The sequence below is a fragment of the Centropristis striata genome, chromosome 12 (assembly GCF_030273125.1).
Source record: "Centropristis striata isolate RG_2023a ecotype Rhode Island chromosome 12, C.striata_1.0, whole genome shotgun sequence".
Lineage (NCBI taxonomy): Eukaryota > Metazoa > Chordata > Actinopteri > Perciformes > Serranidae > Centropristis > Centropristis striata.
In genome coordinates, this window is record NC_081528.1 from 27,903,643 (window position 1) to 27,966,644 (window position 63,002).

Here is a 63,002-nt window from a genome sequence, read left to right on the forward strand (position 1 = left end):
AGACGGACAATGTTTTTCAGGTGAAAAAAGGCAGATCTGGTGATATGGGATATGTGGTGCGCAAAATCAACTTTTTTTATTTTTTATTTTTATATATTTAGTTTGTTCCTTTCATGAAGGTGGACAACAAAATGTGTACAGAGACACACTCTACACCTTCATGATTGGAAAGGAGCAGCAAGCAGAAAACATTTCTTATATTTGTCTGCCCCCTACTTGAACAAGAAAAAAAAAGATGGTCTGACATCACATACAATTGATTTTCAGTAGCCCACACCAACACAACTTTGATTATAACAAAACACTTAAAACAACAAAACTTATGTACTTATGTCCATCTCCAAATGTTACCCCTCAGAGCCCAACCCCAGGATTGGAATAAAGACCTCCCACCAATAATTTCCCCCACATCACTTGAGCAGCAGTTGAGAAAATAGTGAAATAGTTCCACAGGTCCCTGTTTGCTTCTTCTCAAAGCAAACCAAGGTCAGTAAATAAGGACTTAAATCTAAAGAGTGGATTCACTGCAGAACTGCCAAGGACATTAACAAGCAGGTTTACATCATTATCAACACACACACAAATGAATTCTCAGAAATTCTAAATGCACGTCTTTACAGCATATCTGACATTCATTCAGTGAGGCCTTCACCACTTCCAATACATGAAAGCTTTACACAAATATTACTAAGCAATGTTCTGAGAAAGGACATTGTGTTCGAACTCAGACTGTGAAAATGTCAGTCGAGGTATGTACACATTGTGACTCAAGACAGCCGTGCAATAAATGTACTTGAGTAAAGAAACTTTATGTAAAGAAAGTGTGACTAGACCCGTCAAGTTTGTGTTTGATTAGGTGGATCTAAACCGACTTTGTGAGTGAACAGCTGAGGCTGCCTCATTAATGTTCACACACGACATGCATGCAGTTAGAAAAATTCAGATGATAAAAACATAGTAAAAAAGAAGTAATTTCCCCCCATTAGAGGATTTCTGTTGGTTTTACAATGTGTCTCAAGTGACAAATAAAAGAAACAGGTTGCTCTACAAATCCTCTCACCATAAAATAAAAAATCCCAATTTTCTTTCTCACCTCTGAAAGAAAACTCATTTTGGATGAAAAAGATGAGTGTATTCTGTGTGTGTGTGTGTGTGTGTGTGTGTGTGTTGTTAAAAAAACCCAACTGTCGACCCCTCCATCTCTCTTCTTTAAAGCTTTGCTCGCTCCCAGAAGTGTACTTCTAGCCTCGACTTTGTGTAATTTCACATATCTCATGTCTCTATCAGCGACCTGCTGCGAGCTCAGAGTGCGCAGCCCAATAAACTTCTTCAGCTTATACTTCAGCCAAGAAGCTGTTGATGATGTGTGAGAAACACGGTCTCTGTTGTAATGTCTGCAGAGTGACTTGTGGTCGACCACACGCTGGTGCAATCACTCTCAGGTGCTGAGTGTCAACAGCGAGGATACAAGTGGGTGAAGCAGAGCTCCATCATCACCCGTTTCAACAGAACCTGAGGCCTGCTCATTCCCCAATCCTTCAAATACAGAGAAAACTACTAAATGTCACATGAAATGAGCCATGCTACATTTACAACTCTGTCGGATTCCTTTCCGCCTATCTGCCTGCCTTAATCACACAAATCTTTAATGCTTTTGCTTTTTGCAAATCCTCCTCTTTATCTGTCTTCACCGTAAGGCAAAACCCAGCAGTGCAATGTGTTGTAGAGATTCTAGGTATTTAATTTTTAACTTTTTTTAAATTAAAAAAACAAACAGTTTTTCCTTCCATCGTAATAAGAGGAAATTGTACCTGTACCTCCCAATTTCAGTTGCTTACATTAATTTAAGTCCTTTAAATAGTGTCATTATGTTAATTCTACTCCTCCTCCTTACCTTATCCTTTTCTCAATTCTTCTTTTCATTTAAAACAAGCAACAAAGACTTAATTCTGTGATTCACTTGCTGTTTGGCATCAGATAAATGCATCACTTCAGTGTGCACTTATCTCTTATCTACGCTCTGTTTTCCACTGATTAAGATCACGATTTGTAAATTGTTCATTTCCAGAAACAAAGCGACGTGTTTCCGTATGTGGTGCTGTTTGTGACTCCGGCCTGCACGATCGGAGCAAAATGAGTCCATAAACAGACTCTGACATGCAAGCTGTCATCCGACGGACATTTGACTCTGCCAGTGCTCATTTGAAGCCGGGTTAGGTGAGCATATGCATATGCATGCACACACACACACACACACACACACACACACACAAACACACACACACACAAAAACACACACACACGTCATTAGTGCCTGACAGCATTATTCCTCATTGGAAACCGAACAAGGTAGGTCTCTCATGCATTACCCATTGCACATAGCCAGGCCACAGTGCAACAGGAACCTGTCAATTAAAATGGATTCATTCTGCTCATTGTGCACCTTCTTCAACCCTGCAAGGAGGGGAGCAGGGGGTGAGGAGAAGAGGACAGAGTGAGAGGAGAGGAGAAGAGAAGAGGTGTTTTCATAGAATGTCCTCATGATTATGAGTGAAAATGATCAGTTCCCTACCAGGACTCACAGAGTGTGTACATAGAGCAGCCTGTTTTGGAGACTCACACATATTCACAGTGACTGTTAAGTGCTGGCTGCAAAATTGGAAATGACTCCCAATGGGATCGTCATTGAGACCTCTGACCTCCACCACCCCCACCGACACCTTTTTCTTCATGGATATATTATGAGCACAGAGAGGGCGGCCCATTAATTTCAATGGAAATATCTCACCCACTACATGCAGTGACATTTCAGGCTCCTTCAGTGTTTGGTGTGTGAGTGTTTCTCTGCCTGCACACATGAATGAAACCAAAATTATATCTTGATAAGACTCTTGGAGGCTTTTGAATATAATTGGACATGACGGTTTGAATTGACGAGTCAGTTTTTAATGCCCTGCTGTGTTCCCGGGGTCTTGGTATGTCACACACACACACACACACACACACACATGCTCAGCATGAACAATATCCTAGGGAAATGAGTGGGAGTAGAATGGGAAAAAAAGTACGTTGTACGTGATTGAGGTTGGAGAATTTTAATGGTTGTTCCTTTATCTATACCCAGTAATCACCCTTCTACTCGAAATGAATTTAAAAATCTTGAGTTTACACGCTCTTACCAATATGTTTATCTGTGATGTTGATCTGATGTAACAGCACGCTTTTAAAAAAAGTCCAAGTTTCCGAATGCATCCCTTGCATTTTGGAAAGTATTTCTTTCTTAGCATTTGGACCTTTTAGATTTAATCTTTTGGTTTCCTGATAAATTTGATTTTAATTTACAAAATGAAGATTCAAGTACCGCTGGGGGAAAAAAAAAGGTGAAATACCAGCCCAGTTGCCAGAAAAAAATGTGTCACTGTATGTTTGTGAAAACCACAGAAACGATGGTATCAAAAACATTTTAGCACCGTCTAGCTTTAGCACCAGGCTGGTGACAAAATATCACAAGTGTCACAGTCACAAGCAGGTGGGTTGGTTGGTTGGACGGGTCACACCAAACAGCAACCTCCGGGTCTGAGCAGTGAGGCAGAGTGCTTTAAGCTGCATTCTACTGAAAATTCCAGCAGGGGGCGCTGACGGCGGCTCCATTAATTTCAATACAAAATTAGAAAACTTCTCACTTGATTTATTACCTCAGAATTCTTTTTTTAGGGCAACACTATGGTCTCAATCACTAGTAAACATTGTTCTTCAAGACAATATGATGTTAATAGTGTAAATAATGGCCCCATTTAGAAGAAATAGAAGATAAAGAATCATGTGATTTGGGGTGGGGCTACCTTTGATTGACAGGTTACTAACAAGGCAAGCCGTCATCAGGAGAAGCAAAGCAATGCATATCCATAGCACTGTGTCAATAAAGTTAAATATATATATATATATGCTTATAATGCTTATATTGCTTTTTTACTTTTTGTGATTTTGTACAGTTCAGATTGAGTCATCACATATTGAGCTCCTGTTTTAAGTTATATTTGAATTTAAGCAGCAGTCTGTAACATATAGTTTTATTCAATTTGGGTTTAATTGCTGTACAGTTGCACTTATCACATGTTCCCAGTGAACACAGGTTATGTTTACTTATCATGTCAATTGGGAAATTGCCCAAATTTTCCCTGATTGTGGGTATGAGTTGTGCGGGAAAAAAATATCGGTATCGGTAATCGGCAAAAAATCCAATATCATGCATCCCTAGTCCTAATACATTGGTATGTTTCTTCCTTCGTAAAGTTTTATCACCACTGCAATAGGGAATAACAACAGGTTGCAAAACATTCACATTCAACTTATCTGTGGTTTGCACTAACATACAATTCCAATGTTTATTCCAGTGTCTGGGTTGAGAAAGGTTGAATCCTTTTGTTATTTATCAAAAATACTAAACGTAAACTCCTTCCAAGCTGCTAAAAGCCCCAAATTCCCAGAATAATTACAGAGGAAATGACCTCACTATTTTGCTTTATATGCTTGAAAGAAGAACACACATCACCAGTCCCCTGATCACAGGAGGAGCCCTGTAATGGGCTCTGGGGGCCTGAACACTCTTCTCTGTGGGGCAGTGCACAGAATTTTGCATATATTTGCTCAGCCAATTACAACAAGCAAGTCCAGTCATTGCTGATGATTGATGACTGAATCTTGCGTGTGTGACCTATAGTTGAAATCAACTGGAGGCCACGCTGAGCACTTAAAGGTCGGAGGGGTTCCATCTTTGATCATAAAAAAGGGTTATAATGCATGTCCACTGGTTTCACACATTAGGATAATGTTGCAAAGTTGTTTGGTAATGTGCACAAAATACTTCCTTGCAGTTCCTGGAAGGTGTCCCTGCAAGCCCAGTTCTCTTTTCAGGAAAAACACATTGATACCTGGAAGCTGCCCAGTATAACTACAGTCTGATCTGGTAGACAGAAAGGAGCTCCACTGGAGCTGAATAGAGCTGCTATTTCGCTTTCCCTGGAATCAAATCAATCAAATCTCCATAAAACAAACAGATATGCAGCAGTCTTGGGGCTTTATCTTCCAGCACAACAGCCCTGCACAACCTCTACTGCATGCTGACAACAGGATCAATAAACAATATCAAGAGCTGGAGCAAAGGGGATCAAAAAGGACCCACAACTCATTTTTGCCTTTGGACCACATAGTGATATGACATGGTTCTGTCCAAATTACATTGTAATAACATAAAAAAGGCTGTACACAGTCATGTGGGAGCAGATCAACAATCTGGTTCTTCAGACAAGTGAAAGAAGGTTAAAAAAAAACATTGTCAACGAGGTTAAAAAAAGATGCTTGTCTCTTTTCCCAGCATGGGGCTGAGGGCAAAGAGCCGGGAGCTGCACTGCAGGACATGATGTTCCTGAGGTAGCTGTGACTCAAGCACTGCTCTGCTTCCCTCAAATTATTAGACAGCTCGAGTGGACTGATAGCACTAATAGTCTGCTCTGGTCCAGCAAATAAGGATATAAATGGGCTAAGAGGAGCCCGTTTCTCTAGTATTTACTAAAGTGGATAATCCCAAAGTTTTGAAACATAAAATAAATGTATTTAATATACATTTGTGCACAGTTTTGCCAGCATGCACACACAGTTAAATCAAGAGTGATTCATTATTTACTCACAGTCATGCACCAACACAAATCAGTTTTATTCCTAACTGCTCACTAGGATTCAAAATGTATTTGAGACTATTTTGTTTCAGTATAAAAAGTTATTTTCATCAATAGAGGATTATTTCAATTTAGGCATATTAGGACCGTGACCAGGTTGCAGTGGAAAAACTCTTCCTCGCCAAATTAATCAAATTCCCCATCTAACCAGAGCCGCCAACAAACTGTCAACAACAGGGAGAGAGGGACCCAAAAAAAGCAACATGCTCGGACTGGAGAGAGCTCACATCTCTCCCTCCATCTGTCTGTTTGCATATCTGCATGGACATCGCAGACACAGATATCGGAGCGACGCGTCTGCAGTCTGCCTTCATTTGTTATTAAGTGGAGGTGGCATCACAAACTGGACTTGACTGACAACTGAGTGTGTCATTGTTTTAAGATATGCAATAAATGACACCTATACATGTTTTAAATGCTCCCTCTGTGTAACCATGTCTGCATTTGCATCCTGTATTTAATTACCTTCCCGCCTGCGAAGAGGACACTAACATGTACATTTGGAAAGCTCACCAGAGATTTATTTCAATCTGATACCGAGTGAGTGCCATGAGCACACACAGCCACTTGACTTTTAAAGATCAAAAACATGTGGTCTAACCTCTGATCCATTTGAATGTAGAGCACTCTCCTGGAGCTGCTGACAGACACTGAATGATATAACAGCACTTCACACACTGCGGGAAAAAACAACACTTAAGCCAGTAGAAACTCATGAGAGATGGGGCTGAAGAGCACTTAAATTGTCAATAATAATTCCATTACTTTTCAGCACATGGTCATTCAATTTGACTTTTATTATAATGCTCCAACTGCAGTAAAAATGGACCATACTAATGCAATCTAAAGCAGGATTCCTACAGTTTTCAGTGCCACACAGGATCTTGTTTTGCAGAATTATACATTCAATAAGTAAGTTATTACGGTCAATCCTATATCAACCACTGGCATCGGAAAGAAATGTTTTGCTCCGGAGATTCTTAATACTTTGGTGGATTTATACAGAAAACAAGAAGGATTTATCTCTCTTCTTGAAATTTGGCAACTACTGTGGGGCAAACTCTCCCGTGTGTGTGTTGTTCAGCAAAATGAATGGATGGTTGTGTGCGTTAAGGACAACTGTGATAAAGTGGCCATTTATTTCCGTTTCAGATCCTGAGGATAAACAAACACATTGTCCTGCCTGCTTCCCTCTCAGTAATTTGATGGATCATTTGGTCCGTGTGTGTGTGTGTGTGTGTGTGTGTGTGTGTGTGCGTGATTGCAGGTTTTGCTTGATTGTGTGCATGTGCATGTGATTAAAGCGCTATCCACCAAAACAAATGAGCTGAGGCAAACTTGTCCATGACTCCTGGTCACGACAAAGTACGAGAGAAGAAGTCCAGTTCACACAGCTGAGGCTTCATTCTGACTCACTGCTGAAAAAAATAACACACTACATTACATTGAGTTTAACATAACAATGAGTTGTTTTACAGCGGCCGCCTAAAAAGCTTAAAAAGACCTGGCACTTGTTTATGCTTTTATATTCAAATGCTGGCAAGACCTACTGTGAAAATGGCAGTTTTGCCAAGACTGGTTATTATTTCACAGGCATTTTTTAAAAGAGATGTTTCTTTTAGAGATCTGAACAAATGTACATTCAGTCAATAGTGGAAAGGCAAATCTAGAGAGTCAGAAGAAAAAGGAGGACAAGAGCTTTCTTGCTTTCACAAATGCAACAACAAGCTGCCGTTCACCACAGTTGAACTGAGCCTCATTGAAAAGGTCACGGCTCTAACAATGCCTGTTCTGGAGCAATACTCCAACAAACCGGTGACTCAGCTCTATATTTAGGCTCTGATAGCAGCTGTCAACACTGCTTTCTAAAAAATGCAAACATTTCAGCATTCCAATGGTTTTATGGCCGATATACATGTGATTTTGAAACTTTGCAATTTTGCATCATGTTACATTAAAAGCACATATTAAAAAAAGTTTTATTCTGTGACACTTTTAAGTTTTTTACATTGATGCGCTACCTTAATGACTGTTCAGACACTTTTCAGCCAGCTGGGGTAAATAAAGTCAGTGCCTCTTGGATCAGATCTGTTTGCTGGCTCCGATCAGCTAAATCTTTATCATACTGGCAGAGCCACACTCTGATGTTAGTCCAAAGAAAAAACAATACCAGAGTTTATATTTACTCCACCTGCTGTAGCTAACCAATGCCGGATTATCTTTCATTTGCTAAAGTGTTCTGGTTCATATACATTACATAACCACCTTCTGTGCATCTGACTTATAGCTGAAACAACACAGAATGCCAGAAACTGACCTTATTCATGTTTTTAAGGGAGCTGGAACAAATCATATGACCATAAATCCCTAAAATAAATACATTCATTTTCTCTGGATGCATTCCAAATTACTTTACTTTTACATCAACCCCAAAACTGGAACAATGAAGAAAACAAGATTCTGGATCAGTCTTTTCACATTACAAACCCATGGAAAAACCCTGTAAACTTGCCATCTTCTTCTTGATAATCAGGCTCCCTTACGGATCAACCACAGACTGTACAAAAGAAGTGAAGTGTAGCTACCCTGTCATCACCTTGGTTTATGTGCTACCACTTTAAAGCTTCAAATATGGCATTTTGACTGTTGCCATCAAGGATTATTTTGGAACCAGAAGTGATCATATTTTGATGAGAGGGTTGTTACCAGCCTAACCAGGTACTGTCAGTATAACAAACCAAAAGTTACCAGCCAAAGGTTAGCAAGGTGTATCTGTAATTCCCTAAAAATAAATCAAGTTGGAAAAGAGTGATTTTCTCATAGCTTTCTATACAAATTTTATTTTGCAACCAGTCTAATTAAGACACTTCTTTCTACTATCCAATAGTTGTGTAACACTGCTGTAACACTTTGCCCCTCTCTATTTCTCGACATAGCAATATCTGTCATGTTTGGTTTGGTTCAGTTTAATTAAAGTCCCAGAAAGCTCAGTCATCTTCAACACTGACCAGATTACGAGGAGTATTTGGGGCAGGAGGGACAGATTAAATATTATCTGGCAGAGACTGCAGTTCTCCTCATTTCTAATCAGAGAGTTAATCATTTTCAGTTGGCGAGACACCACTCAACCATCTCACAAGCACTGGGTTGTTGAGTTCATGGCATTTCGTGAATTTTTGTAATACTGAAACCATCAGATCTCATATGTAAGCGTGATGTGATGTGATTAACTGGGTGTGAAGGCTAAAAATATAAAAAAAAAAGTACAATGACAAATGTAATATAGAGCAAATACAAAACTTATGAAAGGTTTTTCTAATTAACAAAAAATTAAAAGTACAGGATGTGTCCATAAAAATACAGGAAAAATGATCCAAAACTACAGATACATGTCAGATTGGATGTAAAAAAACAAACACTTTTTTTTCACTTGTATGCATTTATTCTGTTTTGTCATGTTGGCTGGGGGGGGGCAATATAATATCGATTCATGACCGCCAACTACCGATATTAGCATTCCAGGCCAGCAAGGCCAGCAGGCCGCCATTTTCGCCATTTTTGTTTTTTCCGGAGGCCGTTGTTGTCATCCATACATGTTTGATATCAATTAAGTTCAGTTTGACTGAATACTTTGTTGGTCAGTCTGTGGGTTTGACTCAGGGAAGACTGAAGTGAAATGAATAGACTGAGAATTGTCTCTTATTTGACAAAACAATTAAAATTTTATTTAATTTTGACACAAAATGCAGTTAAACAGTTAAATACTCACCATAGCGTAAAATGCTTAAAATCACAATAAAATCCTATCGTGAGGCTTCTGCTGATTCCCATCTCTATTATTTACGTCCTGTTTTTAAAAAAAAGTGGTGTTGTGCATATTATGATGAACGAACAACATGTGGCAAAGTCTTAAACACTTATTCATGCCTTCATAACATACAGATGGACGACTGTAAAAGTATTCTTTATGGCCTCCACTCCACCAACCTTCAAAAACTGTAATATGTCCAAAACTCAGCGGCCCAAATGCTCACCCACTCCCCCTCCTGAGAACACATCACACCCACCCTTCAGCACCTTCACTGGCTCCCTACAAATAGGCCTGTCACGATAACACATTTTTTATGGATGATATATTTTGTGGTAGAGAAATATTAATACATTCTGGATAAATAAAACATAAATAAATAAACTACAATCAAAACAAATAAAATAAAATAGACTCTGGCTCTGTTAACAAAAAAAATGCACTGACATATACATTTTGAATTATATTATTTTATATTTTAAATAACCAACAGCTGGACTTGCTGCTTGGGAAATATAGTTTTTTGGGGGCAATTCGTACTGCCTGTCAAACATTTGCAGCTTTACTTTAAACACAACACAAAAAAAAGCACAAAAAGTCAGCTTTACAACCGCAACGGGTCCACTTTTGCAGACTGAGTCACATGAGAGGGAAAGAAGCAGGACAGCTGGCAGAAATGTTGATGGCTTATGCTCTGCAAAAAAAGAAAAGTTGGGTGAACTCAAAATTTCAAGGCAACAAACTTCGATAAAATTTTAAGTTGGACAATTCAACTAAATATTTTAAGTTTTGTTTTTGAGTTTGCTCAACTCTGAATTTCTCTGGCACGATTGCAACGGCGCTATGAATGTCAGCTAATGTTGGGACCACAATTTTGAGTTAGCATTGATACACTAATGGCTACTCTTGTAGCTGTAACAAGCAGCGCCGCAAGCATCAGTTAGCTGCTAGCATCAGTTAGCCGCTAGCTTTCGCTAATGACCAAATTTCACAACAAAGAAATAAGAGTTAGCAGAACTATTGTCCCTTGTTTTGAACCCCAACTTAAAGATATAACAACAACTCATCAACTTGTTTTTGAGCAGACAACTGGCTTCCTTTGTTGTGCTAACTTACATTATTGCCCTAATGTCAGTGATTTATATTTCCAAGTTTTACCAAATTAATTCACTGTTTTAGGCCAAAAAATACAAGTTGGCTTTTTTGCAGTGTGTGAACGAACACGCATTTAAACGACAATATGTAGAGTCCGGAAAAAAACTATTGTGTCCATTTTATATATCGAACGATAAGTCGATATAGCAATTTTCGTGACAGGCCTACCTATAAAGTCCTCAATGACCTCGCTCCCCCCGTAGCTACAGACCTTCTTCAACGTCACTCCCCCACCCGCCACCTCAGATCTTCCGATGTCAACCTTCTGACCATCACCATCACCAGGACCAAGCACTGCACTGCTGGAGACAGAGCCTTTTCCACTGCTGCCCCAACCCTCTGGAACTCCCTCCCTACACACATCCACAATTCAGACTCACTCCACTCCTTCAAAACCAACCTTTTCAAGACAGCTTACAAGACCTGACTCCCACCGCCAAACCTGAACTCATAAACTCTCATCTCTGTTTTTGTTCTTTGTTCTTTGTATGTTATTTGTTTTAATGTATTATAATAAGCAGCTTTGAGTACCTTTAAAAGCGCAAATAAATCAAATGTATTATTACAGTACAAGCCGATCTGTAATTTTGACATCACATTCCTGGTACTCACTATCTTCTGTTTTATTGCCTACATCTGTTGTTTTTCTAAAAACACTTTGTGCCATAATATAAATAGAAAATGTGTCCTCAGATTCACTGATCAGTTGTTAAAAATTTAACTTGAAGAGACTGTCTAAAATAATTGTAATATGACCAAAAAAGGCATGAATGACTACAAAAGATTACCAGAAAAGACACAACACGTCCACAAAGAGACATAAACGGACTGCAAAGAGCAACAAAACAATTCTAAAAAGGACACAAAACAACTATTAAACAGCAAAAAAATAAGCTAAAAGAGACAAAATTACATTAAAGAGACAAAAAACAACCCCAAAGAGATACAAAACCACAATAAGATGTTAACAACTCCAAAGAGATACAAAACAACAACAAAAGAGGCAAAAACACCGCAAAGTCTGTGAGTGTTGCTCGGTGGGGGGCCCATTATCTCATAATCTGCTCATGTTTCTGATTAGGAATAAAAAATAATTAATCGATGATCGATCAATGGCCGTTAAGATTTTGGTCCTGGAATTATTAATAGATCTGTGTATTTTTAAATTTTAGTGTTATCCATGATCAGTACTCACTGAACTTAAACACGACTGAGCGTTCAGTTCTGCGGCCGTACGTGAATAAGCCAATGAGCTGAGAATTAAGTTGGATAAAACTACAGTTTGCAAACTAAAAGCTGCAATAACAATTATAAAACACACAAAATTAATTAAAAGAGTAGAAGAGAAAATTAAAAGAGTATTAATTTGAGCAAAATTAGCTTACTGTATCAAACCATGCTAGCATGAATTATTAGGTTTTATTTGACCCAAAACTTATTTAAACACAATTTGAATATGCAAGATTACTGTGAAAACTAACCTCATGCCTCTTCGGGGGCTAAAACATATAACATTGAACTTCTTGACGTTTTCTTTACAGTGTAACCTCTTTTCGTCCTTTCAAAATAAAAGCATCCGTTATCAAAACAGGAATTTGCATTAGTACTGATATATATATATATATATATATATATATATATATATATTAGGGCTGGGACTTTAAAAAATAAAAAAATTGACGCATTTTAATGGCACTTATTTTTGCACCGCGGAACGTTTCTCACTGGATGAGTTTCAGGCGGACCGATTATACTGGAGCACCAACTAGCGTTCATGAGTCCAGACAACAACAAACCACAGTGAACATGAACGAAGAAGCTGATGAGAGCGCTTTGGTTGGCCCGGTGGATGGGAAATTTTGTTAGTGCAACTGGCACTTTATGTTGAACTCTTTATTGTTTGGGCCAAGGTTATTGAGAGAGTTGGACTGAAATTAATTTGATTTTTTAAACCAGCTGTTGGTAAAACAACAAAGTCTGTTATGGCCAGTCAGGGTTTCCAATGTTCTGAATGTACTTGAAAGTATTGTGTATTCCTTAAAAAAACAAAGTGTTATAGTTTACAGAAGGTCTACCTACCTATAGGCTACCTGAATTTCTGAAATGTGCTATATTTCTAAATATGCTATTGCTACACTTCATGGCAAAAATTGCACTGGTCTGTTGGACTTGAACAAAATTAAACAATATGTTTGTTGTTTAAGCTTATGTGTTCAGTCATTATTCAATGGTATACTAAAAATCCATGTGAAAAAAATTACTTATACTTACTTATCAAATATTTATATGCGATTAAAATGCGATTAATTTCGATGAATTAATTACAAAGCCTCTAATTAATTAGATACATTTTTTTAATCGATATATATATATATATATATATATATATATATATATATATAGCGATCAATTAATTGATTGTTAAGTTTAGATGCTGGGAAGTGGCAGGTTTCTTCCAAACACCCATCCCTAATTGTGATTGGAGAGTAAAATATGCATTGTATTTTAACTTCTGTCCAACATGTCAGGAACCCTGTAGGGAATAAATAATGTTTATTGCAAAACTGGGACTGTTCCTTTTATGATTTTCTTTGTCACAAGTTGAGTTTTTCCAAAAAAATGTCGCTCCAACGTTTTTTTATTTGCACAATATTGTCATGTGTAAACAAAACACAGATCATGGACCAAACAAAAATTAGAATTAAAGTGATGTATCAACACATTATGCAAGATTTATCGTCAGCCTGAGGCTTGAATTGTTTCACAACACGGTCCAAATTGCCCATGGCCCCAGAGGTCATTCCCACTGCGTGTACACACACAGTTGTTATTGCAAACTTCATTTTGTGCAAATGTAATTCGCCATTTTAACATGGGCTATTTATCAGAACATTTGAAAAATTGTAGGCATTAACATGATGCTGCATAGTTTAGAATAATGGTCACAAATGGCTCCAAATCGGGATAATAAAGCTGTTTAAGCTCTTCCTGTTTAAACAGGAATAGATGACACATTCTGTGGACGCTCAGCAACTAAAGTGAAGTATGACTGCATTAGCCGGTTTTCAGTCATACCAAACATGCTGTAAAAACAACCTGCACATAACAACAGCAGCAGAGCATTAACACGCACATTTTCAAATCAAATCAACCATCTACTTTGCCCTGCAGGGAGAGAGCTTGTTTTACCCCCAAAACTTCCCTCCCTCCCTTTCTTTCTCTCTCCTCTATTACAGTTGCTTTCGATACAAATGTGTTTGTGCTGCTAAGGAGGTAATTATGTGAGTGCAGCACAGATAAAGAGCTGTACTCAACACTCAGGAGGGGAAACTCTTCTCCGGTTGATTTAGCTCAGTTTTCTGAAAGCGTTTGCATGCATTCTGACACCAATCATTTTATTTATGACTTTCAAAAATATGTAAATACGTTTTGAAACCATTTAAGTTGCCAAGACCTTTTCAAAAATTCATGAATCATTTTAGTGATATTCCTCGTTGTTTTCAATACTGCAACCTTCTACATTGTCCTGAGTTTACATTTGTTGTCTGCATGCAAATTGTGCAGCCATTTTCATAATAATGTAGTTATTTACACTCTAATTTAAATGATAAAGAAAGTTTCCAGTGTGAATTATGTCCCTGTGTGTGAATATTATTTAAATTTTGAACTCCCTCTTGCATTTAATATGATTCCCTGTTGTTGTTGAAGTGAGATGTGACCTGGACTGCACAGAGAAACGCTACAGTCTTCACCTCTATTACGCTTTAACAAGCTGCTTCACCATCTGGGGCTGACACACCTCTCCTAATGCTCCCACTCAAAGCACAAAGGTGGTTTAGATATTACACTTGGCCATACTTTAATACACTTAACCTCACTCTGCCACGGCCATCGAGGTCTGATCCTGTGGTAGTATGTGCAGACATGCCGATCTATCATCGTATCAGAACAAAGGTTCTCATTCAGATGCATCCTCACGAGTCCATTAAGCACTGCCATACCTTACTCATTACAAGAACTAATGCAAACACCGAAAAGAAAACATGCACGACATTATTATCACATGTCACTAGAGGTCAGCTGGATTTGTGGCAAAGAAGTGAAAGTAAACTAAGAGTACATGTGCCTCCATGGATAACACTGACTTATGAGTGCAGCACTTTCTGCAGGATCGGGTAAACATGTTGTCCCATTAGACCCACACAGTGCTGACTTAACAACAGCCACCGGCCATGAATTTTTCACAAGAGAGGCTGAATAATAATGGATAATTTTCAGTTCTGCTGCTGTGGTTAATATTTTAGAAACCATGAACAGGTAGCTAGACTTGTCAAGCTTTAGTGAAATGATCCTTGACTGTTTTTGGATTTGACTTCTCAGCTTGTATTTGTGAAACCTGCATGAATCTTAAATGAGTGGATCAGGTATGAATGCAAGTAGGGCCATGCAGAGAAATTTGGAAGGGCAAATGCTCTAAGTTAAGAAAAAAAAGGAACAGATTTAAAAAAACTTTCCAAATACTTCAGACTCTTGCTTTAATAGTAATAGTACTTGTAGGGCTTGTTAGTGTTTATAATAATCATTAATTCATTAATTCATTATCCTTTTACAAGGTCGAGTCGCAGCGGGCTGGAGCCAATCCCAGCTGACACTGGGCGAGACACATAGAGACAACCATTCATGCTCTCATTCACTCCTACGGGCAAAATTAAACCTCTTGCTGTAAGACGAGACCACTATAAATCACTATCAATAGCCCATAAATCATCATTGTAAAAAGTTTAATCATATCCAATTCAAGTTAAACAAAATTGATTATAAAAGTAACTTAATAACAGCTTACATAGTTAATACTGTAAAAGCATACATTCCTTTACCTGCACTCAAAACCAGCACATCCTCTTAGTGACTTTACCCTCTTGTGGCATAAAAGATGCCCTTTGCCAAATATGAAATAACCCAAATTATTAGTACCCTGTACATGCAGACCTGCACTAGATCCATAATATAATACAAATTACATATAAAAATAAAAAATAATAAAAGTGTCACTAATTTTTATAAAAAATAAAACATAAGAATAAGAATGACAAAAGTGTGGAGAATACCAAAACACAGCAATTAGAAAATCCATACATTTTAAAAAGCGCAAAGCTCAGATCAGATCAATACTGAACACTACAAAGATTAAACATTTATAACAGCATGATTTATAACAGCTAATTGCTAATTATACAGCACAACTTCACTTTATTCCAGGTAAATCCTCAAAGCTGCCAGCAGTCCTGCACAGTCATTCAGCTCACACAAATCTACAGGTGACTGAACAAACACCACATACAAAAAGGTAGAAAATCTTCAACACAACTGCATTAGTGTTCAGATAAAACAAGTGCAGCACATAATTGCATAAACCACCACGCAGCAGGGTGTTAAATGCTCGCAGCAGCAGTAGTCAGGACCGAGAAGAAGATTATGTTGCACAATGCGCGATTTGAATGTGACGTAACGTACGTAACGCTGAGAGTATAAATAAAATGTGAAAATCGATCACTCACACAAACTTATCATCCAAACGTTTCGGCTGTGCGTCTGCAGCGTCATAATTGCACGTTAGCGAAACGGAGGTCACCTGATGACCTTTCACCTGCCGCAGGTCATCATGTGCCATAAACAAACTGACAGCAGTTAGGTAATTTTATTTAAAGCTACATTATTAATATTCATTAAATGCTTTTCTTGATAAGGGCCACTGGCAGGCCTTCTCAAAAATATCTAAAATAAAATATACTTTATAAAAGGCACTTTGGACATCAAGGGGCAATTGCAAGAGCGCCCTCTGCTGCCCCCTCTGCACGTGCCTGCTCCATTGGCATTGCATTGATAGTTTAAATGTGACCATTATTCTTCTATTAGACAGTAATATAATGACTTTCAAATGAAAGCTATTTGTATAACTGGAAGTAGCACAGTAAAAACTTTGTATGCCAACATATCAAAGGGAAACCCTCACACACAGTTTTATTTATGGTTTCATTTGACCTCTTCTTTTGTTTCAGCAGTAATGTATCTGGATCATAATTGTGATTAAATGTGTTTTAATCCCTTTGAGAAATACTCAACAACATCTAACGCAGCAAGAAACGGCGGTTGATAGATTATTGCTGCATCAGCACCTGGGCAGTGAAGCAAAATGCTTTGGAAGCAAAATCTGAGGGTTGAAAGAGTTTGTGAAATTAGCTATTGAAGAATGTGTTGTGACCTCAGCCCTACATGAAACAAGTCGTGCATAAGAAAGAAAGTACATTTAAGTCTGAAGGGATTTACTTCCTCCTTACTTCCTGGAGAGGGATGTACAGAGAGTGTTAGTGACTGCATGTTGGTAACCAATATCACAAAAGAAAAATGGAAGTCACAAAAATAAAATTATTTGCAGAGGAAAATGGGTCATTTAGGAGCATTTATGTGTGAATCAGTGTAAATAAAATGTGCTACATTTTATCTGATTCTGATTTAGAGGCTGAAAAACAGTGATGACGCCAGAGAGCCCTGGCAGCTCCAGGTCCATGCTGTGATTTCCTAAAGCGAAGGCCTGGCAGGACTGTGATCCGACCCTGCTGGACTCCCAACACTGACCAAAAATGCGGTTCTGTCTGCTTAATCCCACACCGCAGATAATCAGCACTCAGATCAGCTCTCGCTCAGAGAGTGATGCTGTACAATAGGTGTGTTTTTGTGAGTGTGTGCAGGAGCGAGTGTCATGTTAGATTCTAGTCTCTGGCTCCCCTTTCCTCTCAGACTGCTCTCGAATGCCTCCAGGGTTCACACCAGACTCAGCAGGATGATGCAAACCCTGTCCAGACTGCCATGTCTGGTGGAAGAGATGGCTGCATCTCATTTAAAAGCCCTTAACTTTAAAGAGCATGGCAGGATCAGAGGAGTGTGATGAGACGAAGCTGCTTTTGTTGAAACAAAAAAAGTGGAGTGTACGTCTGCAGATTAACAAGGTCCTTGAACAAAAAAAGAAAAGAAAAAAAGGGGGACAGTTCTTTCAAGTAAGACAAACAAGAATGAATTAAGTCTTTCTTTTTGGCAGTTCTGAACACCAAGCTGCAATTTTAGCAGCAAAGACAGAGAAGTTATTTATTTAATGCGTGCTTTCATCCCGTCTGCAAAGAAAGGGCTCTTCAAAGTCTGTTACCTCAAACGTGAAAGAGTCAGACTTTATTTTCTCATTGAATCACCGCCTTCAGGGAGTCAACATTTCTAAATGCATGATCAATTGTTACATTTCAACAGAGAAAACAGCACATATTCACACATTCAACAACACCTCCTGAGTGTGTATTCTCTCCCACAAGCACACATACCGAACACTACAGCACACACACACATTCAGACACTCCTTTGGTAACATGAAGGAGCTAACGTGATGCTTATTTGAATCCTTTTGTAGTGTCTGGTGTATTCAAACCCCACCTACATTTATATAACAATTGAGTACATGATCAATTTAATGATCAAACTCTAATCCACACTGCAAAAACATTGTTTTATCATCAAACTTTGGACTAAAAAAACATTTCCTTTTTGTGTACATTTGTTCTTGATGCAAAAACATAAAAAAAAAATGAACATGAAATGGTTGAACTCTGCATAAGGGAATGCTGACTCATCAATCAAACAGCTATCAATGATTAAGTTCTTCATGGACAAGACTTGATATGCAGGATTGACTCATCATTGGCCTTTGTGAAATGGATAGAAATACTTGGTCATGACCACACTTTGTTAAACTATGACGCTCAACCATGGTCGCTGTTTTAAACCAGTGGATTATGTGGTTATTCCAACAAAACTACTTGGTTAGGTTAAAATCATGGTTTGAGTTCCAATAAGTACACTTGTTGATGTAAAATTGTGTAGCCTATTTAAGTTAAGTCGTCAGATAACTCAACAATTACTTGGTTTTACATGCGGGATGCTGTGATCATTGATCATGATGAGGTGTTGTAAAAAAAGAGAATTGAATTGAACTGAAAAGCGGTATCCTGGGCGAAAGTCATGTTTGTTTGCCTCCATGGTGGATTTAGACTGTTGGAGGGACATGGGCACAAAAAATGAAAAAGGTCAGCTCATTATATCTTCTTAATTTAGCCACACTATTGGGCACTTTATCACATTTTCTCTATTCAAAGGTGTTCTGAAAGGCACTCTATAAGGTTTTCTCTATCTTTATCATGTTTTCACTACCATGGGGAATCCTAAAGGGTCACTGTGTGTGGTTGTGGCTCAGTTTGTGGAGACGTTGTAGCTGTGCTGTCATTGGTGTGTGAATGGATTCCTGATGGTGGCAGTTGGCACCTTGTAGGGTAGCCTCGGCCACCAGTATGAACATGAGCAGAAAAGCCTTATACAAGTGCAGTCCATTTACCACTTACATTTGCAGCATTCTTTACAACATGGGGGCATCAATCAGTCAGTTAATACTCAAAAAGTGGTACATGTTCAAAGCATTATAAAAAAAAGCTTACTTCAGTCCAGCTCTTAGTATAAAAGTAAGCAGTTTGACTACAGTGGAGTGCTGTTGCACCTCTCTAACCCTTTTAATTTAAGCACCCTTACACCTGGTCTGCTCTCATCCAGGTAGTCCAGGACTGGGTTGTCAAAAGCCAGCTGTGCCCTCCTCTGGTCGGACCCCTTTTGGGTGTTGACAGAGGTCGTCTGTGTTGATATAGGCTCCTCTTCTTCTTCTCCCTGCTCCTCCGCACATGCAGAGCCGCAGCAGACAGTTGCCTTGGTGATGAGGCGGTCTAGTGGTTTGAGAGAGCGCATCCACTGGGGCAGAAAGTCCCAGCTCTGGAGCTGAGTTGGCAGATGGCGAGGACTACGGGCCTGCATCACATTTACCAAGGCAATGAAGACGGTCACACCCAGGAAAGGAGCTCCAACGCCAGCCATCACCCTCCAGCCTGCCAGCGAGAGGCCCAGCACCAGAGAGGGCAAGAGCAAGAAGCAAAGCAGCAGGTACAGCACTGCAAACCAGCGGTACTTGGCGGTTCGCTCACCCAGGACACGAGCCATCCTTATCGGCAGCCGCATGAAGGGAAGAGGATACCACAGCAGAATGCCAAAGACGTTGAAGAAGAGGTGACACAAAGCAATCTACATATAGATACAGAGATACAGTATGTAAGTGCTGGAGGATGTAATTAACAGTCAGTGTGTGTTTCTCTGACATCCTCAGAGTCTCCATGCATTCATTCCATAATCATGATTTAATGCCATCAGATGGTGTTAAATTTGACAGGCTTGTGTTACAATTAGTTGCCTCCAACTTATTTATGCACAAATCAATGTTCATATACATACAAACATTATCATAATCCACCATCTGTAGATATTTTTTTGTAACTCCCATGTTTCCTGCAGGGGAAAATATATTTGTGTTGTTTTTCACTGTCTGAGCCCATCCTCCTCTCTGAGAGGCATATCAGTAGAAAATATATTCATGAAAGTATGATTGTCCTTCAGAATTGTTTTCCTTGTTTTTTTCCTGCAGATTTCAAATGCTCATTGTATCTGATGAAACACTGGCTTACTTGTAGGGCAGCTGCTAGCTTGTTCCCAGGACTGGCCAGAGCTGCCAGCAGGGCTGTGGCTGTAGTGCCAATGTTGGACCCAAGGGTGAGCGGATAGGCCCGCTCCAGGCTGATCACACCAATACCTGAGGGAGAGGACAGAAACATGCTGCGTTAGAGGAAACAATGACAGTAAATAAAGATGGTTAACCAGGAGATGCTACACATTCTAAAGCAGGGGTCTCAAACTTATCCATGAAGGTTTGTGTTCAAACGAGCAGAAATGCACAAGAAACAACAAATCAACTGAGTAAAGACACGATGATAGAAGGAGTTGAGTTAGGTGTCACCCCGTGACACTCCTGTTTCTACTTCTTTCTCAGAAATTAGCTGATGCACTTCACAACAACTTTCCTGTGTAGTGCAATACAATTATCAGCTTTTGAAGTTGTGACAATGAAGTGTCAGCAATGACTAACATTTGCCACGGCTACACTGATCTGTCTTGTACATCTTTGATTGGGATTACATTTCTGAGACATTAATACAATCTGAATGAGATGCTTTTACATGATGAGAAGCATTCAGCAAAAAAATAAATGCACTGAAAACTTCAGAGTGATGAAGGCCAGTCTAAAATAAGTTTGAAAAGGTTTTTGATGAGAACTCCTTGAATTATTTAAACAACTTGACTCAAATTAGATCTCAGATGATATAATAAAATAATAAATAATAATAATTCATACTTGGTGTTTAAGGTGAACAAAGCTAATATTTGGAAAAGCAACAGAGGAATTAGAGGCTGAAATATAACTGCCAGATAAGATGACTAATGACTGTCAGATGAGTGGCTGCTTGACAACAACTGCCAACCAAAGTAGGGCAATGCTGCTATCTATGTAGTTAACTGAAACTGTAAGAAAATGGTTTCTCTCTGTCTTTTATCTTCTGGTTTACATCTTACTATAGCATGGTACAGCAAGTGTTTGAAGAGGAGGAAAAGCTAAAGTAAATAAACAGGAATACTTAACTGTGCCTTGGAAATTATCCATGTGTATAGTCTCTTGGCTTTAAGCTTTTTTCCTTCAAACCACTTAATTGCTCCTGTTTATCTGAGGCATGATTCCCATCGCGCATTTATCACTGAGGAGCAGGCTGATGACTCAGTCATCACTGATTTTACATGCTTCATTTAGCCAGTGGCATACAGTGTCGGTTATGTAACATATTCTTACAAACTTCACAAGACTCAATCGATGGAAACAAGCAGGTTTATGTCCTTATTTGGTCCCATCTCACTGGTAAATGAGCTATTAGCAAACAAGGAAATTAGAGGTATTCTCTTGCTCTTATGAAAACTTATTTTAATTTGCCATTTAATACATTACAGGAGCAATCGGTTAAACCATTGCTTAATGTACAGTTAAAGGGATGGTGTGGGTTTTTTTAAGTGGGGTTGTAAGAGGTACGTATCCAGAGTCAGTGTATTATCTGCAGTAGATGGCATTGGTCGTGCCACCAGTTTTCAGAAGCAGGCAGGAGTTCTGACACTGAAACTAATCAATGTACACTATATACTTTGGCACTACATCTTCACAACATTTTCATGACGTTTTCTCAACCACAGACCTTTTCGTATCCCTACGCCTTAGTGCCATTGTGTCACGCACTCTATTGCACTGCAGATCAGCTCAGAGGATGCTTTTATCAACCTGTATATATAGAATAAGAACATTTGCAGAGGGAGACTGAATGGTTGAAAGAGAGAGAAGGGAAACTTATGTGGAAACTGGAGGAGAAGACAGAACACAAGCAACCAGAAAGAGGGACTGTAAGGACTGTAAACACATCCAGAGAATGAATGCTGCCATTAGTGGGACTTGGTTAAAACACAACTTCACTGGATTTTCCCCGTCTTAATGAATGCTGGTGTCTTCTTTGATTTTTCACACCCAGTGGTTAAAATACATTTTGCTGCTGCCCTCCTCCTCAGCAGTACATTGCTTACTTTCTGTGCAGGTTCGCCTTCCCGCTTTATTCCTTTAAAGTTATTCCTTTAGCACTGCATTACTGCAGCAGTAAATGTCTGTTCAGAGGTTGTGGTGGTTGAATTTATGACTTGGTGCAGAAACCAGTGGCCTTGGAAGCAAACAGCCCAGTTTACGAGCTGTGCTGCTGTTTTGTCGTTCTCTCTCTGCCACAACAATTTTCAGTCAAAGTAATCACATAAACTGATATTCTTGTGAAACATTTATGAGATCATCTAAGCTCACAAATGCAGTGGCAAACATCATATGCCTGAAGCAGAGTCCATGTTTGATAGCCATCTCTGCACAGTGCTGGTCCACTGAGGAATAAGATCTGGTGCTCTGCACAGTTAGAGCCCACTTTAATAAGACATTACAAGAGACTCCCTGAAACATAACTGCAGGCTCAGGATGAGAAAGAAGCTTAAATTAATCCAACCTTCAGACAAGGCAGATGCTGGGATGGCCCCCAGACTATAAACATGACTTTCTTCAAATTCACCCAACACAAACAGAAGAAAAGTAGGTGAACAGCAAAGTCAAGTTGGACAGAAGAAGGCAACAAGCATCTAAAATCCACTTTGTGGATATTATGTATTATGTGATCTAATCCTCTACAGTGACATATCCTTTGATCCAAGCAAATAAAGCACATATGCATAATGTGTCACACAAACACTGTTTTATTCTATACCATGTCTGAATCACAAAGAAAAACTGCAATGAAAGACTATAATCTACAAAGAATTACAGCTGGCTTTTGCATATACTATATACTGACGTAGAAGAAACGAGTACCACTGATTACCCAGCAGGTTGCTACAATTAACTGTCCAATTTGCCTGAAAGTATTTCTATCGAGAAAATAAAGTGGTGGACGACCACCAGGGATAACAAAATTGTTTGGCATTCCTCACATATCACTTATATAGTGTAACAAAGCGATGTGCCAAAAGTTTCATACTCAAGCAGAGCGGATGACAGCTTATGATGTTCAAATTATATTAATCAGCATTTAACGCTTCAGTTCTGACTTCTATCTTGCTGAGATGGTGCTGGTTTAGAGTAATGAAGACCCACATCCAGAAAAGTAGAAACAAAGCCATGTAGCAAGTTTTTTGCTTATTCTTTGTGGACTCTGCAGTAAAAGTGCCTATGGTGGATAGAACCAGAAAAAGTGCCCTCTAGGGTGCCCCTCCAGTGGAGAAAACACAATTCAACTCACTAGTGCCCTTAAAATGGAGAAAATATGATGCAGTGTCATATAGACTGCCCTTCATGCTTGAAAGCTTTCTATGCACTGGTTATCTATATAGTCTATGGCTGGTACCCTGCAGCATGTAGCTGGTGCCCTTTGACCCTTGATATTTTTCACCCCTCAGACAGCCTGAGCCCACCACTAGTTCATAGTGTATGTTATAAACAGCAACTTACTTAATAGGGTCACATAAGTGCAAAAGTGACTATAAAATATGTTTTGGTCAAAAACAACTTTTGTCTTTCTTTGACTTCCAACCCAACTGGCAATATAAACAAATCTAGCAAACAAAGAGCATTTATTTCATATATGTCCAGCAGCTATAGACACTGTGGCTTTACGAGTGACTTTGCTCCATATCTCTTGTCTGAAAGGCTGCTGGAAACAAACATCCGACCACAGTGAACTCATATTGCATGTCTATACTGAGTCTTCAAGGATGTTGTTTATCCTCAGTTGTGGTGTTTTGCAAAATACAATCACATGATAGGAATATAACGTGTTGATAATGTTATTAAGCCTTGAATTGATTCATAATAATGTGACTATCTTGTGTCATAGTATTGTATATAGGCCTAAGCCTAATATAGGAAAACTAGAAAATTTCCTCTGGGGAAATTCTGAAAGGGCCACGGGGGCTACTGCCGGTGTGTGTACTCTATGATGAGATTCTTCAGAGATTTCAAACAATTAATACTAGTAATGTTATGATACTATATTATATACAAGGAGCACACCTACAACAAGCATTACTTTTCAAGTATTTCAAGTACTTACGCGTGCGTCCGTCCGTGTGTGTGTGTGTGTGTGTGTGTGTGTGTGTGTGTGTCTGGGTCTCTCTTTCTGTGAGAGATACATCAAAGGATGAAAGGCTTTGGGGTCGACCAATCAGAGCAGAGCAATCAACAGAATTAACTGCCGCTGTAGAATGTTCTGGTACAGTAACAGCAGCCAGAGGTGGACAAACTGGAATTTCTAGCCTCGAACAGAAAGCATTTTTGGCAAAACCATAATACCTATCATTGATCTGACTTCACTTTGAGCGTCCTGAGTTCTTCCTGAACAGCTACATATGTTTTTTGTGAAGAAAAATGAAGAAATAGCTTTGTAAGAGCGATCTGAAAAACTGTTAAATATGTTTTTCTATAGAAATCTTCCTGGGTTTTTTAATATGGGAGTCAATGGGGCTGTTGGTGCGTGTCGGTGGCGCATCTGTGCGTCGTACGCCCAAACTATAACTCTTACAGCTTTACCAGAGGATTGTGAGTGAGAAGACAAATTTTCCTACGTTTCTATGTATAAATTATTTGTGTAGAGTGGAATTTGCGGCCTGGAGCGCAGTTTTCAAATTTATTTTTTGACAATTTCTTTTCTCCCTCTACACTCTGCATGATGATGTCACACACTGTGACACGAACGTTCCATGCAATACACACCCATTATAATCTCAGAACTTCTCCAAAAATGATCATGGTCATTGAACAGGGATTGATAAAAAACTATATGACCTATCCAAATGTGGATTAATACACCAATACACAAGACTTGTGTCTACTGTTTAAAGTTTAAATGGAGGTGAAATTAGGTGAAATTATGCCTGAGAAGTAGACGTTTGAAAATTTCCAATTATTGTTCTTTTTCACTCTTTTTTTTCCCGCCGTCCCATTCACTTCAATGCAAAATTTTGGGCAGTTTCTCGCAATTTACGTTGTTAAAAATTTGTATTCCGTATAGAAAAGTAATAGCTCCCGATCAAACTGCACATTTTGATATGTAATTTGTCATCAACTCGAAGAGTTGCAGGACTAGTAGCGGGACGAAATTGTGTCCGGAAGAGGAAGAAGAAAAAATCCACAATGTAACAATAGTACTCGGTGTGATTGCCCCGTGGCCCTAATAACAACATTTAGACGTTTAATCACCAGAAAGCACTATAAAAGTAATTGGTAAGGGTAATTAACATATTTCCTTTTTTTAGCATGCCATATGTTCTTAGATTTGTATGATAATTTCATTATGTTTATGTTTCACATAGTGGTGCTAATTAGACTTGACTTACTTTAATTACACATTTATCACATTAACATTTTATCTCGTAAATGCTTTGAAGCTCTAATTTTTGCAAAAGCATATTTCACCCACCTACTAGTGGAGTCATGGCGGAAGTGAAGACAGAGCTGCTCTGGACCACGAATGTTACCCCTGCGCCCACAAACATGGCCATGTATCCTGCCAGCCACCCACATGGATATGGCAGGTCTGTTGAGATAAAGAGAGGAGAGAAGGGAATTACCCACATGCATATAACCTCATCAATACTTGCATCTTCTTCACAGCCTCTACGATGTTATTTGCATCAAAAGCAGCTGATTCAGGTGTTTATGGCTTGTTTGCTTCACTGTGTAAAATCTCCAGCAGCTCAATGCTCACCTGTGTTGATGACTTTATGAATGACCTTAGCGACTTGGCCTTTTAGAAGAGAGTTGAGCAGCTTGACCAGAAGCAGCAGACAGGAGCAGAGGACAGCCAGAGAGCCTGCCAGGAGAATCAGGCCCACTGTGAGGTCTGAAAGCCCCGAAGACACAAACAAATGCCTGCCTGCAGAGTGAGAGGACCAACAATCATCAGAAAATGATCCCACAAACACACAGCATCATTACCTTTTAACACTGAAAATAAATAGCATACTAAAAATCAATTACAGGTGCATCTCAATACTTTAGAATATGATGAAAAAGTCCATTTTCAGTAGTTCAAGTCAAATAGCTCCAACCAAGTATTGAGTTCATGTAGATGGACATACTTTTCAGAGGCCAACATTTCTATCTTTAAAATATTTTTTTTTAATTGGTCTTTTGTAATATTAAACTTTGTTTGAGACACATTAAATTGTAGGTCTTCATTAAGTCATAATCATTATAATTAGAAGAAATTAAATAAATTTAGGCATGAAATGTTTCACTCTGTGTGTAATGGATCTATATAATGTGTTATTTCCACTTTTTGAATTGAATTACTGACATAAATAAACTTTTATATGATTTTTCATTTATTAAGATGCAAAAGTAGGTGGCTTATAGATATTATTGAGTTTAAACTCACACTTCAGTGATGGTTGGGACAAGTCCTGACTGGACCCACAGTGGTCGCTGCTCACATTGCCAGTGGACTGCAGAAAGAAAAGGAATGAGGACATAAAGAAAGACGCATCTGTGATGGAAACACAAATTAGCAACACAGCTTTCACTGGCAGCAGCGTCAGGCTCTATTTGGCGCCAGTGTGTGACACAATGTGTCTGCATGTGCAGGAGACAGCAGTGGAGACAAAGCCATTACCATAACAAGGTCAGTCTGGCACCATTCTTTCACCAGGCTCCTGTTCCTCATGTCCTCATGTCCCATGGCGATCCCTGTGATCACACAGTTGTCCAGCTGAGGGTAAAAGGAGATATATTTTTCATCTTTTAAGTTCAGGGAGCCAAGGTTGAAGTATTAAACCTTCAGTCTTTTAGTCCTTCAACCAGAACCAGAAGATATACCTGTATGATGAGCTTGGTGACTGGCTCGGTGATGACCTTGAGCAGCTCAGGTGCTTCCTCCCCAGGCTGAAGCTTTAAGCTGGTGACCAGCAGGTGTGACAGCCGTGCCATGACGCCACTGGACACCTCCAGGGGCAGCAGGACCAGGACCGACAGCCAGTTGAAGCAGTCGTGGATTGTTGCCCCAGCAAAGGCTCTGCAGTACAGTGGATCATCATCGTTTTCTGTTAACTAAGGTCAGCCAGCAGCATGACCTACTACTCTAAATGATTAGTGGTTAATCTGCTTTTTTTGGCTTGATGGTTTTTTGTGTGTGTGATGTAATAAGCATTTTATTTTTACCTCAGTGTGTGAGTATATTATGAAAGTTTAATAAATTATATTTATTTCGCTAGACACAGATTAAGCAACAAGCCATCTGTTCAGTGACGTATATTTTCCTGCCAAAGGGTAACTGGTGTGGGATCAATGTGGATTGGTGCCATTATTGTCACCGTTGTAGAAATTGCACTCAAATGGAAGCTGAAGCAAAGAGGCAGCGAGCAGCTGCTAATGTTTTCTCCTCACCCTCCTCTGCTCTTGCCTTGACACTTTTATTCATCTTTCCTCCGTCTCACCACTTATTCTCTTCACTTTTCCATTTCAATTTCTTCTTCGCTGCTCTTCAGCTTCCCCTCTACTTATCCTCTGCCTTGCCACCTCTCTTCACTCACCGCTGAAACTCGGCCCTCTCTGCAGCTTGCATCATGGCCACTATGGTGTTCGTGACTGAGGTCCCAATGTTGGACCCCATGATGATTGGAACGGCCGACCTCACCTCCAGCACTGAGAAGTGAAAGCAAGCAGAAAAGATACATTTTAAGTCATCATTCCTAAATTGCATGCATAGTATATGATAAAATGACTGTAATTGAGTTGATTTTTGCATGAATGTTACATCACGCAAGTCATGATAAGATATGACCTTCTGTATTTTAGAAGACAACTTGAGTTTTAATGGGGATGAAAGGTGATTCTAATTTGTAGCTGAGTGGAGGCAGCTTAGCCTTCACATTCTGCAGGGAGCTTTATTGTTGAGGATGCCTTTAATGACGATGACCTACAGGACACATTCACACACCCATTAATGCACACATTCATGTCTTGGCATCTCTTTTTCTCTTAATTACGTATAATCTTTCTCCTATCCCTCTTACAGAAAGGGGTTAAAAGCACACAGGCAGCTCCTCTACGAGTTTGACCTGCACTTGTTAGACGGGTCATAATCTCACCGTGTAATGGTGTTATCAAGCGTGATAAAGTGTAGACAGACTGAGATGGTGGGGGATTAGAGAGTGTGAAATGGTTTTATTTGATTATCTGATCCCAGACCAACCTGCAAGATTACAAAATATTGCAAAATGTTTTTTGCAAACCACCAGCCACTACAGAGCTGCAAAATCACATTTAGGATGTTGGTTAGTCAGTCAGTCAGTGTGCGGTTATAATCACACAACAGAAAGATTCAGTTTTGCATTATGCAAACTTAATCATTTAATCATTTTAACACAGCGTTAAGGATAATGCTGATAATGCTGATGACAAAATATATTTTTCTTGCTGTCAAAAAGATTTCATAGAAAGACAAAAAACACTAATACATGTATTCCCTCAACAAGTATTTTCTGTGTTTATAAAGCCTGAAATAGCTTATTATGTACCATAGACCTCCATTGTCCTAATTCAATTTAAAACATATTAATGAGCCACAATTTTTCTCTAGCAGCCATGCTCCCTTTATTAGTTTGAACATGTCGTTTTTTTTACTCAATCCCGTGTTCACTGTTTGGCTACTAGAAGTACATCAAATGTGTATTAATCCGCAGCTAAAAATAGTAAAATAGTCTCTAAAAAGTATGTATTCTTCTTTTTTTTCTGTTGAAACAGTGTCAGGAACTACTTTGCCTTTTCAAAATAGAAATAAGTATTTGGAACAAGATTTTGCTGTTGGGAAGAATAAATGGGTTTGGAGCTGAGGACCACAGATGGGAAGTATTGTGAAATTACACATCTTTTGGTCTTGGTTTTGGCATTTTTGTGGGATTTCTTAACAAAAATATGAATATACATAGAAAAACACAATCCTTATCTCTTAAACATACATACAACATACATTCCTCTGCCTACATTTATATCCCTAACCTACGCTATATCTGCTAATTTGGGCCTTAATGTTAAACTCCAATTCAAATAGCATAATTTACTGTATCCTCCATAGGGAACATAACATGAGATAGGACTGTGAGCCAAAAATACTGAGATTATAATCATAAACCATGAAAAATGAATTACATTTATGTGTGTGTCATGGGAATGTCTGACTTTTCTATATTTACTGCAAAGTTGCTGTATGTATTCATGCAAAAATAATAGCCTGTAGGGACACACAAGCATACAGTGTATACACACACATACACAAATATATCTCAGCATAAATGAAGCCAACCAGGACATCTTTGCATTTTGGAGTCTTACAATGTATTTAAAAGCCTAAAATAACTTGTGCTAGAGAATGTGGCACTCACACATTTACACACACACTGTTATGCTTCTACTTACGTCCGGAGGCCACCAGACTGACGACAATGGAGGAGGAGGTGGATGAGCTCTGGACTAGCACAGTAACCAAGATCCCCACCACCAGCCCCGCCACAGGGTTAGAGAGCACCGCATTGTCCTGAAAAATGTCCCCTGCCACTTTACCTGGTTAAATATGCCACCCACCCACACACACACACACACACACACACACACACGCACACAGATACTGGTCTCAGACATGACATGGTTGCCAAGAGCACTGTTAAACAAGATCCAACCGTCTGTTTCCTCAAATCCTCAAAGGTCATGAGATGAAGCTTTGCAGTAAATTATACAGCAGGGTCCTAGTAGGACAGTGACTCACTTGTTTGTTAAACATCAACCGGCTGAGTCACTATCAACCCGCTGAGGGTGCAATGAGGGTTATAGTACTTACCCCCTGCTAACTGGAAGGCAGAGCTCAGAGTGTCCAAGGAACAAACAAAGAGGAAGAGGAGGATGAGGAGGAGAGGGATCTTGGACAGGTTGACAAGGAACTGCGTGATCTTGTTCGGACTCACTGCTGGGGTCTGTGGAGAGCTATCTGTTCGAAAGAACCAGAGAAGTGGTTTAGCCTCACAATATGAAAGTCAACGTTATAAAAAAATATACATCAGATAACAAAGAAACGTGGCGTGTTACTGGCCACTGCTTCCCATTGTTCTTGTCATTCTTATTATGCATTCTGGATGAGAGAGATAGTCCCAGGAAGCAATCTTACAGATAGAAAGCAAAGCCATCTGACATACTACATTATCCATATGCAGCCAAATGCTGCTGAGTGGCAGCAGGACTTTGCTTTTGTTGCCCAGACTGTGTGATCCCACTGGCCCTGTGCGTCTTTTGTACATGTCCTTATCTAACAAGCATGCGGTTCGGCTTCTGCTGTTTTTTATCTGCCTTTTCAAAGAGATCAGACCTGCTGCCAAGCCAGGACACAAACGCACAATTCTCCTCTTCATGCCACTCTTGTACCTTTCTCTTTAGGGAGTCTGTCTGCCCCCCTGAGTGAAGGCTTGCTAGAGCGGTGATTGGTATGTTGGTTGTTGCAGTCAAAGCAGCTGCTCAGGTCAAGGGTGGAGCCGATGCCGGACTCCCCGTCCTCCTCCTGGTGGAGTTTCAGCTGTGAGGAGAGCTGAGTGCCAGGCAACCTCACATCTGATAACAAGAGTATACACTCAACTTTGAAGCATTACAAAGACAGAACGATGGGAATTGAATCTAACAAGTTACCGCTGCAGTTGAGCCCTTTGCTGCGTCCAGAAGACACTATAGTTATAGGTCGAGACGACATGGTGCTTTGGATGCTGTGTGGAGACATGGAGGTAATTAAAATCACAGGATGACACGGCTGTGGAGGGAACACGAAAGAGTGGATGTGTTTATCAGCCACCTGCAGCAGTAAAAAGAAGCCAAAGGAGACCAGCATGTCTCATAACTCTACTGAGATCAACAGACAAGCAATTATGATGGAACAAAGGCAGCACACATTGTTTGTAATTGGCAGCTGCTCTTGATTCAAGGTCAAATTGCACACTTAAACTACATACACCGGGAGGAATCGTCTGGCCTCTCAACAAATGAATGCCTTGTCAAAGTCAATAAGGACACATTAGTATCAATGTAACTTGTCTTGTACTCAGTTTCCTGCAGCTGCGAGTCAGCTCTTAAAGGGACTCTCCACCGACTATAGAGCAGCAACTCCCTTCAAAGATGTTCACGCTCTCGCTTTAAAGAGAACTGTTTTTCCCCCTTTTCATGTCATCCACTTTGCCATATTTTGGGGACTCCAGTGGAGGAGGGAGTACTAATGTGTCTCTGTAAAGCAAAGAGGATGGAAGTGAATTCAGCAATTACGGCAGTCGAAATTACAGTAATTACAGTCGCTGCATCTTTCTCATTCTGTGTGGCATCCTCCTGCAGGTTGTGATGAGCACAGAGGGCCCGTTAGCATATGTACGTCTATCTGCATGTGGGAGTTTGTGAGACACATTCCATAAGTTGCAGCTGAATATACTCTGAATGTACTTGTGAAAATTGTGTGCATTTCTGTGTGTTTTTTGTGTATGTATGCACATAATGTTGTTCTCGTACCTCATAACAAACCAACCCTCTGCCTTTCAGAGACTCCAGCAGGCTCAGTTTTAAAGCTAGTGTGTGCATACTGGTGTGATATGAAATCTAGAAAAACTAAGGAATCCATTGGTACCAACCATGCAAAGCTGCCCCCTGACTTCTGACCTGAAGATATCAGAATAGAAATGGTTTATGTGGATGCCCACGACTTTTGCCATGCATTTTACAATGAAGTATGTTTCTAATGCAGGATGAATGTGTTTTTTTCTGCCTATTGCATTTAAATATTTCTGTATACTGGTGTCCCCAAACTGTCCTGGAATCACATGGAAAGCTGACACTCTTGGACTTTTGGACACAGTGGACAAAATAAACCCAATTGTATTCATGTGTTAGTCCCCATAGTAGCATTTAATTCACAGCTTTTTGAAACCTTGAAGAGACCTATATCATTCAGAGGATGTGTGGCTTTCCTCAGTGCAATGACAATAAAGTGGTTTCGCAGAAGAGAAGTGCTTGCCATCCAAAAAAAGGCAATTCAACAGAAATTTTCAAAATGTCAAAAGATTTGACTCCAAATTACAGCATGGATTTCTCTATCGTGTTCATCAAGCTCTTGGTGTCCTGATGTGGAATTTTGGATACCAATTCTTACAAATTCTTCGCTGGTAAAAAAAAAAAATGGTGAAATTTGTAATAATCAGTTATATCAACTTTGCAATTGCTGCAACAACTTAGGAGGCATATTCATCGATGTATTTATATAATTTAATTAATTAATGTATTTTGATTTTTGATTCATGACAAAGAAAAAAAATATGAAAAATATACATTTAAAAAAGATGTATATGTATATGCAGTTTAAGTTTCTTTTTACTTGAGTTTACTTGAAGCATAAAAAAAGGATGAACGAAACTTTTAGTAACAGCTGTCAGTGAGTGATGGCTGACTTTCCTACTCCTGGCGCCACAGATTCAGACAAAAGGCCAGAGATTTCCATTAAAAATGAAAGATTAATTTAAAATAATAACAGAAACATTCAGTATTGACAAAAAAAACTTTACTCATCATAAATATTTGATACCCACATACACAGTAAAGCATCTTACCTGGTCAGAAACAGTTGTGTAGGACCCCCTGGAAAGGAAAGCATCAAACTGAAGTGTAGATCATCTTTAAATAAGCCAGCAGGTAACACCTCACCTCTTGTCGATTAACTTGCTCCATCATCAGACACCTCATTGTTAATCAATAACACAAACCCTTAACTTAATGATGCATGAGCTGGGAAAGCACGTTGCTTGTTACGTGATGAATGATGTTTTTTTTTCAACCAGCTGTTTTTCACCTGACCTGGGTCCAGATAAAGACCCTGAGATAAAGAGGTTCTGTTTGATGGAATAAACTTTGAGGCTCTTGTAGTTTCACGTGTATGAGCAGGAGAAATGTGACACCTAGTGGTGAATGTTGGAAACACCACTGGCTTTTCAAGTCAGCTGTTTTCATCATGTTCTGTAGTTTGGCACAGATGCAAGCCAGCGTAATAAAGGATCGTTTCTTGCACGAGATAAGTCTGTGAAAGTATTTCAAACATGTACTCAGTAATCTGCGTGATTTGTACAGAATGTTCAGGTGCTTAGGTACTTTGCTAGGACTCAAGATCAAGCATGTTGTGATTGGAAATAAACTATCATAGAGATTTTGTGAGATCCTCTTAACACATGCATACACACATTTTTCTACACACCTCACTACCCACAGACAATGTCTTGGCCATATCAGTCTGACTAACAGGGTAATTGTTAACAATTAGTCCAGCTACGGTTCTGTCATATCAGCAGTGCTCTCAACCAAATCTGCCAAACCTGCTGACCTCAGACTTGCAGCCATGAACTCAGAGGAGCAGAACTTAATAACCCACTAGACTAGAGTCGTTACTTTCCAAACTGTTATGAGGGCTCAGAGCCAGAGAGAGAGATAACAGCTCTGTTGATGTGCAGGCCGCTGGACCGGAGCCGAGGCTGCTGCCGTCAATGGCGGCGAGGGGATAAATGCTTCAGATCTGGTGCAGTATTAAGCAGTGGGAAAAGACACACAGAGACGTGCATGCACATATGGACACACACATGTAATCACTTATACACACATGGCCAAATCTCTGGCGCCGCTCCAGAGCTATTTGTTAAACCCCCCTCTCCAACATGATGCTGGTAATCCCCTCTCCAGATGTACAAGTCACAGGGAGGCTGCTGCTCAGCCCGGGGATAAAGCAAACAGAGGCCACCGGGTCATCATAGCCCAACCTGCCACTCAAATCACCTGTCAGTCAATGAGCTGCAGGTACACACGGTTAATCCTCCCCTGCTCCTCAGCACGTACATGCAGTATGTTAACCTTTATACAGTCTATGATGTTAACCCTTTATCGGGCGAAGAACTGTATTTGGTAACTTCAGTGGAGGGAGGTAATATTTAGAGAAAAAAGTTGCAAATCCGCGCGAAAAAAGTCACAGATTTACGAGAAAAAAAGTGGGGAAATTTTTTTTTTCCTCGCAGATTCACCACTTTAAATCTCATAAATCTGCAAAAAAATTTCTTGCAGATTCACCACTTTAAATCTCATAAGTCTGCAATTTTTTTCTTGTAGATTTGCCACTTTAATCTCGTAAAAAAAAATCTCTAAATATTACCCCCCTCCCCTGGGTCCATATGTGTTTTTACACATTCTGGCAGAATGTAATATCGTCCAATATTCTCTAGGGTTGAAATTTGGAATTTGCAAGTATTTCAATGAGTGCCCTATTAAGGGTTAAAAAAAATTATTTGACCACCCTTGTTTTCTTCATATTTTTTTTGTTCACTTTAATGTCTGGTTCAACTAAAGGTACATTTGTATTATCTGGCCATTTTCCATGGTTTTCTTGATAATGATTTTGGTTATTATCAAGAAAACCCTGGAAAATGTCTAGATATCAGCTCTTAAATTAAAATTTGATGAGCTATTGTTGTTGTTATCATTATATTTGTCCAAACAAATGTACCTTTAGTTATACCAGGCATTAAAATAAACAAGAAATTGAAGAAAGAGTGGTCTAATATTTTTTTTCCAAGACTGTATATATGTAGAATATATACACTGGTGGAATGTAATGAAGTACATTTACTTTACTTTACTTGAGTATATCCACATATGTAACTTCATACTTCAACTGTATTACATTTTAGGGGCCAATATTGTACTTTTTCTCCACTATATTTAGCTGCCAGCTTTAGTTACTTTTCAAGTCAAGATTTAACATGAAAAAATATATTTAAAATGATTACGCTTGTGTATAAATGAAAACATAACAATATATTATGTAGTTGAAATCAAACCTACATGGACAACAGTAATATGCTGCATATATATTGCATCAAAAATTATAATACAATAGTATATTTGGAATATATAAAACAATCTGCGTGGGGTCATGCTGCATAACGAGTACTTTTCCTTTTGGTACTTTAAGTACATTCTGATGCTGGTACTTTTGTACTTTTACTTAAGTAAGTTTTAAACGCAGGAATTTTACTTGTGGTGGAGGAATTAATTATCCAGTGTGATATTATACACTCAACGGGAGATTTGAAAACTTTGAGTGAGTCAATCAATCTTAGATGTGAAAGTTTGCAAAAATAATTATTGAGCTTTTTGATATCAAAGTTTTGTATCCTGAACTGTAAGAAGAAGTAAGTTTGATAGTATGCTGTAGTTGTTGGTCAAACTAGTTGGGAAAAGCCCAGATGAAGCTGCATCCTGTCAGACCAAAAGATAAAGCCATCATCTACATTTTTTTCTGACCTCTGGGAGGCGCTATAAGAACAATATTTTTGAGAGCTTGAATTCAAAGTCTCACTCCACTGTTTTTTAATTTGTTTTTGATTCTTTGTTTTATATATTGTATTTATATTTTCGCACCAGTGTACTAACCTCTTGACCTTCTGTCATTATATTTGTTTTTTATATAACATGTATTTGTGTGGAGTTTGCATGTTCTCCCCGTGTCAGCGTGGGTTCCCACCGGGTACTCCGGCTTCCTCCCACAGTCCAAAAACATGCACTTAGGTTTAATTGGGGTCTCTAAATTGCCCGTAGGTGTGAATGAGAGATTGATTGTCTGTCTCTATGTGTCAGCCCTGCGATAGTCTGGCGTCCTGTCCAGGGTGTACCCCGCCTCTCGCCCTATGTCAGCTGGGATCGGCTCCAGCCCCCGCGACCCGATTGCGGATAAGCGGTTAATGGTAATGAATGATTGAATGTATTTGTGTGGAGTTTGCATGTTCTCCCCGTGTCAGCGTGGGTTCTCTCCAGGTACTCCAGCTTCCTCCCACAGTCCAAAAACATGCACTTAGGTTTAATTGTTGACTCTAAATTGCCCGTAGGTGTGAATGCCAGCAGGATTGTCTTTATCTATATGTCAGCCCTGTGATAGTCTGGCGACCTGTCCAGGAAGAATACCAGGAGTGCGGATAATCGGTTAAGGATAATGAATAAATGTATGAATGTATTTTTGTTGATTTTATGTTTTTTGGGATCAAAGTGATTTAAAAGAGACTCAGTCAAATCCTCTAATAAAAAAAATCTGTATTTTTTGTCCACATGTGTTGTCTTCTCCTGACTACGGTAAAATGCACACACATGCTAACACACTAACACCACAGCAGATGTGAGCAGCAGTTTTTTTAAATATTTGTGCTCAGCTCACAGCTGTTACTCCTCTTCGTCATCGCATCAAGTTATGCAATAGTCAAAGCTACATTTTGAGCCTCAGCATCAACTGTCAGGTGTTTCATGTGAAAGAGAGCAAAAACAGATTCACTCAACAGCATCACTTTATTGTCAATACATATTCAGTGTGGTACGTAAACGAGACTCACAGTACAATGAAACAGCGTCATCATGGGGTGATTGTTTCAGTGTGCGTGAGTGTGTGTGTGTGTGTGTGTGTGTGTGCGTTCAATTTACCATTTTTTATACAGTTTCCTTCAACCAATCATAATCCAATGCTTGTGTGTTCTATAATCTAGTTCACTATTATCTTTAATATTATTTATTATGTTTCAGTGTGTACATATGTACATTTTCATGTTTGTTTATGATGATCTTTAAGATGACCTTTATGAATATCACTTCAGTTCTTCTGTGGATGACGACGGCGTGTCGGAGCCGTCAGCCAACTCCTGAAAAACAAAGAAACACATTGAAAAATACGTAATATGTTGAAAACAATGATATACAAATACATGCATAACTTATGTTTTTAGGTATTTAAATGCATGAAGCTCACCTTCACTTTCTCCAGCTCCGGTCTGCCCGGGAGGGATTTTTGTGAGGAAAAGGCCTGTAGGGTTGGACAAGGAGAGGAACATTAAATCTGATGACTATAAAAGTATGCAACTATAAAAACTGAGTGTGAAACATTAGGAGGTATGAATGTTGTTGTTCACCTTCTTTGTCTGTTGCATTTCATCTGTGGATTTGGACCTGTTCTTCATGTGCTTCTGAGGAGAGGTGGTGGTGGGACACTACAGACACACAGAGAGCATCATATCAGACAGGGCCACAACGACTTAAATATATACTCTCTACAGTTTATCAGGAGTTCACTCACCTCATTCCCCTTCTGTTCCATGTCTGACTTGAATATTCTCAGGAGGAGTTCAGTGCTGATGTAGGTTTACGATGAGATGGTATCGCTTGGAATACTGTGGTTGTGCAACTAAGAAGAAGAAGAAGAAGAAGAAGAAGAAGATTACTTTATTAATCCCACAATGGGGAAATTCAACCTCCGCATTTAACCCATCCTTTTTTTTTACACACCAGTGAACACACCATGCAAGGAGCAGTGGGCAGCAAATTACTGCGCCCGGACTAGAACATTGGTTGGTGGTTTTCTGCAACAACAATAGTTAAATGCAAGACATTTGTAGCTCTTTATAGGCCACTCACTGGAATACTTGGAAATTGAAAGATTTAACCCTAAAGTGTTATCAGAGGATATTACAAGACTTTTACTTTTGTTGCTTTTTTCAAAATCTTTCATTTTTATGTTGCAAATCAAGGTCAATTGAGTTATTATAACTATAATAATAATAATAATTATTATTATTATTAGTAGTAGTAGTAGTAGTAGTAGTAGTAGTAGTAGAAGTAGTAGTAGTAGTAGTATTGTGATTATTATCCATGTGGTTCTAAGACCTCATGAAGAGGCATATGAAATATGGTTCTTCGCCCGATAAAGGGTTAATATAAGAGAAAGATCAGATAAAATAATAAAAAAGGAAAAGATAAGGTAAGATAAGATAAAGACAGAAATAAGATAATTAGAGAAGTAAAACCAAACATTTAAAAGTTATATATAACTAGTTCATAAGTAGAAGTAAAGATAAGAAATGTACAACTACACAAGAACAATTAAAGACGCATTACTTAGTTATATACAACAAGTCTGTGAGTGGGAGTAAACATATGGAATATATGATTACAGACAGTTAAAAGGTAGTTACAAGGTAAAGTGAAAAGTTACGAGTATAGGTAAAGTGCACGGTCGCCCATAAAGTTGGAATAATTTTGTTTTCAGACACAATCCTTAGTTAATTGTGACTTTGTTTTAATTGCTATGTTTGGAAGAGATTTATTATAAAAGTTTTGAGAAAATATACACTTAATTTGTCAAGAGTAACTCACATTGTCAATCATTATATGGAAAGAGGTAAAAGAAATCTTTTACTCCAACTTTAAGGGCGACTATGTAATATATTATAATATTGAACAAATTAAGGTATAGGGTATAAGATTTATTGTTTTTTGCAATCATATTTTAGTTTAAAAAAGTAACCACATTCATTTTTTCCCATTTTAATATAAGCATAAAGCTAAGACACATGAAAGCTAATAAATGTGCAGTTTTGGCCTCTTTTCACTAGATGGCGACTCTGAATCAGGGATCCAGCGCTGCTGCTCCACCTTTACTGCTCTGAGGACTTTGCTGGGTAGTTTCCTCAGAGTTTGGTTCTTATTGTCACACTGAGATTTGCACCCGCTGCTCCAATTATTGCTTCTTATTTTGCTTCGTGAAGAAAAAAAGAAAAGCACACCTGTGTCACCTGCATTTGATTTGGTTTAAAGTTTTTTTTTTTTCATTCTACAGGCAGAAACACAGCACAGACACAGCAGAAAATTAAAAACTTTTTTTTAAAAATAATAATAATTTTGTAACTGAAAACAGCAGAGATTCTGCACAGACTGCCAGCCATCAAGTTTTAAACCAGAGAAAACAGGGTGAAGAAAAATAAAATAAACAACAAATTGAATAAAACTGCAATGGATGGATTAAAAGCCTTTTAGAGACATCATGTGTATAGACAAAGGAAGGAAGAAAACTCCCATTTGAATGGGTAAGTGAAATAGAAAACACCCTCACACAGTTGGGAGTCAGAGACAAACAAGAATTTCTGCAGAATTAAAAGGCCACAGTGATTACCAGCCCACTGTCACAGTGAGATCCACAGCTGGTGTCAGGAGCCCTGGTGGCCGGGGACAAAACACCTCTGGGTCTGGCTCTATTTGCTTGAGACAGATTTTTATACTCCAACGATCTCAGAGCTGCCTGTCAAAGTCTGCTTCTGTCTAACGTCTGACCTGTTAGATCAGATCAATCAAAGTGCTCCTTGGCATGTCAGAGTGAATGGTGGTTTAGTGATTTCCTGTTCTGCTCGGGCCTTTGGAGACACAGATGAGTTTCTAATGGCGGTAAGATACTGGGGATAGTTTGAAAGATGTTTCAATCGATCATAATAAAGCACTGATATTAAGCTCTCTGAACAAAATGGGTGACTTCAGATTCATTCTTGAACATGGAAAAAGCAGTTTGGAGAATAAAAATGAAACACAACACAAGGTCCACTAACATTGTTTTTCCAAAGCTACATCTTGTGGCCTCCCTCAGGGGAAAATAATGACAGCTGAGCTCCAAAAGATGTTCCTGTAAGAAACACCAAGGAAATGGACCTGGCCTCAAAATTATGATTACATTATTAGATTACCTAAAACATTTCTCTAACTTTTATTTTTAAATATTACTTTTGTCATTATGTGTTTTGCATGCATTTAATGGTCATTTACATTATACTTTTCTTTGACATTCTGAACACATGGTTACCATTGCGAAAGGGTCACAGTGTGGTTAAGTTTAGGAGAATATTGTGGTTTGAGTTGAAAAAGCATGTGTGTTACATGACTTCTCTTCAATATGTAAGTACATAACAGTATTGCTAACAATAACAAATCTAACGCTCGCTGGTGGTAATTTTGTCTTTCTGGAAAAATATTTAATGCAATTAACAGGAGATGGAAACTATTTTTTTTTTTAATGAGTTAGTAGTAGTAGTAGTAGTAGTTAGTTAAATTGTACGAATAGCAACCTTTTTTATTTATTTTTTACTCTCTTGGTCAATCTCTTTTTCTACTGTTTACTGTCGGATTAGCCTACAGCAATACATTAACCTGCCATCTTCTGATCAAAGTATGTTTATGCAGCTTTGTTTATTCAATCTAACCAGTTGATGGAAACATCTCTAATTCGCAATTTCTTTAATGCTATATGAAAAATGTTGCTTCAAAATTGGTTTGATGTTAATGGAAACATTGCTATTGAGTTTTAGCATTCATTCATACATTATCCTTAACCTCTTATCAGCACCGGTCGAGGGGGGCTGGAGACGATCCTAGCTGACATTGGGCGAAGAGGCGAGGTACACCCACACTATCACAGGGGTGACAGAAACAGACAATCACGCTCTCATTTACTCCTATGGGCAATTTTGATTCACCGATCAAAACAAATTGCCTGATTTGCGAATGTGGGAGGAAGCCGGTGTACCTGGTGCGAACCAGGCAGCAACCTCCAGGTCTGAGCATGGAGGCAAACCAGGAAGTGCCTTAAGCCTGTAGTCTACCGAAAATTTCCAACAGGGGGTGCTAAGTTTGGCTGCAAAAACATTTCTGTCCATCCTTTTCAATGCAAACTGAGAAAACTTCTCACTTGATTTATTACCTCAGAATTTTTTTAGGACAACTCTGTGGTCTCAATCGCTTGTAAAAAATCTTCTTCAAGACAATTTGATGTTAATAGTTCAAAAAATGGCACCATTTAGAAGAAAATAGAAGATAAAGAATCGTATGATTTGGGGCGTGGCTACTTTTGATTGACATGTCACTAACAAGGCGAGCTGTCATCAGGAGAGAAGCAGAACAATGCGTATCCACAGCAACGTGTCAATAAAGTTATATATCACATTATGTAGACATTAAAAAGTATGTTTACTGGTTTGGTCTCATAACTTTGAGACTGTGACCCTTTCACACTGTATTTTTGCTGTTTATCTGAACGTTTTGTTCAATAAAAATGCCTTGTTCAGGTTGGACTAACAGACACTCCAAGGAGTCGCTGCTCATTTTTTTGAGGTAAGTAACGTACATTTTGTTTTTGTTTTTTGCTAGCCAAAATTAACATCCCAGTTAATGTAAACATGAATTAGCAGCGGCTTCTCTCAGTCAGGTTGAGGTGTAGAGGCTGTAGTCAGTGTCGTCAGATCCCTCTCGTTCCTCCACAGTCCAAATATGGTCTGCTCCCCGTATCGGAAACAAGATGCGTGGAAGATGGCGACGAGTCTAACGCTGAACTCAATGCTTCCAACAGGCAGTCCACAAACCAATGGGTGACGTCATCAAGGTGACTACATCCATTATTTATACTGTCTATGGTTCGAACCCTCGCTGACACGTTGAGAACATGCAAACTCCACACAGAAGAGCCGCAGGCCACGGTCGAACCAGCAACCCTCTTGCTGTGAGGCAAGAGTGCTAACTGTGTAGCTGAGTTTTAGCAATTATGTGCAATATATCAACTAAAGATAAAATTATTTCTTCATTATAATTTCGACAAGTCTCCCACATTCTTGGCTTGCCATGTCCACAGAGCCAAAAGTGAAGCTTGGAAATTCTCTTCCTTTTCTTACTGAAGTGACAGAGGCTCGTCTACCACCCTCTCTGGCTGAGCCTGCTGCTCAACAGGAAACATGCAGGGCTCATGAAGAATGAATGGGAGCTGATTGACAGGAGCTCACTCACCCACTGTGATGGCTGACGTCAGTTAATGCTGCGAGGAACTCCATTAAATTCCACGGACTGGAATACATTTGATATTTAACAAGGCTTACCTGCAGGAACTGAATGATCTCTTCCAGAGGGACCGACCCAGTGGAGTGTTGCCTGCTTCTTTCATACATCAGACCTATTATGCGCACATGTTGGTTCAGTTGGCCCACCCAGGGGTATACAAGACTGTTGTGCTCCATGCACTTACTCTAAAATGTGCATTAAAGCCCTTTGAGGGATAGAGGAGGATAATCTCAGCCTTGATGGCAGGGCACGCATTCAGTGAGTCCTGAGTGCTCTCTGACCAGCTCACTGAGGGAAATGACCTAAATGAGAATGATTTGTCTCCCCCCATGCTTTCCTCTGTCACTGCCTGACCTCCTTCAGTGAGACTAGGAATCCCTTCTTTTGAGACAAGGCCGAAGACGAAGGGCCGCATAGGCTAGACTGAAGCGGGTGGAAGTGCATCTCCTCTGTAGCCGAGATAGAAAAGCCCCGTGGCTTTGAGAAACACTTCTCCATCGATTAATCCACATGAGCAAGCTAACAACAGCCAAGGTGACACATCCGAAAACACAACGCCTCTTGGTGGTATGCATACATAAAAAATGTACACACACAAATGCCCAAAATGCTCATACATTATTACGTGGACATTGGGATATACACACACAAAAGTAACGCCTGGACATTTGTCTTAAAAGCTACTCAAGAACTCTTTCTGCAAAGACGGGCAAATAGAATATTTAGCCTGGCAGTCTTTTCTCACTCCTTTTCCTCCTTCTATCATTACTTTGACTGAGACATCGCAAGAGGAGGATGATAAATCTGAGGTAGAAAAGTTATTTTAAAGTAATTAGCCTTTACAGCCTGTAATAAAATGCTGATCTGAGCATCTGCATTACTGTGGAAGAAAATCTGTTCTGAGGATTTGAATCCATAACACCAGCAGAGAGCAAGATTGGCCTAGCTCAAATCTTTGAAGGTTGGGTCAACTCTAATTAACTCCCCAACTGAGAAGCACTACATGAACTTCTTAAGCTTCATTTTTTAATGTGTGAGAAATAAAGAGTTTCACACGAGTCCTCCAAAACATATGAACACATATGTTGTCTGTCTCAAAAATCTATCTATCTATCTATCTATCTATCTATCTATCTATCTATCTATCTATCTATCTATCTATCTATCTATCTTTCTTTCTTTCTTTCTGGACAAATAATTTGTTTTTAGGTGGACAGTCAAGATATATAGTTATCTCTCCTGTTGTCTTCTTGAAAGCTTCTATCTGCCAAATGACTACTTGCTTAAGACACAATCACTTCTCATTGTGTCTCTAACTGGTGGCCATCAATGTTAATTCATTCATCTAGAAATCATGACAGAGAATATCCTTTCAGCTGTGGGTTAAATGATTATATCCCTGGAAATACTTCCCGCTCCTCTGGGTCAACTATTCCCCATAATTCTAGTCCAGGAGGTTAAATTGAAGTCTGGCCTCACACTGTCGCCTCACCACATCTGTGCTGTTGAACATGCATATCAAAGAAGATCACTAGCACAGGATGTGAATAATTATAGAGGCCAATATAGCACATGCACGCACACAGAGGTGGCTCGAGCACCAAGGTGAGCATGTGGGCAGTATCTGCACCGGCAGTGGAGAGCACATTAAGACGGCTCACAGAGGCAAGGACATTATGTCCTGTAATTGATGATGATGGGCTGTCTGTTCAGCCACGCTCAGGTGTCACACAGAGACACACACACACACACACACACACACACACACACACACACACACACACACTCACTCTGGTTCCCCCAGCTGACTGAAATTAGTCAGTAGTCGACCAACACAGCTGCTCCCAGCCTGAATCACAGCTCGAGCATGTGTATCTCACCTGATAACTGAGTCAGTGCAAATGAATCCACTATCGTTTTCATTTTTAACACACAGATCACAGAGTCTGTCCTTCAGCGTCTGAGCAGAATCTCTCAGTGCACAGTAATGTGCAAGCATTGATCTGATGGATGGGTTTTGTTTTACACCACTTATGTATTCCTCTGCAGGACACTCAAAGGCACACTGAGCACCATTCAGAGCTCCCATTAGCAGAGGATTGAGTTCAGAAAATAAACACTTCCCAGATATCCAAAACCTGTTTCTTATTCATCGCAATGTAGATTACTGGAAGCAAGTAAATAACAAAGACAGAGAAAAGAGATACACAATATGTGAGCTTTTCTATGAATTAGGAGATGAAGAGCTTTATCTCAAGATAGCATAAGACATAATCAAGCACAGAGAGGCACTGAGTGACAGACAGGAGGAGAGAATGAATGATGGGAGTGACAGAGAGAGAAAAAGGGCAGGCAGAACACATCCACTACTGAACAAGCACAGCGATCACCCCCAAAACGAGATTAGTCAAATGCCCGGGGGAAATTCAGACACTCACCTCCTTTTCTCCCTTCTTGCTTCTCTTAGTACAGACGTGCAGTGGAGTAGATGGCACTCCTCATCTCACTGCTGCTATGGTGTCTGAGAGAGCACACCCCTTTCTGCCCATTCATAGCTCCGCCGACGCACCACTCATGCATGGACACACACATACACACACATATGACGCCAGGTGTGCCGGTCACAGCGTATGCTAATGTCTCCTGCCTGGGAGACAGAAGCTGTGGGTGTGACAACCAGGTATAATTTACTACACATTAATGCTTTATTTCTCACGCTCTCAGGTAATTACATCACCATCTGCAAGGTGGGTGAATGAGAGGCTTCCAAAACCTCTATACTGTCACGTACGCTGAAATATGCATGCTGCTGACATCATCCATGTGGATGAATCCATCGATGACTCATCTAATTGGTTTTGTAACCCATACAATAGCCAAATGCACCCCATAATAGTCCTCCCAGGCTCCTTAGATGGAAAACACCTTCCAGCAACAAGTCTGTAGACAGATGAGGCCAGTCATTGGCTACAAACCCATCTTAAAGAGCCAATCACAGCACTGCTATGACCCACCATCACCGTGCAAAAAATGACATCATTACATGATGGCATTTTAGATGGAGGTTCCTTTTATGAGGACGAATAAATGAAATGAAACCTTTATTCCCCCTGAGGGAATTTTCTTTGCACAAAGAGTATAAAAGAATACCAAAGAACATCAACCACACACGACAGCGAATGCACATAAGGAGCATAAAAACATCATGAAAGGCATAATTTGGGAAGTCATAAAGGACATTAAGTGCAGGTTAAAGAAAGTGCCAAATTGTATGGGACAATGAATGATGAAGTTCATATTCAGGCTTTACGGGATGAAGTGAATCTGCTGTGTTCTTGTGAGCTAAATCCATAGTGTACTGGTCTGTCATTTAAGTAATATTGGACATTGGTTCCCCAGTTATCTAGCTACCCAGTTTAATCCTTAACCTTGACTAGGATGCCAGTGTCCTTGGCTGACATCACAGTCTTTAAGATGCTGTAGCACACTCAGTTTGAAAGCTGGAAGACACTGGTATCATATGAAGCTATAAGACATTATGAATCCTTTGGTAAAACCATGCCATGCTAGTTTGTAGGGAAGGGGCTTGAAACACTCCAAAGTTAACCTGCAGATATAGTTCCAGTTTTCACCACTCTCAGAATTAACCATTTAGAGACAGTGGGGTGTTGCCATGTTTGTTATTTACATCCTGCAAATTTTACATTTACATTTACATTTAGTCATTTAGCAGACGCTTTTATCCAAAGCGACTTACAGGAAGAGTAAAAAGCAAACAATCAAGGTATAGTGCAATAAGAGCTATTAGTGCTAGTGACAATTCTTTGAGGAGTAGAGTTATCATGTGGTCTAGGAGAGAAGATGCTCTCTGAAGAGCTGGGTCTTCAGGAGTTTTTTAAAGGTAGAGAGGGACGCCCCTGCTCTGGTAGGAACTGGTAGTGTGTTCCACCAGCGGGGAACAAGAAGTGCAAAGAGTCTGGATTGCCTTGGACCAACGGGGGGCAGAGCCAGGCGCCGTTCATTGGAAGTCAAATCCAATATATGTAATAGTTCTGAGTCTGCAGGCACGCCAACTTTATGCAATTCCATGCAGTTCCATGCAGTTCAGGGCAAAAGTTTTTCTCATGCAGTACAAATGTGTTATTTTTGCCTTTTTGAATATTACTGCATACTACGGTCTTGGAATTTCATAAATTTGGTATTACTTGAAAGTTAAGCATACTTTAGAGTCAATGAGCCCAGTTGTATTCATGTGTGATGTTAGTCCCCATAGCAGCATTTTATTGTGGTGATAAATGGTTAAATTTACCACCAAATCTGTGTAATAAAGGGGATTGACCCCCAAGTTGATGCAACAACTTCTAAGACATAATTGAGCATGGTAATTACCTTTATATACCTCCATCAGAATGTTCTGTCCTTAAATTTTGAATAAACTTAAAAAAAACTCCATTTTATTTATGATAGAAGCAACTTGACACAGCTGCATCTCGAATTAATCTTCAGAGAAATATACAACATGTGCTGTCAACCTGCTATGAAACCGCTCAAAATCCAATGGCTCCCTCTTAAAAAGAGACAAAAATGAGACTTTGGAAGAGGTTAAAAACAGTCTAGATTGTTCTTGTTCAGTACAGACAATGCTCATTCCCAACTCTGAATAAATGTTGTGGTAAATTATATCAGCATAGTTCTGTCCACACTTTATGTTCATCAGCAGTTGTAGAAGTGGTTAATCTCAGCTCTATAATTGGGCCCATTGTTGGTAAGAAAGGCGTAGCCACATCATCTGCAAATTGTATCACTGTACAGTACGCCAAAGACTCAAAATAATGTAATCAAAGCTTGTTACATTTGTCACCGACACGGACAGATACACATCAGACCTTTTTTATACACTGCATGAGTCATACAGCCAGCCCACTGAGCCAGTGGGGTCTGGCTGCACCACATATACAACCAAATCACGTACTATTTGTCAAGCCCGAAACTGACCTCAGTGATTCATCCAAAACATTCTTCAGACGACTAAAACCCTGACACTTTTCCTCAACGTCAGAAACAGAAAGAAAGGATCCCATTTCATCATAAAACACTTTTAATTCTTTGGATTCACCCTGTGGGATATTTTTTTGATGATCACACCATCTGATTGATTCCCTGTAATATAACATTACTAATTCATGATGTGGACCCTGAGGTGAAGTCTGAAGTGACAAGGAAACAGGACTTGACCAGGGCTTCTCAAAGTGCCATCACAGCAAACAAGTGCATGTAAGTACCAAAACGGCAAGTAAGCAAGGAAATGAAAATTAGTCATTTAAAATATTAAAATCTCATCTCAGTAAAAATATTCAATAATCTTAATTCAAATAAAGAAAAAACAATTGTGCAATACACTTCAAAACCCCCTTTTGGACAGTCCTGTGCAGAAACATTTTTTTGCTTAGAGTTTAGAACAAAGCATGGCTGAAATGTGAGATTGTGAGAAATTAAAGCGATGTTAACGGCAAACTGTACAACTTTAAACATCAGGGAACACTAAAACAAACACATTGGCTTCAGGGTGAATCATGGAGCTAAAACTTCTTTTCAAAACATTATGGATACATAAAAACAATTCATAGCAAACATTCTTCCCATTAACATGTGTAGTGTTTTGAAATGACACTATACTATATACTATATGCTTGCCATGATCTTTCTTCTTCTTCTTTTTATATTGCCTCAAGAGGCCAATTACCAGTAGCAGAGATGGTAGCACGCTTGTCTCAGAGCTTATTTGTAAACAATCATAAAAAGTGCTTGACCATTTTTCTGTCTTTTGACATGACTGGTCTCATGACATTGTGAGATGTTGGTTGTAGTTTGATTGTGTCTTTGTCCATCCCACACACACACAAACGTTTCTCAAACTGCTGTTTCCTTTAAGTCTTTGGCTTCAGATTCAGCAGATTTCTTAGTTTCCTCCGCTGCTCCGGCTGAACTTGACGTCTCTATGGAGGCTGCAGTGGAGGAGCCGGTTGTACTGGGTTTGTCTGGCTCGGTGTCGTCTCCCTGGTCTGAGGCCACCTGCAGGAACAGAGGGACCTGCAGCTGCTCTTTGGTCAGAAGGCCTCGCTGGTCATCAACCCTGCAGCCCTGAGCCTTCGTCAGCATGTCCAGAAACCCTGGCAGACAAAATACATCATGCAAATTCTGGCATTTGTTTCAAATAAATAAGTAACACTGCTATTTCTAATCTGTCTATGGTGTTAAGATTCTTGAATTGGGATCAGAAAGTGCTGCAGGAAGGATTCCAGAAACCAAGAAATGAGTGAGCATGTTGCACTTCTGCTTGAAGGCTGTTTTTTTTCCAGTGGGCATTTGGTTAAATGCCTTAAATAAGGTCCACGATTAACACCAGCTGAAGAGATTTTCACTTTTAATTTTGTGCTACGACATAATACATCAGTAAATAACCCATTTGTGAATTTTGAAGCTTTTGTGCATTGATTATTTTGGCTGCGATTGATTGATTTTGCTCTTGAACAGTTTTTTCCTATGGATTCCTTAATATAAATACACTTTGGAAAAATCTGACTTGTTGAACATCTATCATCTTACAGTAAATATTACTGCATGTCACCCAACTCTACTAGATACTGCCAAGATGTCCTACCGTCCATCTCGCGGTTCTTACTGGGTTTGGGCCGAGTCTTGGCTTGCATCGATGATCGGGCCTCCACACCCCCTGCTCCGGCCTGGAGCCAAAAATAGATTCAAGTGTTATCGATGTACAAAATAAAGTTTCACATGTTCTTAGTCATTATCTAAAATGAAAAATAATACTGATGGCTGTCACTGAGGTTGTGTCCAAATTCACTTCATATGACAATCCCTTATTATATATTTATATAGATAATAATCAAAAGCCTCTCAGCAGTTTGACTCCCCCCCATGCAAAATCGTATTACAAATAAATCAGCCGTCATTTCATAATGCATAACATGTATGCAGTGGTGGAATGTAACTAAGCACATTTACTCAATTACTGTACTTGAGTACAATTTGAATGTACTTGTACTTTACTTGGGTATTTCCATTGTATGTAACTTAATACTTCTACTCCACTACATTTTGAGGCAAACATTGTACTTTTTACTTAACTACATGTAGCTGCCAACTTCTGTTACTTTTCATGTCAAGATTTAACATTAAAAAAAAAAAACATTTAAAGTGATTAGACTTTATTAAACCTCTTAACAGTATAATAAGTTGTTTAAATGAGTCACTGCTTATATAAATGCATCACCAATAATATATTTTGAATATATAAAAAACAATGGGCCTCATTCATGAAACGTTAGTAGATTTGTGCGTAGATTTGCACATAAAAGCCTACGCTACTAAAAACCTACTCCGGATTCATGAACGCCGCGGGAAACTCAGATCTGATCGTAAACACGTGTGTATGATCATGAATGCCAATCCATCGTAAGGTGGCAGCGCGCTCCCGATAATCAGCAATTAGCATGAACCCCGCCCATGAATTGCTAATGACCACCATATAAGGAGGTGTGTAGAGGCATCCTGTCGACCTGTCAGTCATGGCACAAAGAAAAAAAGAACGAGAAAGAAAAAAGATTTTTTCCGAAGCGGAGATTGAAGTTATTTTGGGAGAAGTGGAGTCCAAAAATTTTTTTTATTTTCATCTGTTAGTAGTGGTGTGACAGGGACAGGCAAAGCGAAAGCGTGGAGGGAGGTGACGGACGCAGTAAATGTGGTTTCTGTAGTGCAAAGAACTACGTCCGAGGTTAAACGTAAATGGTTTGACATTAAACTTGACGCAAAGAAACGCATTAGCGCACACAAAAAAAGTACATCTGCCACAGGAGGAGGACGCTCAGAGTCCAAATACCCCGTTGGTGCGCTCTACAACGGCCCGAGTAGCCGCGTGCGCCTCATTGTATGCTCCTGTGGTGTCTGCGGGCTGGCCAGTGGGGTCATAAGCCACGGCGTCAGTGGGTAACCCCTATCCCCTATGGATATAGAAAGGTAAGTCCATATATAACACACACATGTGATTATGCAGGCTATATTCTTACCAATGAGCCAGCCGTCTCTCACAGCTCCATCCTCCAAACGCGTGCCAACTGCGCAATTACGCAGGATGAATGCGTCATGCGTCCCACCGGGCCACCGTGCCACAACGTTTAACAACACACACTTTGCGTCACAGATCAGTTGCACATTCACGGAATGAAAGTTTTTCCGGTTAATGTAAGCAAATGCATCACCGGATGGAGCCTTGATGCGTACGTGTGTGCAGTCTATGGCACCGATAACACCTGGCATGTTTGCAACTGCGCTGAACCCCTGCATTACTTCTGTCTGCCGTTGTGCGCCGTATGGAAATTGGATATACTCTGGCATTAATTTAATGATACCTCTGAGAACTGCAGGCAGGATGCGTCAATTTACATAGATAATTCACAATTATGAGTTTAATCTGAATCTTAATCCCGCCAATTGCCAACTAATTTAACTAAATATGTTATATTTTTAATCGTTTGTCATGTTTATATCACATGTTTCAAAGGCATCTGCGTATTGTGTACATAACAGAACGCATTATGAATTAAAATTGTAATTTGCAACAGTGACGAGCATTATTTATATGCGTTCTTAAATTTACACAAGCACTACGTGTGGTCAGCAGCATGTGTAGATTTTGTTAGTAGCTACGAAAAGATCGGAGCTACTAAAATATTGATGAATGCGGAGATGCACGTAAATTTCCGTCTGCGAACGGTTTACACACAAATTCGTTCTGCTCACGTTTCATGAATGAGGCCCAATGAGTGGACCATTCTGCACGATGAGTACTTTTACATTTGATACTTTAAGTATATTTTGATGCTGATACTTTTGTACTTTTACTCCAGGAAGTTTTGAATGCAGGACTTTTATTTGTAGTGGAGTTATTTCACACTGTTGAATTAGTACTTTTACTTAAGCAAGGAATCTGAAAATCTTACCCACCACTGCATGTATGACCTTGCCAGTATTAAACAGAAGCAATGCAGAATAAAGTTGATGGCAACAAGATTTTTGTTTGATGTTTAGCGGTTCATTTACAATGACTCACCTGTGTGGCTGCAGCAGAACCACTGCCTTTGGGAGTGTTTGTTTGGTCTTTTCCTGTTCACACCACAACAAAAAGGGATCCAACTCAGTTAATATCATTACTTCCATTAAAATAGTAGTGAACTGCTGCCCATGCTACATCTATGAATTCATCTTCCCCACAGTGCTAAACACTGACATAAAGCATAGAAGGATAAAATAATTAAACTGGCCCTGCTGTGATACAACCACACTTCTCCTGAATGCAGTGGACCGAGGTGTGACGCACTGATCTAAAGTGAAGTTTGTTCTGGTCTCTTAGCACTTGGGAAATGAGGTAAGTGAACTCAAAGTGACTAAGCACTCAACAAACCAAATGGACTGAGACATTTCAACCCCACAGAAAAAAAATGACGCACAAAGGAAACAAAGTAACATGCAGACAGCGATGCAGTAAAACCAGGGCGCTAAAGTGGATAGTGAAAAGACTTTCTCGTCGACGCTAAAAGCAAAAAGTGGGAACCAAGAAATGCAGAAACACTTTCTTTGATCCATTAGGAAACAATTACGTGACAAAGAAGCCAGGGATCAGGCAGCAGAAGAGAACACAGTTGTTGATGATTTGGGTGATAAATTGGTTATTCTCCAACAGTGGCCAGAGGGCTAAAATGTGCCTTCATTTAAATTAATTGAACTCATTTCATTTACTCAATGGCCAAATAGGTTTCTATTCATTCTGTGGCTGCTTGTATTTTCAGAGGAGCATTGTTATTATTTAAATGGTGTAAACATGATTATCTCTGGCTCCTATTAAAGTAAAACATTGGGTTTTAAAAAGGTCAAGTGTATTAACCTTTGGTTTTGTCGAGCCGTAGGGTCTTATTGGCCAGTCTGAACACGGTGCTGCTCATGCTCAGAGGCTCGTCACTTCCAACCTAGAAGAACAAGAAATGAAGACATGTTGGACAGATTGACTACACACAAGCAGATGCACAGTCTTGTGGGACTGAGGAAATGGGTCAGAGAATCCACATTAATGGATCACAGAAAGGGTGTTGTCTTCATCACTTATTCCACTAACATAATAGTGCGTCATGCACATTTAATTTTCACATTAAAATTACAGATTTGATATGAATATTAACGTGCACGGTGACATGGAAGCGGCTGCTTTGCAACGGCTGTTGTAAGCAGGAGGGGCGAACGGACTGATTTTTACTCAGTGGTACATTTTAAAATGTCAGATAAGTCTGCAGCTCTGAAAAGTAAGTGAGTCATCAACGTGAATTTACTGGAAATACAAGATTCCTGCAGTGAGATGTTTATCAAACTGAAGTAATCATTTAAGTTTTATATTCCATTTATTAACTTAAAAAATAGTCAAGCACTGGCTGTATACACTCACCGGCCACTGTATTAGCTCGCAAGGTGTACCTAATAAAGTGGCGGTGTGGTCTTCATCTGCTTCAGGGTTGGACGTGTTGTGCGTTCAGAGATGGTCTTCTGCAATACTTTGGTTGTAACATTCTCCTTTGACATCTGGCACCAACAAGGCATTTTTGGCCCACTGGATGGTTTCTCTTTTTCAGACCATTCTCTGGCACCAACCACGCCACATTCAAAGCCACTTAAATCCCTTTTCTTTCCCATTCTGATGCTCGCTTTGAACTTCAGCAGGTCCTCTTTACCATGTCTATATGCCTAAATGCATTGAGCCGCTGCCATGTGATTGGCTGATTAGATATTAAACAGGTGTACCTTATAAAGTGGCCGGTGAGTGTATAATGGTCTTTTATTCACACATACAGACACTCACCATGGTGACCAGGGCCTCTTGTGGCTTGAGCTGGTGTTTCTGCAGCACTGCAGAGATGGCGTCATGCAGCGTCTTACTGGACTTCACCATGATCCCCATCGTCTTACCAGTGAAGGCAATCTCCAGCCTGAAACATGCATGCATTTTATTGACAGCCTCTCTCACACATTAAAAGGTTATACAGTAGTATAGAAAATGTTGAAATGTTGTATGAAAATGTTGCCACCCTAAGCAGGAAATTCAAATTTGATTTCATTTGGTAATTTGACAATATACTCAACACGAATGATGACTAATCTATGGCTGGTGTTAACACAAGGACTTCCCTCTAATATGGTGAGAAGTGGCATACCGTAGTGGTGACTGGAGTGTGAAAGCCTGCTAGGGTGACAAAGGGAGAAGAAAAAAAAAAAAAGCAGGAAGTAACACGGTTGACTCACGCAAACGTCACCCGGAGCTCCAGAGAGACCTGCTGATCTCTCAGTACGGAGCAGTCCTGGTCCAGAGATAAGGGCAGCTGCAAACAGAACAACAGTGCATCAGACAGAGAGGTGACTTTCAGAGCTGTCAGCATCACCGGAGATGCTTTCAAATAACTCTCAAAAAAAAAAAAGAGGGAGTGAGAGGTTGACAGGATGTTGGAACAGGAAGAGAGTAGTCATCTTTCTCATGCCGCCTGTTGCAAAACAACTTTGCAGTGTGGTACGGCAGAATATTTTTTAACAGCTTCTTGATTTAAAGCCAGGGCTGCTGCTGTAGATACAGCAGGCTCGTGCTAACCTTGTCCTTGCCATGAAGGTAGATGATGACATCTTTTAGCGGGAAGCCTCTCTTCTCACACAGGCTGGCCAGCATGTCTTTGATTGGCTGGCCGTTCCGTGTCGGGGCCAGGGAGGCACTGCCATCAGGTAGGTAGACGCAGCAGTAACCCCCCTCCACCCCTATCCGACTCCCCCCTCCACCACCCTGCTCTGGGTACCGGGGACTCAACCTGCCATTCTACATCACAGATGTGAGAGAGGAAATAAGAGTAAGTTCAGAAAAATATAGTGGACAGCCTTTGTAGACAAGTGTTGGAGGCGCATGCCACAAAAATCTGGTTAGATTCCAGCTGTGGGACCTCTGTAGAGCTGAGTATCGTTTACCAGTACCATTAATAGTGTATTTAAATACCAAACAATAGAGTACTTCAATTGATAACTTATTTTTATCCCCATTCAATACCAATCACATGAAGGGAAGCATTGAATTGCATAAGATGTTAGCATAAACTGACGCCACAGGTGCGTAGTATGGCCATACTTTCAAACATTTTGGTTGAATCTTGTCACACTAAACTGCAAACCTTGTTTTTTCTAAATTTGTGTACAAAAAGGATCCAATGCAGGCATCATTGGCTGGATGAGATTTAATACAAGACCAAAAAAAATAATAAAAGTAAAAATATACTTCAATGAATAATGAAGTTCAACAATTAATGGCAGATTATCCAAATTTGAGAACTGTATGTTGTCACAAATGCACTGACCTCTACCTGCCTGTAGAGGGAGCCGAGCTCAACACTGCTGCTCGACTTGACTGACATATGGGACTCTTTCCGGGCGACTGAACTATGGACGTTGGATGCATCTATTTTTATCAGTGAAAGAAAAGAACAAGAGAAAAGCCGAGGTGAGATGAAGTGACAGGATCAAGGCATGACTTAGATGTCAAAGAACTGCCATCTGACAGGCTCTACCTCCCCAGGATCCTCTTTTCTGTCGCCGTTTCTCAGAGGCGCTCTTGCCACCTGGCAAGCTGTTGGAGTCTGACTTCTCGTTCAGTTTGTGACAAAGAAATTTCAGAACAGCAAAATTAATACAAAAAAATAAATAATCACACCCCGCCCCTCTTTCCATTCGCTCTCTGTGACTCTACCTGTTTGTCATTTAAGGGGCTTCTGGTCACATCCTCCCAGGATCCCATGTGGAGCGGCTCTGTGCAGAGCTGAGGTAGAGGTTTACCTTCTACACTTGCTAAAGTGCAGCTCTGGTAGAGAGGAGAGCGCACAAAGCGCCTATAGCTGTCCATCTTCATCAGTTTGAATATCTGACACAAAGCAGGGATGGTTACATACACAGTCAGTAGAGGCCCAGACAATATATCACCATTACTGAGCTGAAAAAGGAAGCGTGGACTGCAAACCAACCTGTGCTTGTGCCTTGTTAAACATGTCAGGTGTGGGCTGTTCCAGGTCCTTCTCCTCCGTCTTGGCTGTGTCATCGATGTTGACGGAGTAGGGAGCGCTTTCAGACAGGTAGCTGTTGTAGATGGAGCGAGCTGCTGCTTTCAGCTGGGAACACAACAGGTCCTTTCTTAGTTAATGAGACATCTTTTGAACCAGAATAGATACAAACCCTTAATGACACACTGAACTTATTTCCCTTTGGATTTGGAGTATTTAGATGACTGTGTAGCTTTCAATGTCCATCTAAGAAGCCACTAAGTGTGTATTTATCTATACGCTGGCCTGGTGTCTCTCCTTGTTAAGTGTACCGAGAATCAAATGAACCCATCTCAAGCAGCCGCACTGCGAGTCATACAATCAATAAGTCACTAAAGAAAATTCATTTCACAGAGAGCTAAGCAACCACAGAAACCCAGCTGACATGTGGACAGTTAACAACCCTGTCAATTTCTGCACTTCCTGTTTCTTTAATAGAATTTAATTGACCGTACTTCAAGTCTGGTACAAAATAGATTAAAAGTTCATTCATTTTTCAACTTCTCAGGAGGTCATTTTTATTTAAAGGAATAGTATGAAAGAAGGAAAACATCTAAAAAGAAAAAGACGTTTGCCAAAGTGAATGAGGGCTCTACAATTTAACTATAGCTGATTAATCCTCAATACTCAAAGCTCAAAGCGCCAAAAATGCATTTGAAAAATAGCAGTGTCTCTTTCAAGAAGTCATGACGTACTAACTCAAGATAATCAACAGGCCCCACTACACTAGAAAGATAATATTTCTGACATGAAACTGCTCATAACAAGGTCTGTAGATTATCTTGAGTAACCTGGTAGTTCCATTTTATTCTAGAGAAGGCAGACATCTACAGCCGATATCTCAAACACTGGGCAACTCACAACAAACAATCTAAATTGATAAATGGCACTTAAAGTAAGAGGAAAAATATGTATACACATTTGATTTTGGAGTGAACTGTCACAGTCACAAGTATAATTACATAGCAACCAAGTTGCCCTCACTGAAAACATTTATCAATAGCTATAAAAATAGGTTTCAGAAAAATTCTATTAAGTATTTTTAATAGTCTATAAATGGGGGCTCATGCAGAGTAAACACAATAAACACACAGACAAACAGCATAATGAATCACAAATGACAGGTAAGATGATTCACAATGCAAAGAGGAAAAGTGCCATCATACCTCTTCCAAGGAGCTGCCTGGGATCTTCCTGAATTTTTCACAAGCTTGCCAGAATAAAATGTTCTCCGCACTCACCTCAGACATCAAGAAAGCCTGTGAAGAAAGACACATACACTTTGATTGACACAACATATAGCACACACTGCCTGGTGACACACTGTGGTTGTCAGAAAACCTGAAATTAAAATTTCAACATAACATAATGTGTGTTGAGGGTGTCTTACCGTAAACTGGCGGACTCCGACAGGGTCCTCCAACAGCTTCTCAAACGAGACGGCCCAGCTCAGCACACTGTTGGCTGGGCCGGACTCTCCGCCCGGAGTCCCTGGAAGGCTGGAGCTGCTGCCTCCACAGCCCCGCGCAGACATGTTCAGCTCTATAACACATCCAGACACAAACACACCCATTTATCAGCACAGGAAAGCATTTCCAAGAATGAGACTCAATCAGATCTCTCCTTCTGTCGTGCACAGACATGTTTTCTCTTCAGGAGAAATTTGAGATGTAGAGGATTGTCAGTGCACGTGCACACTGATAGTTCAGGCTTACCTCCATCTGACACTGCCTGGCTCTGTGGATAGAAAGACAGATAGATAAGGTGGGGAACACCAAAACAAAACATGGTATACCTGGATAACTCCTAAGGTAAAACTCAACATTTACTTGATTTATTCAGAAATGTAAAGAGATGTTGTATTTAAATCCATACCTATTCTCTAAGTCGCTGAAATGAAATGTAAACAACAGAACAAGAATTACCTGACCAACTAGTTTGATAATTGATTAATTGGTCTCAGCAGTTTTATTTAATTTTTTACTTTAAGCAAAACTATGTGATACCAGCTTCTTAAATGTGAATATTTTCTGGTGTCTTTATTGGTTTGTGACAGTGAACTAAATATATTTTGGCTTTAGGAAAGACATTTTTCACCATTTTCTGACATTTGCAGCCGTGATTTCAAGCAGTATTAACACAGAAGCTCGACACATGTTTTCAAGCACAGAGGCATACATTTAGGAAGTAAAATGTGAACAACAGCTGCATGTTTTTTTGTGCTTTTTCTCCTCTATGTGACAATGTAGTGCAATCAGTCAGGCTGTTTTCACAGGAAGTGGTTGCGACACTGATGACATTGGCTCTCATTCAGCTTTTACATGTCACATCTTGTAAATTTTCGGTTTCAATTTGACCACTTTGCAGTTAAATTCTGCAAACAAAGTTGCTGACCCCCATGTTTGCATGTTAATTAGTAAGTATGTATCGAGGTGCTTCAGCCTCCAGGGCCTTTGTGTGGTGTTTACATGTTCATTTCCCCCCATAGTCTAAAACTGTCCAAACATGTGAATGTGAACTGGTTTGTCTATGTGGGTTAGTCCTGTGAACTGCAACCTCTTCAGAGTGTAAAGTTTATAAAAATAATCCTGAAAGAAACAGTGTTACAATGAGTCACTCTGAATGCCATTTAGATAAATCTAAAAACAGCATCTAGCATATTGTGTCATCCATCAAGTGGCATGATCTGAGAGCATATTCATTTTTTTTTTTTTTTTGTACATTAAGTTCTTCCATGTATAATTATATAACAGTAAGCTTCTGCTGATTTTGACTGTTGTGGTAGTTTTTGCTTTTATACATTTCAAATGTGCCATTTATTTTTTTTTTAATCTTCACCCCGTTTTTAGCTCTGGCTTGGTTTTTCAAAATGTCTTTAAATAAACTATTTAGCTTTGCTAAAGTCATGGTTTTCATAGAAAGTCCAGCTTATCTTGATGTCATTTTTGGAATAACCCACATCAAACATGACTGAGCAGACTGTTGAGTCATACAGCAAGTCGCAAAGTGAGATCAGCTTTCTCAATATCCACTGATTTGACTCAAAAGTCCAGGTAAATCCATGTGCCTGAGTACACTCAGCTAGGTTAGTATTCACCAGGAGACCAAGGTCATCTCCTATGTAATAACAAGTGATCAAAAAGAGGAATTAACCTACAATACTAAAGTTTGAAAGGTTTTTCCCCCTAAACAAACAGAGAATGAATGTGTGTGGATGTGTGCATGCAAAGAGAAATCACCCTTGTAATTCTCTTTACAGCTCAAAGACAACAGCTTTTGACAACTGATAAAATGTGCCCATATACGGCTGATATGGGCTGGCGGTTTCTGCAGGTGTGGGCTCCACTGTTGCACCACCTCTTCACTTTTTTTTTTTGCTTCACTGCTCAAACTCTGGCTCCAAAAACACAACGTGTCGTTGCATACAAATACACTTCACGGGAGAAGCCAACACACACTTCTTCCACAGATTGTAATGAAAACAGATCACAGTATCGCTTGTGCACCTTTCGTTCTTATACACAGAACAATATCTAAGGATTAGGATTCTCTGCAAATCCTTTGAAGGAGAGAAGAGATATGCAAACACGCTATGTGAGGGGAGCGTCTGATGCAGCATCAATTATAGGAACATTTGCAATCACATAAAATGCAAAGTACAGAGAGGCGACATCCAGGTATTCTTTGCCTCCAATACCTCTTTATATACAGTTTCACACCTTTTTCAGAGCTGAACTAATTCAAGAAACGTGCTGGTCTCACACAGAGTAGACAGAAGCCAACTCAACCTACACATGACAGATTGGCAAACAGGCATGGCTTGGTTTCCGCTTCTGACTCAAGCAGGCCTGGTGTGTTTTTAGTAGCAACCAACTGTTAGCCACACAGTCTGATTCTGGCATTTTTGAAGAGTTAAAACGGATGATGCAAGCCAACACAAGTAACTGATGTACATTACTCAACAACTAGGTATTCTGACCTGGATGTGAACTCAACAGTATAAGGTTTTTAAAAAAAATGATGAAGCAAACTGAAAAAGTAGTCCATAATTTAAAAAAGACACGTTTTAAACACTTAACTCCAACTTATTACTTGTAACTTACTTAAGCCTCCTCCTTTATACTGCACAATGCATTAACAAACCACTGGACCCACGAAAAGCTACAGAGCCAAACCATACTGAACATGAGTTTCGCCAACTCACCATGTGGCCAACAGGAATCCCAAGAGCACTGAAGTTCTTCGCCATGGTTGCTCAGACACCAGACGACAAGCTGAAGTCTTTACACGATGTGCACACTGTCAGGGGACACAGTGAAGTGCTCCACCCAAACATGATGAACACTCTTCACGCACGCACACACACACAAACTCATCACTTGGGTCTTCCTGTCACTTCCTGCCTGGAAGGGAAGTCTTGCCATAGCAACAAGCCACAAAAGAGGAAGTATGGTTACTATGATCAAACTGTTCTCAGGGTACTTCTTGAGAAACACTATGATGTGGGAACACAGACGAAATAAACACACTCATTCTGCGTTTGATGTATAGTCACTGTGCGAGTTACTTGACACAGCTTACAACTATTATACATTCAGGCAGCAATTTTGCAGCCACAGTGCTGCATGTGAGACAGTTTTTGACATGTCACTGTTCTTTTTTTGTAGTCATAGTGAAGTTTACTTTTACTTGAAAGTCATGTAAAAGCCTCCTCCTTGTAGTCTCTTATTTTAAGAAGTTAATCCTGCCATACAGCAGTTGAAGTCAAACTCTCGGTCTTCTCCATACATCACTAAACCTCCACAAGAGGTCGGACTAGCTTCAACTTTACATCTCTAAAACTATTACAGACTTCCTCTTTAAAACACAAATTCAACACCTTCAACATTACACGAGTCAGAATAGTTCAGAACATTTAATGTGCCAAGAGTTCATTATATTGAGTTCAATTCTGCAGCTATAGCTATTAAATGAATGTAAATATGGTCAAAGTGTTGCAAATTGTAGGCCTGCACTTTCTGCATTATCACTTTATAATTAGATTGTGTGTGAAATCATACCTTTGTGGGGCACCATTTGTGATACTTCCTGAATTGCTTTTTAGCAGCAACCTTTGCCAGGCGTGAGAACCGGTGATACAGTCCACCTAACGCGACCATCTTGATAGAAACAAACGCAGCGAGCTCAAACCGAGAGATGAGAGCGCCGCAAGTTCACAGGTCGGAGTTAATTAACAGCTTCTGTCTCACTGAGTCCTGACATGAACACAAGCCGAGGTCCCAGGTGAAGGCGACGTTTTAATTAACTGTGAGCCGTCAATTAGCTTACAGGTGTTAACAGCTTCCCCGTCTACGTTTGCATGGATATGAAGTTTTTTTTTTTTTGTAAAGTGCCAAACCTTATGCCTAATAACGCTAACTGGTAAACCTTATGCAATGTTACTTCTCAAGTATAAGGTTAACCTTAAGCTGCAATTTACTTGAGAAGTAACATTGCAGCCACTGGCGGACTCAGGATGTTTGAGGGGCAAGGGCGAAAATATTATAAAGGGCACCTGCTGTATGTGGTGGGGCACTAGCAACATTGAAAGGGCACCCTGGCATGCACTTTATCATATCATGTGTACCACAGACAGGGACATCCAACAGGCACTTTTAACATATTTTTCTCTAACATTAGTTCACCGGGGGTGTTGTAGTTAATGGCAACATTGACACAATAGCAAAATGTTCTTTACTCTCTCTATCCTCAGAAACACTACTGTAGTGTGGATGAAAATTTTAAATGTTTGAAAGAAAATATGAAAATATTATTACCGTGTTTAAATTTTCAACTTGCTCAGCACCACTTTGTACTTGGAAACTAATAAAGAACATGTTTTACTTTAAAGTAGTATGTGTTATGCTGATTGAATACAGGGAAATATAGAATACTTTAAGTTGCCCTTTACTTCATGGTTTACCATTTATAATGTGAGCTTTCATGGGTGCTGCTATGGTTGTGTGATGTCAGATAACTCCTTTATGAAGTTTGGGTAGATGAATTTTAGTTCACTAGGACTTATTAGAGACACAACTATCCTGTTACAAACTGAGTATTTGAGAGAAAGTAGAAATATTGACCTGCTGGTGGCAACAGTTCAACCAATGGGTAGACTGACCGACAAATTGTGGCTTCCCTACCCACCTACTTTTTCATGTTATTGACACCTTTAACTGGAGCTGCCTCATTACTGTGGTGACAAAAGCCCAAAATATTTTCTGTTTAAATTAATGTATTAATTAACACGGAAGTGCAGACAGCAGACAGCACAGACATTTATACTGTCTGTTACCCCTATGAATATTTTCTATTTCTCTGTTAGATTAAAATCTGTAGGTTCTGCATTACTCAGATGGGGTTAGGGTGAGGTTTGGTTGAGGTTAACAACAGTGGCCTACTGATCTTTATTCCATTACATTATCTTTGGCGAACGAGTGACAAAGTGAGACAGCAATTTTAATCCACAAACCAGTTTTGGTATTTGCATGTGGAGTTGCTTACCCTGTGTATGTGTCTGTGTTGTTTTTTTTGACTGATGCTCTGTTTTCCTCCCACAGCTGATGATCAAATACAACTTTAAATTCTCTTTTGGCTGTTACGTTTGGGAGTGTGATAGTGTTTGTATTTGCAATCTGTCCAACATGCACCCTGCCTCTTTCCCAGTGCATGCTGGGATAGACTCCAGCTTGCATGAGCCACAAGAGATTGTGTGTTAAGGAAAAAGATTGGTGATCAGCAGCACTCTCTGCTGGCCACTGGAGGAATAAATACTGCATGTCGAAAGACTGTGGATGACTTAAGGGAAATAAAATATTGAATTTCCAAAATGTAATTATTCAAATTCAGTCAACTTGTATAATCCTTAAAAATGACTACATTTTTTCACAGTATGTGTCACATTACATAGTGTTTGCTAGAGGCAGTGGGTAGTTTGCATATGTAAACCACTGTTTTGCTTATAACGTGTTATACTTGACTATATATCCGTCTCTCTGCCTTTTTATACCCCTGCCAGTCACGCAGCAGCAGCCTTCCCTATTTTGTTGCCATCACTTCCATATTTAAAGCATACAAACAGTGATATTGTTTGGGCCGTTATGTTCCAGGAAAGAATTTATTTGCATCAGTATCAGTGCTTACGATCAGCTCTGCCATGCCTTCTCTGACGCAGAGACCATTAGGTTAGGCAAAGCAGAGCAGGTTATCATTGAACTGGGTGAGTGGAGGAGGCAACACCACCACCACCACCACCACAGGTAATAACAAAAATATTATATTCTACCTTTAAAATCATATCTAATATAAGTGGAATTGCAATGGCATTTTTGTATTTCTGATTTATTTGAATGTTTTAAGCTTTCATTCTTGGAGATTATGATATCATTGATGATAAGTCTCATTCTAGGCCTACAGAAAAACTTTGTCTTAGACTAAAACAATTTGATTTCCCAACAGAGAATGGTTATGGTTGGGGTATCCCCCCATCTTTTGCTTCTTTATCTCCTCATAGGTAAGGAGCTATTTCTGAATATTACTGTCACATATACATACATTTTTCTTATTCTCCTATTAATATACCTGTTTAGCCATGCACATATACATTTTATTTAATTTATTCTATATTTTAGCTGGGACTGGCGCTGTCTGTGTTCCTATGCTGTGTCTGAACTGCAACAGCACAGAAAAAGGTAAAAAAAAAAATTACTCTTGCTCTACATTAGATTAGATTACATTTGGAAATGTAATGAAGCAGC

General features: G+C 39.6%; 3 protein-coding genes and 1 long non-coding RNA gene across 4 annotated transcripts in view; 1 reads left to right on the forward strand and 3 right to left on the reverse strand.

The window, feature by feature from the left end:
* Positions 1-19,269: 19,269 nt before the first annotated feature.
* Positions 19,270-32,918, reverse strand: slc34a1b (solute carrier family 34 member 1b). Its single transcript, XM_059346505.1, has 13 exons — positions 32,908-32,918; positions 30,956-31,029; positions 30,698-30,880; positions 30,120-30,266; positions 29,702-29,845; positions 27,817-27,928; positions 27,104-27,299; positions 26,901-26,996; positions 26,667-26,733; positions 25,995-26,162; positions 25,707-25,823; positions 20,301-20,425; positions 19,270-19,863 (listed from the first exon to the last, which is right to left on the reverse strand). The coding sequence occupies exons 2-13, from the start codon at positions 31,014-31,016 to the stop codon at positions 19,270-19,272; spliced, it is 2,010 nt and encodes a 669-aa protein (XP_059202488.1). The 5' UTR covers positions 31,017-31,029; positions 32,908-32,918.
* A 3,839-nt stretch (positions 32,919-36,757) lies between these two features.
* Positions 36,758-44,626, reverse strand: LOC131982069 (uncharacterized). The gene is made up of 5 exons (XR_009395351.1): positions 44,458-44,626; positions 37,449-37,556; positions 37,285-37,362; positions 37,125-37,178; positions 36,758-37,017 (listed from the first exon to the last, which is right to left on the reverse strand). It is a non-coding gene; the product is annotated as an uncharacterized LOC131982069 (long non-coding RNA).
* A 1,991-nt stretch (positions 44,627-46,617) lies between these two features.
* rgs14b (regulator of G protein signaling 14b) lies at positions 46,618-59,539 on the reverse strand. Its single transcript, XM_059346748.1, has 15 exons — positions 59,411-59,539; positions 56,922-56,943; positions 56,597-56,748; positions 56,373-56,465; positions 55,132-55,275; positions 54,861-55,031; positions 54,682-54,754; positions 54,472-54,572; positions 53,724-53,942; positions 53,384-53,460; positions 52,944-53,070; positions 51,981-52,062; positions 51,150-51,202; positions 48,681-48,762; positions 46,618-48,189 (listed from the first exon to the last, which is right to left on the reverse strand). The coding sequence occupies exons 1-15, from the start codon at positions 59,453-59,455 to the stop codon at positions 47,930-47,932; spliced, it is 1,701 nt and encodes a 566-aa protein (XP_059202731.1). The 5' UTR covers positions 59,456-59,539; the 3' UTR covers positions 46,618-47,929.
* A 3,076-nt stretch (positions 59,540-62,615) lies between these two features.
* The window catches only part of LOC131981412 (uncharacterized), a 2,759-nt gene continuing 2,372 nt past the window's right edge, over positions 62,616-63,002 (forward strand). The window contains exons 1-2 of the mRNA XM_059345684.1: positions 62,616-62,758; positions 62,877-62,936. Of these exons, the coding sequence (XP_059201667.1) occupies positions 62,707-62,758; positions 62,877-62,936 (112 nt within the window). The 5' untranslated portion in view covers positions 62,616-62,706. The remainder of the gene's footprint in view (positions 62,759-62,876; positions 62,937-63,002) is intronic.

Coding starts and splice junctions, on each gene's coding strand:
- slc34a1b (XM_059346505.1), bottom strand. CDS start 31,016: ATGTCGTCTCGACCTATAACTATAGTGTCTTCTGGACGCAGCAAAGGG. Junction 26,997..27,103: donor TCACCAAGCTCATCATACAG/GTATATCTTCTG, acceptor TTTTACCCTCAG/CTGGACAACTGTGTGATCAC. Junction 26,734..26,900: donor GCCAGACTGACCTTGTTATG/GTAATGGCTTTG, acceptor TTCTTTCTGCAG/TCCACTGGCAATGTGAGCAG.
- rgs14b (XM_059346748.1), bottom strand. CDS start 59,455: ATGGCGAAGAACTTCAGTGCTCTTGGGATTCCTGTTGGCCACATG. Junction 54,573..54,681: donor GAAAAGAGGATCCTGGGGAG/GTAGAGCCTGTC, acceptor TGATAAAAATAG/ATGCATCCAACGTCCATAGT. Junction 51,203..51,980: donor ACGGCTCGACAAAACCAAAG/GTTAATACACTT, acceptor TGGTGTGAACAG/GAAAAGACCAAACAAACACT.